The sequence below is a fragment of the Cupressus sempervirens genome, chromosome 4 (assembly GCF_028749045.1).
Source record: "Cupressus sempervirens isolate cs-2001-9-10 chromosome 4, ASM2874904v1, whole genome shotgun sequence".
In the NCBI taxonomy this organism is placed as follows: Eukaryota; Viridiplantae; Streptophyta; class Pinopsida; order Cupressales; family Cupressaceae; genus Cupressus; species Cupressus sempervirens.
Window position 1 is genome coordinate 384,423,153 of NC_143121.1, and position 72,089 is coordinate 384,495,241.

Consider the following 72,089-nt stretch of genomic DNA (forward strand, 5'->3'; position numbering starts at 1 on the left):
TTAAGTATCTCTAACACTTAAGCCTCTTAATTATAATCATTATTAAATTGTCACTATTAACCGTTAAAATATCTAAGTCATTATTCAAGTTATTAGAATAAGACTTATCAACTTTGATATCAATATTTTTTTTTTACAATCTTGTTAAAAGAATTATATCAATTAAAGGGTATGTGTAGGATCATGGTGTACCAAACTATGGCCTTAAGTGGCAGTGAAAAACCAACAAATCAGGGTTATGTCAACTAGACACATAATTTTAAAGTGGTTTTGGAATTTATATTAAAAGTTTGTATCAAAATAATCTGTAGGAAATTGAGTCTAGTTTCTAAACTTCAAGGCCTTATCTGGAGAAACAATTATTTGATTGGTCAAAAGTTTGGATTTTAATGCAATACTACAACAATTTTAGGGCAAAAATAAAAAGTAGGTGTATGTCTGACCACCTTAATCATAATCAAATGATAATATTTTTAAATATAATTTTAGATATAAAAATTAGACTCGTGCCTGGATGTGATGCATATTTTTGGGAATTTTAATTCCAAATAATTAATTAATTATGAATTTTCTACTATACTATTTTCAGAATTAAAAAAATCCCGTGTCTGACCACCTTAACTAGTTCAAAAAAAATCAAAATTAAGTTTTCTATTTTTTTTCTTATACTAGTCGAAGCATAGAATGTGATGCATCTTTTGGATTTCACAAATCTTATATGGTTTGAAAGTGATAGCTATTTTTCAACCAGTATGTCAATCAACACTTTGTAGCTAACTCCATTAGAAAATAAGTAATAATTACTTACTGAACTCATAATTTGACAAAATTTACATTTATGAAAAGCTAAGAACATTCTTAAGAAACCCTTTTCATTACATCAAATTTTGGTTTAAAAAAAGTCGTCAGCTACATGCTTGAAGTAAAAAACACATAAGAACATGCCAAAAACACATTTTCAGGATGTTTTAAACATGACCATATAAGGTCAGTATTGAAAGATATAGTAGGAATTATAAAGGTATTAATTGTTTTCATTTAGTATCAGGATGGGTGGGAAAAAAGTTGCAATAGATTTTGAAATTTTTTGAGGCATTTCAGAACTACATATTTTTCAGATCGCCACTTTTTGGCACACCATGATCCTGCACATACCCTAAATCTCTATTACATAACTTAATTATTAATTAAATCTAATTAAATCTAGTTAATTAATTTAATTAATAATTTCACAACCAAACCATCAACTCAATGATTATTAGTTGACTAATGACTAAAAGTCAGCCAGACACAAATGTTCATGTTCATAGTTCAATAATAAAAACTTGCTAATATTTAATGACAAGCTATATTGAAAATCTTATTAATAGATCAGATTCATCATTCTTTATGAATACTAATGTTTCCTTAATTAATTCGTATTAATGATAGAAATTTTAAGATCATTCTCAATCGCATAATATAATTATATTGACAACTCAATGAATGTGAATTAATTAAAAATAATCATACTTCAAATCTAAAACTAATATCTTTTTACCAAAACTTTAATCATTAAATAATCTCCACTAGATTAATTCTAATCAAACTATTTACACCATTATTTATTAATAGTTTGTTAGACCCAACAAACATTAATAAATAATGAACTGATCAAAACTGTTATTATTCGATATAGAGAATCTTTACATGACTTCATTAGTTAATATTTAACTAACCCTTGACATCATTAAGGTATATCAATAGGCATATTTAACCAATAACATAATGATTCAATCTTAATCCAATATAAATTATCATCTCACAATTATTTAATATATATTAAATAGTATTTAATATACATTAAATAAAATCAATATTAAAATCAACCATTAGACTCCATATTCTAATTGTTCTAATAATATATTGTCTATATAAACGTTGTTTTGAAAAAGATCCCTATCACAAACCAATAAGACTTATTGTAGATTTTAACATGAATAATCTCCAAATTCTTAACATTATCATCTTCATTAAACAACTCTAAAATTGTTTAATATATATTAAATAATATACATAAACTATATTAAAATCTCTTTTCTTTTAATTTTCTCTCATTTAAAAATCTATTTACTTAGATTGACTAATAATTTATTACACTTCTTCGACTATTAACTAATCTTAATTAAATTTGATTTAATTAGATTAGATAATAAACCATATAAAACTAATGTATATTAATAAGATTCTAATAAGGAAAGATTACAATAATATCTTTAATTCATTTCATGCTTTGATATATATAATTTTTGTGAAGTTTAAGCATAAAGAACTCTTAGTTATGAGAAATGGAGAAATATTTGTCCTTGAATAAAACAGTCCCATTATGACGGTCATATCTTCCTAATGAACTGTTGAATCGGGCTGAAATTAAAATATGTTCGAAAGGGCCAAGTTATGCCAATTCTGACTGGAGTGATCGAATAAATTCGATCACAATAAAAATTTATGAATGACTGAGTTTGGGTCTATCCAAGGGGCAGCGACAGGACAATTTTATGATTACAGATTCAATTTTTCAGAATTCCTCCATAGATCTTTGATCTCCAAAATTTCCAATAATTAATCTAATGGGTTTGGCTATGAATCTCAACCTTAGCCCCATTTCTCCCTTTTTAAAAAAAAATAAAAAATCCATCCATATAAAATTCTCAAATAAATTTAATTACCCAAATTGAAAATGCATACAATAAAAATATAAAAATTTTCAGAAGACATATGGAAGACACGAAGAAGACAGGAATGCATGGTGCAGAAATAGCATAAGTAAAATCACAAGAATCTATCTGAATTCTGATGCTAATTCGCTCTTCCTCAGAAAACCCATAGAGCAAGTTCCCTTCTTCAGAGTTCTTGAGTCCTCCCATGCTCCAATTGCTCTCCACGCTATATCTAAGCTTCTATGAATGCCTGAATATAAAGAGCTCTCAAGAAATCTTTGGAATGCTTCTTGAAACAGCTAAAAGGTGTCACCAACTAAGCATGGATCTTTTCCAATCCTTTTTGATGAGTCATAGAATTGTAGACACCTTGTGCTTAATTGATGCACTAATCCCCGCGTTGTTGACACATGTTAATTCCCATGCAAGCTTATAACTCTAATTTACTTTTTAAATAATTTCTATTTAAATTTTATAACTTTCATTTAAATTTTTATAACTTTTATTATTATTATTTTATTTATTACTTTATTATTATTTTATTTTATAATTATTATTAATTTTAATTTCTAGTTTTCTTTTATTTAATTCATTTTCCTCAATAATTCACATTTAATTAATTACAATCAAAATATCAAAGATCATGATATTTTATTAAGTTTCTCAAATAAATAATTTATTAATTAAATCTATTTATTAAGACTTAATTAATAAAAAAGTCACCATAGACCTCTAAGATAAAATATGAAAACCAATCATCGAACAAATCATACAAAATAAATCTAAAGGGTTAAAAATCATGAAATATGTCATCCGACACATTTGGTGGGTATTCAACTTTGATACTTGTTCTAACTCACTAGGACAAATGGTTTTTAGGTTAGAGATTTGGACTTGAGAATTTATTTCCCCTCTCTTATCATTGAGATAATATGATAGGGTATGCTCATCCTAGTAATTCAGGAAAGTCGATACCTGGTACCTGCAACCTGCATAAAAACCATGCATGTACAAGCACAATATATACTAAACTAAACAGGCAATGACAGGAAGTGGTGCATTGTGTAGATCCCGACTAGCAGGTGACTACGACTCCCTTCCTTAACTACATCAGACACACCATACAAAAGCAAACATGCAAAGCAAACACACACACCATACACATGCAAGTATGGGGTAAGTATCCATAAGAAAACACATATGATAATAAATCATCTTACTAATCATCATTAATAACTGTAAACACTGAAAATAATCATCATACATACATGAAATGTAGAGTCTAAGTAATCTCATCACATATCAACTGAATCCATAGCACAATATCTGATAATCTCATAATAATGTTACTAACCATCAACATGAAACTAACTCTAAAAGAGTTCGGCAATGATAACAAAATGCAAACCAAGGGCAGGCACTACAGATTGAATACTTAAGGCATGCAATAGTCATTATTATATATGAAATTTATCAAAAGTCAGGTCATAAAAGAAGGCAATCTATGTAAGATATTTTAGTAATACTTTTAGTTTTTAACTAATCTAAGAGGCTTAGATGTATCTTCCTTCAAATTTTGGCTTCTCCTTTGACCCTTATTGGGTTGTTTTAACAATTAATATATTACACATAGAATGCCAAAATATTACCAAGACCTCTCTACAAATTTGTTTCAGATTGAGACCTCACATGTTTGAAAATTCCATAAACTGAGGAATGAAGCACATTGTGAATCTTGAATAGAACAAAATCAAATGGGTATATGAAACTTCAATAGAACAAAATGTAGCTTTGTTTCCACCATACCAATTCATGTAAAGCCAGAATATTGATGTTTCAGTAGTTGAAAGTTATGCAACTATCTAGAATCCAAATATGTTATGTGCAATATCACTTTGGAGACTTGCAATGAGGATCAAATAAAAGAGAAAAAATGGAACTTTCTCAATAGATGTATTAAGATATATTTGATCTATAGAATTTAGTTTAGCATCTTATAATTATGACTATATTCATGTTAAGCCATGACATTGTGATTCTGTATGCTACTGAAAGATCTCTTGATTTAGCCTTCCCTTGGTCAATAGATGAACATAACAATTGGAAAAATAGCTAAAATGTAATAAGTGTTTCATTTTCAATCTTGAAATTCAGATCATTTCTAATTCAAAGTGACCCAAGAAACTTCTTATTGAACCAAACACATTGATATTGTTTTATGTTTAAAATGCTCTTCTATGAATTAAAAAATGAAAAATAGATTTTAGCATTTATTAGATCACTATGATTGAATCTATAGTTATCTAAAATGTGGCCAATTAGCCATAGCTCATGACAAACATTTATTTAATTGTACTACTTGGTGTTGCTAGTTTATAATCCTATCCAAGGTGTTGGTTATAACCTAAAGATATTTTAGGCATAAACATAGTAAGCTGCTTAATTTTAAGGATTCAATTTTTTATGAGTTCCATGATGCTGAGAATGGTAGGATCTTGTTAATAACTTGGTTGATATCTACAATTCAAAAGTAGCTTCTTTTGTGGAAGGAGCAAGTTTTTTAAGAAATGATTCATCTTTTTTCCATAGGATTTCAAATATATCCAAGGATTGATACAAAACTTCTGTGCTGGAAAGTAGTGATTGTCAAGAGAAGCTTCATGCCTATCTTACAAAAACAAAGGTCATGATAGATTAAAAAAGGAAGGCGACTGTATATAGTGGTAAAACCACTACACTTTAAAAAATTATGAGATTTTAATAAGGAATACTCTAGTGCTAGACTTAAAACTAGATCTTAGGTTGTCTGAAATGGTAGTTTGAAGGAAAAATAGGTCATAGATTAGGTCTATACATAAAAAAAACTAGGTTAATTTTTAAAGGAAAAGATAAAATAGTAGTGAGTTAAATAACATTGATTTACATTGCATCTTGAGTAATCTAGATTGAAAAAGGATGAAGAGTAAATATGTGCCTAAATAAAAAAGTAGTCCTAAAAGATCATCAAGAAGGAGTTGAGGATGCTACTAAGAAAAATAGTGCGAACACCCATAATTTTGCCAATTTGCACTAGAATTCTTCATCTCAGGTCCACTTGATTCTGGAAAAAAACTATTAGCTACTCCCTGCCAGAGTTCATGTTCACCAATTAATACCAAATTAAAAAAAAGTTTTGATTTTATTAATGAGGGGCCAGAGCAATACAAGTTTTTCTTTCTAAACTAGCATTGTTTTATGAAGTTCAATGGCCAGTTACTAATTTATAGAAACAAGATTAGCACCCTAATTAGAATCATTCTAAGGTGCCATCATGTAGATCCATGTTGTCTAGAAGGAAAAGGAAAGCATTAATGGTGCATCCAATTTGTGTTGAGCTAGTTTTGTAATTCAACTAAAAATGAAAGAATGGCACAACCTTGATTGGGAGAAATTTTTTTACCTATTAGCTGAAAATAAAATCATTTCAGCAGGCAAGGGTGAAATATTTGTTAAAATTTTATGTGTTTCTCAAATAGATTATGTGGATTGTCAAGAAAAAGGGTCATAGATGAGGTTTGAACATGATACAAACTATGTTGCTTTTCAAAGAAAATATTTATATCACATAGATCAATATTATATGCAAAGCAATCCAGATCCAGAAAAGATGAAGACAAAAGATATGTCTAATTAATTAACACAGACCTAAAAGATACTAATATAGGATTTGAAGATGATTTTTAGAAAAATGGTGCAAATGCACATGATTTTTCTAGTGCACAAAATAAATCTTATAGTCAGGTCTATTTGAAGTTAGAAAACAACTACCAGTTACTAATTGCTGAAGATAATGTTCACTAATTACTACCACATTGAATCACAGGCTTTTCTTTTATTAATGAAAACAACACAATTTTTCCTTTCTAAATTAGTATCCTTTCCTAAATTTGGATATCCTGTAATTTTTTGTGAAGATAGAGTTAGTGCCCTTATAGGAACCAATGTGAGTTGCCATCATGCAGTCCACTTTGTCTAGAATAAAAGACAAAGCATTTATGTTGCATCCAATTTGTGCTCAACTATTGAAATAAACCTCTACCATGGATATAAAGCACAATGAGAATGAGAGAAATTCTATTACTTGTTACTTGAAAAAAAACTAGTTGAGGAGGCAAGGGTGCATGAGTTGTCAAACATCATGTTCTTCTCAAATAGTTTCTGTGGATAACAGGCAAAGTCTTCACATACCCTCATACATTTTAATATTGAAACACAATCAATATTTTGTTAATAGGTAATGTTTAGTAAAATGAAGTAGAGAAAAAGAAACATAGTTGTAGTAGCACCCTTCTACCAAAAAAACACACCTAGTATACAATAATGGATAAGATCAAGACAACAACAATAATTACTCATTGCTAAAGAATGTGGTATCAAATAGCTACCAAGACAATTGGGTTCAAGGTGTACTAATATCTCCTAGTAGCTATATATAAGTGTAATTTATTGGTGACATCATTCTTGCCCAAGATATAGAAAAATTAATTAAAAAGACACTAAAGAGTATGATATGGTTCAGGCCAAGTTTTACATCAAAATATTGCCTAATTAGGTGGCACAAATCCTATTGCTATTTACTTAGAGTTATGACTTTTAGGTTTCACAAGGATGGATTGATTCCTCTTCCAGTTACGTGTAACCTAGTATTTGGCAAAAAATGCTTGGAGATGCAGAATTCCTCCATAGAAGAATTGCAAATTCAAGCATAAGAATTAAAAGTATGCTCCAAAAGTTATAGAAAATCAAAATATAAAAGTTGAAGAAATCCATAATCAAGGTTTTTGACATAAACATGCTTCATGCTTGACCTTCCCTCGTTGCCACTCTCTTAAATTGCAAATTATTTCTAAGACAAAAAAAAAGAACTAAAGCTTTGACTACATATCCAATTTTCAAAAGCATTTTCCTCATCTTCAATTATCAAAGGGCTTAGAAATTAATTCCCCTAGAGTTGAAAGTAAAAATTAATTAATTCTTCCCAAACACTTTATTGTATTCACTTTTGTACCATAAATCAATGCTATTGGTGCTGCCTCATCCTAGTCCAAGTTTTTTTTCTAGAAATAGAACCACCGAAATCTATAGAATTTTCTATGTAGCACAATAGTCTAAGTTGCACTCATGCAATGATTCTAATTTCAAAATAAGCTTCAGTAGAGAAATTAGATACATAAGTTTTAAGAAAACTCTACTCTAGCTTTAGCATAAGAACTATTAGGTGGGACATCTGATAATTTTTCAGAGGGTTCAATAACATTAACTAATTAGATATTGACTCAATCAATTTGTCAAGAGATATATGCACCATGAAGGCCTCAAATACAAGACTCGTCATATCTGTTAGTATACTTCACACTTTGCTTTTGCTATGTAATTTTGATAGGTAATCAATCTATTGGTATTTCATTTCTATTTGTTCTCTATATGTAAGCTTAAGGGCAATAACACCAATTACCATATCTAGATAAATATTCAAATACATAAAGAGCTATATTATAAAAACAAGTTTCTAAAACAATCTAAACAAAAATTTGAGGATAGAAACCACCTATTACTTCAGAATTTTGAGAGCAATCGTATCAGAATGAGTGATATGGATCACAAATTTTGACTCTTGTGCTATTTTGTTTGCAACAACCTATTTGTTTTACAATATATGTATTGTTGTATTAATAGAATTTTTATTACCTTAAGCTTGGTTGGAGGGCAATTTGTGAATGTTGATCTGGTTTGAATTCTTAACCCATCTGAGCATCCTCAAATAATAGGCATTTATAATTTCTAGTCCTACCAACACAGTGATTAGGAGGCCTGCAATTAAGAAAAATGGATTGGATCACAAAACAATAACAAAGCACTATATACTCACTCTATCTAGGAATTTTTCCACGAAGAAGAAAATCTCATGTAAAAGATAGTCTATAATTGAAAACTTTGTATGTGTACTGAGCTATAACAAGAACCTGGGCTTTCATAATAGTATAAATTTCATTCCTGCCTACACAATGAATGACAGGCCTACAATTGTTTAAAAACAAAATTGATCACACACCACAATAGCAAAGCACTATAAGATTACTTTAACCTCAAAATTTCCAACTGAGAAAGAAAATCTCACGACAGTCTATGATACAAAAATCATAACTAGTACCCAATTATACAAGAATCTGGGCTCTCACATCAGGGCATCCAAATGGACATAACATATTGAATAATTCTTATAGAGATAGTTGTGTTCCAAATTTTTGGTATCCATAATGCTTCTAGATTTGATACTAAAACTTTCAAAACACAATTTAATCCAAAAACACTATTCACTACTAGAATGCACTATGGAAATCTAATTTTTAATGGACTTAAAATACTCTAATAAATAAAACCCATTACAGTTTTAGTGCTATTTCCTTACTTCCAAAACTTGAAAATCCAAATGAAAAATTCTTACCCATTACACTCTTAGAACTGCTTTCTTAATTCTGAATCCAGAATACCCAAATTAAAATTGCTTAGTTATGAATTTTTTGCTAAAGCCAAAACCCAATACAGTGTTGGCTTAACTGATTTTAATCGTACCAAAATCACCTTAGAAAAATATATTCCTCAATGAATGATGGTCTATTTTACTTATGATATTAAAGATTCAATGTACTAGTCTCTTTGATTTCAATTTCCACTTTTATCGGCCGTTTCATCCTTTTTCTTCCCAATTTTGAAAATGTAGGGTATGAAAGGCATATGTTTTGTGGATCTTGTATTTATAGGATGCAATATTATGGCATTTTTGTTTACAAGAAATGTATCCAAACACTAATAGTATCCAATTACACTGTCTTCAAAACTCTTGTGAAAATACAAAAAATTGAAACAAGTGAATAGCAACACCCATTTCATGAAATCAAAGAAAAGACTAGCTATACTTGAGATTCAATGTCTCAGTGCTTCCCATTCCTGCCTCCCAGATATGATAATGAAAAGAAGTCAAATAATGAGGAGATAGGGCATGTCCACAAGGTTTGTGCCCTACTTCACCTTCTATGGCTTCTCTTTCGATGTTCATCACAAGCGCACGAAAGACAAAGAAATGTATTTTTGAAAGACAAAAAAAAAAAGATTTTTTTTTAAAGCACCATATTAGTCAAAATTTTGACCAACATAGGGCTTACATGTACACAAAACAAATTTTTTACCTTAACATCTTGACCAACCTAAACTTATGTAGTGGACGGTCAAAAAGTTTGGTAGAAAAATGATATTAAATGAAGTAGTGGAAAGATGGCTCCATATTAGGTACAATAGTTATCAAGAATTATATCATAATGGTCAACAGTCAAATAAATATACCAATCCATTTGTCACAATTTACTACTCCAAATAATTGGGCTTCTGTTATGCAACTTAATTTTCCATTACCAAATATGCTATTAGATAAATGTAACAAATGTCACTTAGAAGTCAAGTGTAACCCAATCTCTTAAATTTAAACTACAATTACTTACGAGTGAACTATCTAAATGACTTGAGCACATTGTGGAGCCAAAATCAGAGGGTGATGGTCCTTCTATTGATATGCCTTTTGAACGTTGAATAAGGTTCTTGATTTTGCTAACCCACTCTGTTTTATTTGCTATACTTTCTACTTTTAGCACAATTGCACTATGTGTTGGAATAGAAAGCCATGAAACAAAGATCAACAACCATTTGAGCATAGAAGGTGCTAATTTAATATACAAATATGTGCACTTGTAGTTTGAAACTTGAATCCCAAAAAGACACAGACCTTTTAGTAAAATTTTGTATGAAACCTTCTTGTTGATTTTGAATGTAAGACTTATAGCTACAACATCAGGACCATTTGCCTTTTTTGAGTTTTTAGAACTTGATTTAGGTAGAGCTAGAGAATTAGAAGTACCATCATTTGATGCCTCCTCAATAATACATTCTTGTATCATGAAACATTCATTCAGTAAAAATTATCAACAAGCTTAGTAAAGACATTAAATCATTAAAAAGTTTTGTGGTGCATGCTAGATAATCAAGAAAACCAAATACTTCATACAAAATTACACAATGGATAAACAGACAGAAATAGTCAATCGCATTTTTCCATTACTTGATTTAGAAGTTTAAAGGTTCCAATTACAAAACAATTTTTGTATCCTTTGGGGAAATTTTGAAAATGACCAAAAGCCTTTACAATCACAAGAGATCAACTTATAGTATACTTAAATGTTAGTAAAGATCTGCATTGTAAATTTTTTTGGAAGTGACTGGCACTCTCAAATTTGCATTCAAATCAATTGTCATGAACTATTTCAATGTACAACAGGAAAAAATCAATTAAATATAGGAACATAGTAGTATAGTTGTACTTATTAATCATGCATAATATAATCAGAGTGCACCTGTGACCAATAGATCTTGACTAAAAATATACACTTCCATGATCTGATCAAAGTACTTTGAATCAAGATTTCCAAATCTAGTTCTTCCCTTCATTTTGGCATAACCATTAAAACTTATTTATAGGTAACTATAACTAGTGATTAGCCATAATTTGACTATGCTTTCAATGATGGAAATTACCAACCACCACTAGAATGAAATCAAAACTAATTTGGTAAAGGGAGAATAATGCAAATCAATACATCAATTATAACACACACAAAGTAGTTAAAACATATTTGACTTTCAAAAGTAGATTGGGAGCTTTTTAGACACATTTCATATCACTTATTCTACTCTTTCAATTCCCAATATAGAAAATAGTTGAATGCATAGAATATTTTGGACTCCATATTGGTAGTACATTCAGAAATGGACAAATTTGAAACAAAATTTTCAACTATCAAACAAAGTAACAATAAAAGATTCATCAGCAACTTATACCTCCAAATTAATGACTCCTCTAAAATGCCTTTCTTCTAGTTTACTGGTGTAACCAAGTTGCAATAACATCAAACCCAATTCACTAAGATTTATAACTTCAATTGAACAAATTACAATGTTATTGTACACATCAAATGCAACAAACCTTTCTAGATTTCTCATTCAAAACAAACCACTACCGAGTCCAACCATTTTTTTTGCACTTTTCTTCAGCAAATACCCTGACACCATCAATGTAATGCCTCACCAAGGGATCCAAATAATTAACCTAGAATTTCACTAAGTTTGGTAGCATTTTTTATTTATTTAAAAAATATGAAAGTAAATACCACATATAACTTATGCACCATAACAGAAGCAATAGCAATGTCCATCTAAAAGTAAACATAACATACACAATTGGTTACATTCTTTAAGATCCCTTAACATTGAATTACATCTAAATCAACTAACATTATTGAATCCATCTAATATAACAACCACATGAAATAATAATGATAAGTCCATTGTTTATACATTACATTTCTAAATGCTCAATCATCCACTGTACATGTCACAGGGTGTGAAAAGCTTAAAAGAATATACATATGTGAAATAAGATACATCATCCTATTCTAATCCATGATACATAAAAGTAAAGATAGTCACAAGATACACATGATACATCATCATAGAAGATTTAAACATCCATCATAAAAGATCAAACATAATAAACTAAGTGCACGATTCCTCCCAATCATTAATAGCATCATTAGACCATCGTGGGCCCTAGCCATCCCTCCGTGCATAACATTCCAAGTCACCAAAGAGGTCATCACTATCAACATAGTAGGAATGTCACTCCTAACATATATTATATCATATGCAGAAAGTAATCTAACATGCAAATATAAGCATAAGATAACATCATCTAACATATGCTAATCATCAATGAAAGGATACATATCCACCATCATGTAGGACACATTAGCCATGATGTCTCAATAAATCTCAAATGATAAGAGTGGAAAAACACTACCACCCAACCGCGTGGTACCTAAGTGGTCCACTCCCACCATGCTAAGGAGATAATCTCAAGTCCCAAATAGGCTATCTAAAACACACATAGCATAAAACTCTATAAGTCCAAGAATCCTAAAAGTATACTAACTCAAAGGTTTCATCACAAAACTGACATCTAATCCTAGAGGCACATAATGACATGTAGGAACCTACTATGCAAGCGAGAAAGTGTCATTGCATATATCATGTACAAGTTACCTTGGTAGTTAGCTAAACTCCATGGGTCCATACTAATCTCATGCGGCCACTAGTATCCTCTCATACTAATGAGGCATACTATGGAATGCAAGGTCACAACCATGCATTCTCTCTACTCCCATCCTAGTTTGTACAAGCACTCGAGGCATGGGCGAGAACAAAACACTTATCTTTTTAGGTTCATTTAGTTAGTATTAGGTGTGAGTGTTTTCACCTTTTTAACCAACTTACAATGAGTTACCTTGGTAGCCTCTTAGGGCCCCAACCCCCATTGCAAGCCACTTCCTAACACTACATGTAGATATCCTACCCTAAGCTCATGGAATCATAAATATCAAAATCACAAAAGATAATCCATAATAAAATCATCAAATATGCATAAAAGCATCAAATCTCCATGAGCAAGCATCCATAGAAAATCATGATCACAACAGCTCTCTATTGGCAACTGAGGTATCACTGATAATTAAAAGTATCCATTGGTTCTCAATAACCAAAATATATCTCAATCATACTGATCAAAGACTCCAAAATGGTTGAGTCAAACATGTCACACCATGACATCATCAAGAATAAAACCACATTTCAGTCTCATCATGGCGACAAGAAAATAACCAAGGATAACTGATCGATGAACCAAAAATGGTTAAGTCAAGTGTCTTAGATACATAATAATCTCAACTATAAAAAATAGTAAATACCAACATTACATAGAGCATTCCATCACATATCCATGGGTGGGTTTATAAAGATCAAGATTAAAACATCATCATGACATCACAATCACATCACCCCCAAGCCTTTGGTAGACATCCTATAACTAGTCAACACTAGTCAACGCAAAACCCAAAACAATAGCATAAAGAATACACAATGCAAACACATGTTTTGGTTTTGCTAAATTTACAAACTTGAATTAAAATGTAGAGGTTTCAGTTTACGTTTCCAAGTTTGAAGAATGAATGGAGGAACATTTTGTACATTTTTCCTAACACATGTATTGTTTTGGATGGATAAAAGTTTTCTTTAATAGGTCTAAAAATCCATCTTCCAATTATAATATTTGTCTGAAAATGTCCCCCACCAAACTACCAATTAAATTTCATATACTTTATTTAATAATTTAAAACAATTAAATCTTAATAGTTGAAAATTATTAAAGAGTTCACCATAAAAATGAACCTTTGATATAAATCTTTATCAATTCAAATTTATTAATAACATATTTACATACCACACACACACACACACATATATATATATATATATATATATATATATATATATATATGTATATGTATGTATGTATATATGTATGTATATATGTATATATGTATGTATATATGTATGTATATATGTATATATATATGTATATATATATATATGTATATATGTATATATATATATGTATATATACATATATACATACATATATATATACATATATAAATAATTATTATTATTGCATTTTATAAAATCAAATTACAATAATTTTGATTGATACAATATAACATATGAAAATTTATTAACAATGAAAATCCAATTTTATATATGACATGAATGACTATTATACAAATACATACATATTAATGAGTACCACCGATGGTACATAGGACCTTATGGTCACAAGGCTCGCGATGTCAGTGGATACTGTGTACCCTTGTTGTCGCAGTACCTACAATAGCAGGTACACTACGATCGCAGTGGGTACGAGGCACAGGTTTCGTCACCCCCACTTATACATATTTCATTTTTCTAAAATCGCATAAGCGATTTCATTCGCCGATTATTATATACGATTTCAATTTTTAATAAAGTTTTTCTTGAATAACATTTTTAAAATGTATTCAATCAATCATGGTACGATATCATTCGATTTTTAATTAAATAAATATATATGTATATATATAAAGGTATATATGTATATATATGTGTGTGTGTGTGTGTGTGTGTATACACATGCAGAGTTTTATCAAATATCATAGCATATAATCATGTATACATATATGTGTGTGTGTGTGTGTGTGTGTATGCAGATTCAAAAATATAAAAATTCTAATTTCAGAATTTTCCTATAAACTTTTGATCTCAAATTTATCCAATAATTTATCTAATGGCTTGGCTACAATTTAAACCCTAGCCCTATGTTCTTTTCAAATCTATGCTTATAAGATTCTCAAATAAATTTAACTACCCATATTCAGAATGCATACAATTAAATAGAAAAATCCTCAGAAAACATATGGAAGACACGAAGAAGATAGGGAATGCAAGATGCAGAAATAGCATAAATAAAATCACAAGAATCTACCTGGATTCTGATGCTAATTTTCTCTTCCTCAGAAAACCCGCAGAGCAAGCTCCTCCCTTCTTCAGAGTTCTCGAGTCCTCCAATGCTCCAAATGCCCTCCAAATGCTATCCCTAAGCTTCTAGGAATGCCTGAGTATAAAGAGCTCTCAAGAAACACCTAGAATGTCTCTAGAAATAGCTAGAAGGTGTCACCAACTAAGCATGTGTCTTTTCCAACCTTCTAGATGAATCATAAGGTTGTAGACACCATGTGCTTCATTGATGCACTAAACCCCATATTGTTGACATAAGAGAAATAGAAAACATGCGTTAACTCCTATGCAAACTTATAACTCTAATTTACTTTTTATATAATTTCTATTAAATTTTCATAACTTTCATTTTAATTTTTTATAACTTTAATTATTATTATTTATTTATTACTTTATTATTATTTTATAATTATTATTAATTTTTAATTTCTAATTTTCTTTTATTTAATTATTTTTCTTCAATTAATTATAATCAAAATATCAAAAACCATTATATTTTATATTAATTTTCTCAAATAATTAATGTATTAATTAAATCTATTTATTAAGACTTAATTAATAGAAAATTTACCATAGACCTCCAAGATAAAATATGAAAACCCATCATAGAGCAGTTCACACAAAATCAGTCTAAAGGGTTAAAAATCATGAAATATGTCATCCGACACATTTGGTGTGTAAAATATCCAGATACTTGTTCTACCTTACTAGGACAAATGGTTTAAGGGTTTGGGATTTGGACTTGAGAATTTATCTCCCTTCTCTTATCATTGAGATAGTATAATAGGGTATGCTCATCTTGGTAATTCAGGGAAGTCGATACCCGGTACCTGCAACCTACAGAAAAACCATGCATGTACATAATATATATATATATATATATATATATATATATATATAATGCTAAGCCAAATAGATAATGTTAGGAAGTGATGCATGATGTAGATCCCGACTAAGCAGGTGACTATGACTCCCTTCCTTAACCACACCAAAAATGCCATACAATAAGAAAACACGCACACCATACACATGCAAGTATGGGGCAAGTATCTATAATAAAACACATGAGATAATAAACCATCTAACTAATCATCATCAATAACTGAAGCAATGTAATGATCATCATGCATACATGAAATGTAAATTCTAAATGATCTCATCATATACCAACTGAATCCATAACATAATGTTTGATAATCTCAAAACAATACCACTAATCCATCATCATAAGGCTAGTCTAACATAGTCTGATAATAATAGCAATAATGTCCAAAAAAGATGTAAACAAGGGCAGGCACTACAATCAATCAATATTATTTAAAACCTCATATTAAATTCAAGAGTAGATTACTACAGTGATGGGAAATTTCTTTTGATTCATACAGTTGTACATAAATTTATACTTCTATAAAGAATCAGATAAACAAGCTCCAACATACCAAAACTACATTACTAAAAGTAACTTCCAAAAAACACATAAAAATATTAGAACTTTGATGCTTTATAATGTTTCTAGACTACTTATAATCCAATGCATCTCTCATTTGCATCAGACATGCAGAACCAAAATTCAAAAAACTAGAATATTCTCAAAGCAAGCTTTACTCTAATTTGGTTTTCAATCAACTATTTCCTTGTAATTCAACTTTTTTTCTTTTATCGCATGTCTAATCAAAGTTTAAGTTAGACAATTTATGTCAAACCCTAGAGTGCAGAATCTGCATACCATATGCTGAAGTTTAACATAAATGAATTGAAAAATCTTACAATGTGGCTATCAATTACCAAGAAATAAATTTGAAATAACAAGGATCTGTTGGATATGGATTCTAAAAAAATGAGTAAACAAAGTTTTTAACTAGGCATTGACCTACAATGTGAGTTATTAGCACATGTCTCACACATGTCTCAGTTTGAATGCATGAGCTAGTTCATTATGCTATTAAGAATTAGTGAGAATGAAACCTAATAAGTAATAATGTTATGCATATGAATATGACTTATCAACCAAAAGAAAAATGTTATTAATGAATATATTCATCATAAGGATAACCACTAAAAGAGACGGTAGAGTCCTCAAGGTAGAAAAGGGATATTAATTATAAATCAATTGAACATATTAGAAACATTGGCACAGGCAAGGAGAATGCTGACAAAGGCTGTGGAATTCAGCTTCACACTTGCCAATAGCATTTTTTTGAAAAATTCTAAAGGTCTATCAACATATCCATTTTGTGCATATTCTAAAATGATTGTAGTCCATGAGATGACACCTCTAGGAGGCATTATGTCAACCAATTCCCATGCTTTCTCCATTCTTCCACATTTTATATACATGTCCACTAGACAATTTCCAACTACAACATCTTTCAAAAACCCTCCTTCCAGTATGCTTCAATGGACAACTATACCCTATTCCAATGCTCCAATTTGGCCACAGGCTAGAATCACGCTGGCAAATGTGAACTTGTTTGGTTGGAAAATTGTTTGTTGCATATGACTAAACAATGTGAGTACCTCATGATGACACTCATATCTTCTGTATGCTATGATAATCATATTCCATGAGGCACTATCTCAATCTCTCATTTGGTTACTTGCCATACATGTTTATAAGCTTATTGTGAAAATTTGTGCGTGCACCAAAGGAAAATTACCTGTGAGTGAGGAAATGGGAGGACACTTTTGCCTTGTAAAAAATGTGTTCTCTTGAATGCAGTTCTGCAAGCATTGGACATCTGGGAAGCAATATTTAGGGGGTTCGTGTGTTGAAAGAAAAATGTGAAGCATCTCCTTCAACTGGCCCTCTATAAATGGGTAGTATGGTGCAAGATTGAAGAGAGTAGGGGACACAATTGGCATTTTGTGATAGTAAAATATCCAACGTAATTTAGTCTAATGACATTACACCAATGGAATTAACATCTCATGAAAGAAGAGCATGCCATATTTAATGCAAGCACCTAAGCGTGAGACAACTCAAACCACTAGAAGAAATGAAATAATCAACCAAACGTATGAAAACATAAAAAATGTATGAGGTAAATACTAGTTTAAGTGTAGAAAGTGCTAGATTCAGAGCCAGATGCGAGAGATGGAGTCCAGTGTTCTAGATGAGGAGCCAATAGCAAGAAATCAAGTAGCACTAGCATGGGTGGACCCAAGGTTCTATATCTCTAGCTACTTCAGGCGCTCAACAATGAAATTGAAAACAAATTTTCATTTTAAAGTTAAGCCCGTGTTGGCCGAAATTTTGACCAACATGGGGTTAGATTTTTAAAAACAAGAAATTTTTCCTTCTACAATCTGACCAATCTAAACCTTTTTAATTGATGGTAAAAAAATTTTGTCGAAAAATGACCTCAAATGTACTAGTGAATAGATTTGTAAAAGTCTATTAAGTCTACCTTGTTAAAGGATTTCACTGATGCACCTATTAGGATGAACCAGTTGCTGATCTATAATTTGTTGGTTGAGATTCCTTTGAAATGTAAAGATCACCTTGCTGTAATAGATAAATATTTCATGTCCCTTATACTTCTTGTAGCCTTCTTAATTCACACTTCTTCTCTTTATATTCACTTCATACCTTCTTCTTCTATATTTAGATTTGATACAGTACATTACATATATACCAATCCAAAACATAATTCATCAAATTTGGTTACAACATAGATTTCCATCAAGATCAAAAAGTTGGCCCAACTTGTGGTACTTAGCATCTGAAGACAAACTTAGTGAGGTTCTGATGCTCAGCAACCATTGTCAACACTCGACATCATCATGCTCTTAGTAGACATATAATCTTGATTCCTACTAATCAATTCAAAGTAGCTTGAACTTGGTTAGCACTTATGACTCGATAAACACTATATAAACTATATCACTTGGTTGATACTGCATGGCTCATTCAACACTAACATTGCAAGCTTGATAGACTCTAGGGAACATAGTTGACATTATGCAACTTGGTTATTACTATGAAGCTCGATTAGCATTAACATTGATGAACTTAGTAGATATTTCTTGGAGTGAACTGAATGTAGATTTTGAAACTTGGTAACAATTGTAGAACTCGATAGTAACTAGATTTCTCAGTTAACACTACAAATTGTCAGATAATCTCGAGGGTACTTTAACCAATTGACTAAGTGTGAGTCACTAATAAAAAAATTGAACTTAGTGTCAACAATCTCTGTCTTCGACATTAGTGACAAAAACACTTATCAATCCAAAACTAAATACTCAAAATTTTCAAGTCAAAACAATCTTGTTATCTCCATCCTGCATCTTCAATTTGAAAGCATACTTTATTTTTGAGATTTTTTAAAATTGCTTTTGTAAAACATGTTTTCTAATTATTTGTACATGTATTTTTATAATATTATTCTTCTCACCCATACATATATCACATATATACCTCATATTATACTTTTGAATATGTTGGCGCTCAAAATTGCTTGATCAATTTTGAGCACCATTGAGAAAATTGAGCCCTTTAAACGCTTTTAAATGCATGTGTACCTAGTTGTACCCTTGAGGCCCGTGAAGTGTTTAATGTTTCTAACACCTTCCATTTACTATGTCTACATGTTCTATGATGAAAAATTGAGATTCTAAGCCATTTTTTGAAGTCTCATTTTGAGCTAGTTTCAAATCTGCATTTTTGCCCCAAGTGTCAAACAGCGATGGGAGGTCATGTTTGTGACTAAATATTTCACACCCAGAAATGTTTCATGACACGAAACTTTGGGAGTGTTTAGTGTCCATACCTAAGAACCTATGTTTTAGATTTTGAGTTGTTTTGAGTCCATTTGACTAGGTTTTGAATCCTCCAAAATTGGTCAGTTACTATTTTCATGCTTTTGCAATTAATTCTGAATTCTAGGAGGCCCTATTTGACATGCTATAACTTTGACCCAGTTGACCAAAATGCTAAATATCATTTTTTGTTGCATTGTAGATGTCAAAGGGTTGTTATGTTTCAAGTTTTAGCTTATGATGAATCCATTTGATCAGTTTTCAAACATGATTCTATATGCAATTTCTATATTTTTACTGGTCTCAGCAAGTGCAAATTGTTTGGTACCTGTGTTTGTGATGTTATATCTTGAGATACATGATTGGTAAGATCGAATGGATTGTACCACTATGTTTTCCTCAAAAAATACTTTAAGTGTGCTAGTTTGCAGGTCATGAAAAATCCATTTGCACACTTTTCCAGGTTGATTCCATTTGCAAAAATCACTTTTCTGACATTGTTTCCAGTCAGTATTTCCAAGTAGCCTATTTTGACTGCTCGCCATTTGCCTCCTATTATTTGTCATGAGCCCAAATTGCAAATTTATAATGTCGTCATGACAAAGAACCAATGCCCTAGTTTTCATTTTCCCAAGTGTCCATCTACCCAGTTTTCCAAGCCAAATCAAAACCCAATTTAGTGTTTTCTGACATGTTTTCTTGTAGGCAATTCTGAAAGGTCAACTTTGATAGCGAATATCTTTTGACCCCAAATTCATCATGAGATGAAATTTGATAGAGTAGGAATAAGCAGAACAAAAAATTAGTGTGCCGATTTTTAGAGCTCGATCAGGTGTTCTGGTCAGTTTTTAAGGCTAATCAAAGGACCTTTTGATGCAAAATTGACAGTTTGCAGAAAGATGTAAAATGAGCTTCTAATTTTCTTTCAGTGGTCGAATTTGTTTCAAATCAGTATGAGATGGTTAATGAACCAGTTCTGCAATATTGGTTGTTAGGAAACAAATTTTTTTTTAGTTGGACCCACTTTGGGGTCTGACTAATTGTATCAAGTTGATAGACATGTGGGATTGAGAAATTTTTGCGAAGTTGTGTAGGACCAAAAAATGGGTTAAATGCATAACATACTATGAGAAAATCACAAACTCAATCAACATATATTAGCACCCACTAGTCTACCATGAAAGCCAAACTAAACAAAAGAAAGAAAACATAATCAAAAACTCCCTTTTTCGTTTGTAGCTCCCATGTCCTTCTTTCTTCTCCAAACGATTGTAGCTCCAATTTGCCTATAGTGCAGACAAGATTGAAGCAAAAGCCTATGATAGGGATAAAGCCATGAGAATACTTGAAGTGTGATTTTAATGTGAGAGCAAGAATGCAAAATGCAAAGAAGTAGAGACTCAAAGACTCAAAGATTTTGATTTTCAAAACTTCAGCATTTAGATCCAAGGACCCAAAATGAGAGAAAGAGTGTCCAATTTATAATTGACATGGAGGATGAGAGCATTAGATTTTTCACCCATAGATATGTGATGTGGCAAGAGATTCCTTTGAGAATCCATGACGCATATGAAAAAATATGCCAATTGTGAGATTCTATGACACATGCAAGTCAAACTTGGCTAAATGTGGAAGAGAATCTATGACACATCATCAGACACCTCAACCCACTTAAAGCCAAGAATCTATGACAAAGAAGCCAAATAAAGACATGCGTAAGAGAATAAGAATATTTGATTATGAGAATTCTTAACCAAGTGTCGAAGGAGAATCCACGAGGTGTCATATCCAAGTGTCATGATGATACAATATTTTATGGAATATTCGAATTAAAAATCCTCTTATTCCACAAAATAAAAATTAGTAGAAAATGGAATTAATGATGGAAAATGGAACTTAGGAAATTGTACATTTCCATGGTTTGTAGATAATGAATTAATTAATTAATTAAATTAATTAATTGAGGATGATAATTAGGAAGAATAATTAGTGAGAATAATAGAATTAAATTATGGGTTATTTAATCCTATAGAGAAAATTAGTAGATAATTGGCCAAATTGATTAAATGAATGCGACCATATCTTTTGATAAAAATGTGGTGATGATGGATATCAAATAAGATGATGAAAAGGGAGACCAAAGCCATGGTCAAATTGATTGATCAAACTTGATAACATGCCAAGGACACATGACATGAATTGGTTGATATGTAACATTTAACTGACATTGTAAATGCTATAGGATTGAAATTGATTGATAAGGTTTGATCATAATAACACTATCAAACATTATCAATGTTATTAAAATGGTTGATGATGCCATGATTTGACATTGAAAGCCTCAAAAATGTCAAAGATTGGATGACATGAATGATAGTTTGACCTAGCATTAAGAGCCACGACAGTACTAATGTCAAATTGATAAGATTGATAGGTTGATAGGTTTCCAAGGCACTGAAAGCCACAACAATACCTAGGAGTCGGATAAATGATGATTGATTTGGGATGTTTGATATGTTTTGGGTTGATTAGGACTGATTTTGAATGATTCTGAGTTTATTTGGGGTGATTTCAAGTTGATTTGGGGTGATTTCGAGTTGATATGAAATTGATGTGAAAGTAGATACAAATGACAAAATATGGTCAATCTGGCCAAAAGATCGAAGTTAGTAGAATGAAAAAATGGGACAAATTAGTATGAAGAAGTGATGAAACCATAGATGCAAACCATTTTTGAGCGTCTACAAGTTGAAACAACTATAACTCACTGAATATTAGATATACATGTATGCATATACTAAAGAGACAAGTGAATATTCAAGATGAGGAGTAACATTAACATCCACTAAATGTGTTTAAGATATAAGGGACAAATTCAAGGAATGGTTTTTAAGAATGCAATGACTCATTCCTGTTGATGCAAATGTCAGAACTGATAAGTGTTACCCTGTAGGATTCATGGATCATGTGTCTATTGGAAAAAACCAATGAGAACTTTAGATTTCTCCATGATGCTAACAACATTCCTATCTGCACTCAATTAAGAATGAGGAAGCAAAGTATGAACTTTGCAAAGTTTTTGGAGCTAACTCAAGCAAGTCTCACACTAAACACAAGAAGGACCTTCAATGTTCAGGAGAAGGTGTCTTAATTTGAAAGGAGTTGGCTAGGAAACAAAAAGATGTTAAGAGAATAAAACTTAAGAGCTACATTTAAAAGCATTCCACGCTAAACATAAAGTGAACAGACAGCCATAAAAGACTTAGAAGCTATTGATAGTAAGAAGAAATCCTATAGGAGGTCCACATCCAATCAGAGGGGCTATCCACAGCATCAAGGAGCAACACACGATTAAAAGAAGGGAACATGTGGTAATTAAAATAGAATATGGTTTCTGTGGGCATTTAACAAGAAAACCAATGATTAAGAAGCAGCTAATGCAAAGCTCCCACATGTAAGAATCAATGTATCAAAAGACTCGATCCCCACGCATTGGCAAATCAAGTGGAGCCTCACATAGCAATCGAAGCAGATCATGCATGGTGAAAAGAACACTACCCAGTTGCAAGGGCAGTCAATGCCATGAAGTAGCTAGTAGCACAGAATAAGCCATCCATATCAGGGAAAAAGCACACAAGGTCAAGGAAATATGAAGGCAAAACACCATTCGAATAGAGAATCAGAACACATGTAATTGCAAGAAAGAAATGCACAAACCAATATTGAAGTGGAAGAAAAATAGAAGCCACTAGTCAGGAAATCCATGGCATAGAGAGGCAAAGGATCACGCAGGAGAAATAGAGCCTCCATCACAAAAGAAGATGCAATACGAGGTCTTGACAACACGAAATTTGGGAGCCAGAGCCAACACTAAGGAAAAGAGTTTGTGTGATATGGGAAAAGCACCAAGTCTCTAGTTAGACACAAGCCCATGCAGGCCATTGATATCATAGGCAACGCCTAGAAAAAGGAGGGAAATTGAGCCAGTTAAAGAAAAACACCCTCATATTGCAAGAGCTCCTCACGCTGAATGGAATGGAATCTAGTTTTGTAGTAGTCAAATGTAGAGGATGCCATCTGAATGGAGCTCCACGTTTAGCTGCTATACAAAGAATAAGCACATTTTTATAGAGGTAACATGACCAATTTGGAGCAGACAAATGAATGAAGCTGCAGTTAAAAAGACAAGAACTGAGCCTCGTCTATAGAGGAAACATGTGGTAGCAAGCTCCAACATTTGTAAGTAGCAAGGGCAGAATTCTACATGATGGATGAGAGGTGCCAAACTGAAGCAGAGTTTTTAAGAAAGAACATAGTCTAAAAAATAGAGATCCCCTGGAAATAGAACACTATGTGCAAAAGACCAAACACATAGGTCAAAGGCAACCCACATAGATAGCATAAGGAAGCTATTGCTTGAACATTGAAACTCCACAACAGTCACAGACAGAAGAAGCTGGAGATGTTTCAACAGATAAATCCCACATTTAGGCCACAAAAGACTCGTATAGTCTTTAAATAACAAACCACACAATTGCATAATGTCTAAAGCCATAGTGCTTTATGACAAGTACTTAAGCTCATGGTTGAGCGTGCTCATGGGTGGAGGATAGTTGGTGGGTTGCCCAACATGAAATTTTAAACCAGAGTATAAGCACGCGAATGTGGTGAGATGCATTGGAAAAGTGACATGCAGTAAGCTCCTGTATGCCTGAAAAGAAAATTTAAAACCTCTCCAGTGCTATGATAGGTTTCATCGCATATTTTCATAAGGAAAAATTTAGATGCCTCTGATGTCACGCCCAAGTGTATGAGCAGAAGGCAAAATCCAAGGGTCTATGGGCTTACGCTCATGCGTAAGAGTAGAGGTTAATATATGTAGGCTTGCCGATGCTATAGGAAAGCAAGCATCCCATATGGATGTAAACAAAAATTTTGAGATCTCCGGGGATATGTCCAACATAAGGGCATAAAGGAAATTTTGAAGGGTCCTAAGGATACACCTGTGCTCATAAGAGTGTAAAGCAGACCCGCCCCGTATGAGCGTAAATGAAGAATTTAAAGGTTTTAGGGCTATGGGATATGAGAGATATAAATAAAATATTCAAGGATGGAATTAAGGATATTAATTAATATTAAAATATTAATTAATTTAAACTATCTCAAATGGTGCAAAGCAAATCAGGTTTCGCCATGTGGCATTGCAGGATGAGGAGATTGGAAATGAATGTGAAAATGAAATTCAAAGTTTTCAATGCCTGGTAATTTAAAAATAAAAAATTTGAATGATTTTAAATTTTTATATAGTTTAGACTATATAATTTTAAAAATATTTCATTTTTAATGTTCTGTTCTTAGTTCAGGGGCCTATTTTTTAAACTACCATAACAGGGGTGATTTTTGTTAAAAATAGGCACTTCAATATACCATTGGAGCTAGGAGAAGCTAAAATTTTCACATTTGAGATCAGATTTTGCACAAAAATTGACCTACTCAATTTATAAGTAGTTTTGCAAATTCTGGGGCATTCTTAGTAAAAGGGCCATAATTCATCATGAAATGTCAAAATTAGTTGGGGAAAATATATTGATGTTTGTTGAAGCTTGAAAGGAATTCTGTAAATGTTTTTACCCTTCTTGAGTTCATTTGAAACCAAATTTTTTTGTTCCAAATCAAGCATCAAAATCAGTTATTCTTCTTTTCAAATATTTGAGATATTTTGTGCTTTTGGGAAGCAAAATGATCAAGATTTGATTCACCAGTTGAGGGGAGAGATTAGAGAACCTCTTGAGAAGGTTTTCCAAATGGACAAATGTCATGTTTTGATCAAATTTTGGAATTAACTCTTCTCCTATATCTTCTTTTCTTTTCCTCTTTGTAAGGGTTCCAGTTTTTTGTCACTGAGAAACCAATTGGTTGGTAGTTTTCTCTAGGTAATACCAACAGGGTTCCAGTTATTATTGTGAAACCATTTTCTTCAACAAATTCTTCTTTTATGAGTAGCACTAAGAAGGATAACACAGATAGTTCAGATCTGTTAGGTTGTTTCATGCCTTTCATTTCATGCATATCACTGTATAATTTCAAGGAAATAATACAAAGAGCAGTAGATGATTGAGTTTTAGTTGAATCTTATCTCCATTCTCAATGAGTTGTAATGTTTTATGATCTTTGAACAAAGAGCCTAGGTCATAGTTGCAGTCCCTTAAGGTTGTATGTTGTTTCATTATTGCTGATAATTCAAGGAATTGTGTAAATGCTTCATAGAAATCAACAGGGTTGTAGATTTATTGAGAAGGATATCAGGTAAGAATGGGATTTAAACTGAACATAGATGTCTATTTACAATTTGAATAGATAGATAATATATCTAAAGATGCACATATTTCTCATATATTCATATGTATGTTTGTGATTCATGGGACTTCCCAATGGTTAAGGCATTGATTAGTTACAGGATCATTAGGTCTTATTACTACATATCTAAGGTTTTTTTGAAATCAAAATTATTAATCAAAAGTGTTTTAACCTTTCATGTTGAAGGACCTAAATGTTTAACCCTCACTCAGCTTATGAGATTCATAGCTTTGCATTTAGCTATTGTAGGTCTATGTCATTTCATAAGTCTTTAGGAGAAATAAGGGTAAAATCTACTTAATAGATTCAAGGATATGTTTTTGCACTGGTGTGGTATCAATTGAATTTGAGGTCTACCTGCCTAGGTTTAGCAGAGCCTGAAGTAGAAGAACGGTCAAGCCTTATAGTTGGCCCTATGTCTGAAATGATATGTTGAGAATGGGAGTTAGCTGCCCCTAGATATGTCATATTCTCATGGGGATAATTAAAAACCCTCCAGTTTTTTCAAACACCAACAAAATACTCTTCCTATATACATTAATTTTATATTATACTTCTCCCCCTTTTTGACATAAATTCCAAAGTTGTATACTACATGTTGATGCTTAGATTTCAACACACCATTAACACATAACCTGTTTAGAGTCTCATCCATCTCTATGGTTCCAGGTGTTGAAATCAGATTGAAAAGATCATTGTTGAGGGAGATTTTTGAAGAAAACTATGTTTTTTAATCATTATTTTGTCACTAATGTCAAACCTACTTTTTATTGGTAAGACAACTCCTTATAAGATTTAAGTACTATCACTTATTTGATTGATGAATACGATTTGATCAAAAGATGTAACAATAGGACCAAGAGGAAAGGTTTAGTTATGATTATGTAATGAAGTAAAAGAATCAGTTAAGATAGTAATAACATGATGCATTAATAATCTACTTAAGGTTACAAATGTTGGCTACACTAAGAAAGGTTAGATTAACAAGTTATAAAAAGTTTCTCTACCAAGCTTGACCGAGTGGATAGTAGGTGCTGAGAAAAGTTAGTACAAGTAGAGTAAAAAGTTAGTTGGAGCCAAGTAAAAGAAAATTCTAGTGGATGTCAAGCAAGATAGTTGATGCCAAATAAATTTTGCTAGATGATGAGCACCATAAAACTTTAATTGATGTTGAGTGATTTTATAGAAGATGTCAAGTAACACAGTATGTACCAAGCATTAGAGACAAGATAGTGTCAAGCTGCTACACTATTTTATAGATTGTAGATTTGATCAATCTAAGATGACAAGTTTTTTTTTTTTGGATTGTGTAAACCATGTGGAAGATAAGGATGATAAGCTAGTAGCACAAAATTCAAGGTAAACCATTTTTAGGTGAATCTAAAGAGGATCAAAGGAGAATTTTCTAGAAGAGATATGGAATATGGGGTAGATACATTGTATCCTACCTAATCTATCCTAACCCTAAATTGGACTATCAAGAATGAGCAGAAAAATATCTTAAATTCATATTTATAGGGATGACTGGTCATGAAGCAAAAGTTGTCATGTGTGAGAACCTGAGGAAGAGAAGGATTTAAGTGTCTTTCTTCATCAAGTGACCCAAAATAGAGTCTACATTGGCATGTTATGAAAGAAGGCTTAAGAGTATAGGTGCTTGAAGGGTGAACAAGATTTTATAGCTAGAATGATTGAAGGCCAAGTAGAATGGAAGAATAAATAGAGATCTATGATCTACAAATGAAGTTGTAAGTTGTATCACATCAAGCCTTACTATTACTCTCTAACAATTGTATTAGTCTAGGGTAAATCTTTTTGATTAAGGTTGACCTAACAGTCATTTATAAATACTTTAATTGGGTGACATTCCAAATGAATGGTCTAAAGTTTTCTAAGAAGACTTGCTCCTAACAGGGTGATTGAAATCCTTTAATAGGGTCACATTTAACAATGTGCATTATAACATTTAACAGGGTTGGCCTTTCATAGGGCATCACTTCAAAATAGTAAAAGAGAGTAGCATGTTATTGGTGGATTTTCCTAAATTCTATTTCCAAGTAAATCATTGTGTTATGTGTGTTGATGAATCTATTATGTTTCATGCTTTACATTTCTTCAAGTTGATTTTATAGTAACCTACAAGTTTTAAGTGATTACATAATCTTATGGATTCATGCATGAGTATAAATGTTTTATGGATTCACTAAGATGTGAAAAGTTGTATCTATAAATTTAGACCTTGGATAATTGATACACCCCCCTCTCAATTATTCTAAATAATTCCAACAGTTGGTAACAGAGTTATCTACTTAGGAAGACTAGTTTGAAGGTACTAGAAGCATAAAGATCAAGATGTCAAAAAGAAAAGTACCCAAGGTTAATAGAGATAAATTTCTTGCATGGAAACATTTGATGAAGGTACACCTTGGAGGACTTGGAGATCATGCACAATCTATCATTAGTACTAAACATGTTGATCCAACTAGAGCCCTAACTCCTTAAGATATGAAGAAGAAGAAAGATCACAACTAGGTGATGTTGGAGATTGCCTCTACCCTAAGCTATGCCAAATTTGATGATAGAAAAAGCTATGAAATTACACAAAAAATGTGGGATGCTCTACACACTATCCATGGAGCAGAAAAAAATGTTCAAAGAGCCAAATATGAGAGTCTTAGAGGTAAATTTGATGATATGAAAATGGAAGTAGGTGAGAATATTTCTCAATGTGTTGCTAGGATAAAAATGAGCTACTAGTTAGATAGATGATCATATTGTTCTAAGAAAAGTCTTGAGAACATACTACCATTTATGCTATTAGAGTTTTTGAAATTCAAGAATTGAGATGTATTCCAAGAAATAATCTAACCTTTGAAGTTCTGGTAGGTAGGCTCACTGCTTTTGAGCTATCTAACTTTGACAATTACAAACTTAAGAGTCTTGAATTTTCTTTCAAAGCTAGGTTTTTATTGAAGGACTCTAAAGAGCCCAATCAGAAGAAGAGGACAAAGATAAAATATGCGTCTAGTGAAAGTAATACAGATGAGGAAGATGTTGAAAAATGTGAGGCACTACTTGCAAGAAGATTTCATAGAGGTAAAGGGAAGTTCAAAGGTGAGTTACCTATCATTTTTTTCAATTGCAATGGGGTTGGTCATATTGCTACAAGATGTACATAGAAGAAGAATTGTAGAGATGTCGACAAGTACAAAACTAGAAGAGAAAATGATAGCAAAGATTATAAAGATAAAGACAATAAGTCAAGCTACATTGCTAAAAATGAAAAAAAAAAAAAAGATGAATCTGATGAACGTGATGATGAAGTGGTGTATGTTACAATGAAGGATGAAGATGATGAAGATGAGGCAACTACACTTGTGACTTGTGAGAAAAAAATGATAAATGGATCATTGACATTGGATGCTCACATCACATGACTAGAGACAAAAGTAAGTTCATTATCTTAAATTGTTATGAAGGAAATAGTGTAAGATTTGGTAATGATGTACCATGTTTGATAAAAGAAAAAAGCTTTTATCAAACTCACAGATAAGATTCTATATGACAATGCTTACTATGTTGAAGGACTAAATTGTAATCTTTTGAGTGTGTCACAATTGAATAATTTAGGATATAAGGTTGAGTTTGAAAAGAAGATTTCTAAGATATATGATACTGATGGGAAATTTATTGGAAAGCATGATCAAACTAGGAGTAATCTATTCTATCTTGACATAGAGGATGCTACTTGTCTAGTTGCAAGATTTGATGATGTGTGGCTATGGCACAAGATCTTATTTCATGTTAGTTTTGATAACCTGGTTAGTATTAGTAGCATGAAGAAAGTTAGAGGTCTACTTTAGTTGAAGAAAATTGACAATACATGTGCAAACAATGTTAGTTAGGCAAAATGACAAAGTCAAGTTTTAAGAGTAAAACTCATATCTCTAAAAAAATACTAGAGATTGTTCATACTGACTTGTGTGGACCAATTGATGTGCAAAGATACAAAGGAGATAAGTACATTATGCTATTTATTGATGATTATTCTAGAATGATGACAATCATGTTTCTAAAATAGAAATCTCATGCTTTCCAAATTTTTAAGTGGTACTTAGCAAGTGTTGAGAAAGAAATAGGTAAGAGTCTGAGTGTTTAAGATTAGATAGAGGAGGAGAATTCACATCACATGAATTTGAGATGTTTTGTAATGATAGAGGAATCAAAAGATAGACATCTACCCCTAGACCACCTCCACAAAATGGAATTTTTGAAAGGAGAAATAGATCTATAATGGATTGTGCTAGGACACTCATGATGGAGAAGAATGTTACTTTAAAATACTAGAGAGAAGCTATAAGTATAACTATCTATGCTTTGAATCATGTGCAAGTCAAGAAAGGTAATCATTCAACACCTTTTGAACTATGGTATGGATGCTCACCCAATGTAAAATATTTTAAGTTATTTGGAAGAAAATGTTACATTCTTAAAGATTTCAGGAATGGTAAACTTGATGCAAAAAGTCAAGAAAGTATATTCCTAGGATACTCCACAAGAAGTAAAGCTTCTAAGTGTTTAAATACTAAAACTAACAAAGTTATGGAAAGTGAAAATTTAAATTTTGATGAATACACATAAGTTCATAAAGCTAAACCTATGAAAGAACTAGAAGAACACAAATCATTTGTATACTTTTGTGAAAGTATGCCTCTTGAAGAAGATGCTACAAATCAAACTGCAAATCAACAACAAGTTTTAGTGACTACCAAGTCACAAACAATTAATGTATACTTATATTCAAGAACCAATCCATACTTAGATGCTGAGTTATAGAATGAAACTGGAGCACATTTTGATTCTAAAGTTTGTGTACATGAAAGAGATGCTGAGATACCTAAAAAAGAAACTCATAGTGACTTTGAAGCTAAAAGACAAAATGGAGAAACTAGAGTTGAGCCAAGATTTTCTAAATATGTCAGGAGACATTATCCTACTACTCAAATCATTGGAGATAAAGATGCTAGGCCAATGACAAGAAATATATTGAGAAATGATACATGTAAATTAAGCATGAAAGAAACCAAATCAGTGAGATATGCATTAGAAAATGTGGACTAGAGTAAATCCATGGAAGAAGAGATTGAAGAAATTAAGAACAAAACATGGAGTCTAGTTCCTAGACTAGAAGAAAAGAATGTGATTGGCACCAAGTGGGTATTTAGAAACAAGCTAGATGAAAATGGTGAAGTCACAAGGAACAAAGCAAGATTAATTTGCAAGGGATATGCACAAGAAGAAGGAATTGACTATGGTGAGATATTTTTCCCTATTGTACAATTGGAAGGAGTGAGAACTATACTTTCTTATTCTACATACAAAGGTTTCAAAGTTTATTAGATGGATGTTAAATCTACATTTCTAAATGGCATATTAAAAGAAGAATTCTAAATAGAATAGCCAAAATATTTTTTTGATAGTAATAATAAGAACATGGCATGTAGATTGCACAAAGCTCTTTATGGTTTGAAACAAGTACCAAAAGCATGGTATGGGAGACTTCATAATTATCTTGTAAAGATTGGATTTGAAAGGATTTATGATAACAACAATCTATACATGAAGATAGATAAAGGAAAAGGTGTTTTGTTATCTAACTTTTTTGTTGATGATATCATATTTGGAGGCCAAGATGCTTTATATAAGGATTTTGCAAATGAGATGAAGCAAGAATATCAGATAAAATATGGTATATACATTACTCAGTCAAAGTATGTCAAGGAAATATTGATAACTTTTGGATTGGAGGATTCCAAATTAGTAAGTACACCTGTGGTGATAGGACACAAGTTGTCAAAGAATGATGATTCAGCTGAGGTGAACCAAACATTGTATAGGTCTATGATTGGCAAATTGCAATATGTTGTACATAGAAAACTTAACATTGCATTATCTATAGGGATAGTTTTAAGATTCTTTACTAATCCTAGGGAGAATCATTTAATGTTTGTGAAGAGAATAATGAGATATTAGAAAGGAACAAAAGAGTTTGGTCTATACTATAGAAAAAATGAAAATTTTGAATTAAGAGTCTACACTGATGCTAATTGGGATGGAAACATTGATGACAAAAATAGCACTAGTGGAGGAAAAATTTTCTTAGGCAAGAGACTAGTTACATGGACTAGTAAGAAACAAAATTGTACCTCACAATCTACTATTCAAGCTGAATATGTTGCTACTACTATAAATTATAGAAACATTGTGTGGATCTAATAGCTACTTAATGGAATGAAGGAAGAGAACATAGAACTAGTAACACTTTATTGTGATAATACAAGTGATATAAATATATCAAAGAATCTAGTGATGCACACAAAGACTAAGAAAATTGCAATCAAGTAACATTACTTGAGGGAATTAGTTCAAGATAAAGAGGTGAAGATGGAATATGCCAATACAAAAAAGAAATTTTTTGATATCTTCACAAAATCATTACCTAAGGATGCTCATGAGTATCTAAGATGTAAACTAGGGTGATACCCCTATCAAAGGATATCTAAGTAACAAGAGGAGTGCCCTGCATCAAACAAGCCAATGTTAATATGTTACAAATTGATGCAATGGATCTTACTTTAGGAGCTACCTGAAGTAATCAAAGAACTAAAATTTCAAATTAGTTAGAAGCAAGGTGATAGAGGGAGAAATTAAGGAAATTGAAGATGCTTATATCTACATGTAAAGATAAAATTCTTTGGCATTGTTGTCAAAGAGGGAGATATCTTTTGATTAAGAGATAATGCTGAAGGAGAAATCCTATTCTACCTAGTAAGACAAAGATACAAAGAAACTTAGAGGGAGTTATAAGACAAAGTTTTTGTAACCTAATTAGAAGATGGAAGTTCCTAATAGAGGAAAATACAAGAAAATAATTCCTAATATTCTTTTTGGTATTGTCTTACTATTTTAACCTAGTCATTTTTGTTGAACAAGATGTTCATCATCTAATTAATTTGGGTGATCAGTTTGATTTTCTATCAATGCCAAAGAAGGAGATTGTTGAAATTAGATTGAAAAGATCATTGTTGAGAGATATTGTTGAAGAAAACTATGTGTTTCAATCATTATTTTTTCACTGATGTCAAACCTACTTTTTGTTGGTAAGACAACTACTTATAAGATTTAAGTATTTTCACTTACTTGATTGACAAAGAGGATTTGATCAAAAGATGTAACAATAGGACCTAGTGGAAAGGTTGAGTTATTATTATGTAATAAAGAACAAGAATTAGTTAAGATAGTAATAACATGATGCATTGATAATATAATCAAGGTTACAATTGTTGGCTACACTAAGAAAGGTTAGAAGAACAAGTTACACAAAGTTTGTCTACCAAGCTTGACTAAGTGGATAGTTGGTGCTAAGAAAAGTTAGTAGAAGCTAAGCAGAAAGTTAGTTGGAGCCAAGTAAAAGAAAATTCAAGTGGATTCCAAGAAACATATTTGATGCCAAGTAAAGTTTAGTTCATGCTAAGAACTAGTAAACTTTAGTTGATTTTGAGTGATTTTATAGAGGATGTCGAGTAACAAAGTATGTGTTGAGCATCAAAGACAAGATAGTGCCGAGCTATTGTATTATTTTAAAGATCATAGATTTGATGAATCTAAGCTGACAAGTTTTTTTTCTTGGATTGTGTGAACTAGGTGGAAGATAAGGATGATGAGATGGTGGCATAGAATTCAAGGTAAACCATTTTTAGGAAAATCTAAAGAGGATCAAAGGAGAAGTTTCTAGAAGAGATAGGAATATAGGGTATATACATTGTATCCTACCTAATCTATCCTAACCCTAAATTGGATGATGGAGAATGAGCTATAGAAGATATTAATTTCCTATTTATAGGTATGATTGATCATGAAGCAAACGTTGTCATGTGTGAGAACCTAAGGAAGAGAAGGAGTTAAGGGTTTTGCTTCATCAAGTGGCATAGAACAGATTCTATATTGGCATGTTAAGAAAGAAGGATTAAGAGTATGGATTCTTGAAGGGTGAACAAGCTATCAAAACTATAATGAGTGAAGGCCAAGCAAAATGGAGGATTAAATAGAGATCTATAATTTGCAAATGAAGTTGTAAGTTGTATTAGATCAAACCTTACTATTACTCTCTAATGATTGTATCAATCTAGGGAAAATCCTTTGGATTAAGGTTGTCCTATTAGTCATTTGTAAATCATTTAATTGGGTGACATACCAAGTTAATGGCCTAAAGTCCTCTAACAATGCTCACTCCTAATAGGGTGATTGAAATCCTTTAATAGGGTCATATTTAATAGTGTGCATTGTAACCTTTAACAGGGCTAGCCTTTCATAGGCATCACTTTAAAAGAGTGAAAATGGGTAGCATATTACTAGTGGTTTTTCCAAAATTGGGTTTCCATGTAAATCATTGTGTTATGTGTCTTGATGAATCTCTTATGTTTCATGCTTTATATTCTTGTAAGTTGATATTACAATAACCTACAAGTTTTAATTGATTGCATGATCTTATGGATTCATGCACGAGTATAAATGTTTTATGGGTTCACTAAGTTGTGAAAAGTTTTATTTATACATCTAGACCTTGGATAACTAATTCACCACCTACTCCACTCTCAGTTATTCTAAAGAATACCAACACCAAATTTTGTATCGAACAAAAAAAATTTGAATTGATATTGTGGAGGAGTAATACCTTAGGTGGAATCTATGATTGAGCTCCAATTAGGTCAAGCACTTCTGCAATTGCTAGACTCAACTTGAAGTCTGGCACCTTCTGATTGATTCCTTGAGCCAACATCTCATATCATTTCCTAGTTTTTTTGCTGGAAGATGCCATGGTCAGTAGGGTTTATGAAAACATGAAAATCTTGAGCAATAAACACAATAATTTCTTGGAAGCATAGAAATCACTCTTTGCAAACAACTCTTGAAAATTCATGGTGAAAAATGAATTTGATATCCTTCCTTTTTAAAAAATTTCACTTTTCAAATGTCATAAATGCTTGGTACATTCACTCATTTGGTGACAGACTGTCTCTCACTTGGTTTAACCTTAATTCTTGACAGAGTCATTCATAGCTTGTATCCACACAATGTTTTAGTGTATCTTGGCATTGCTTAGTAAGGTCTTGCAACCCAACCTAGCTTGGTAAGGTCTTGAGTTTTTGCAAACACTCAATGATCCCTTTGCATCTTGAATGTTGACATGGATCTCTTCTTCTTGTTGGATGGAACTAATGTGACATGTCTTCTTCAGAGTCTTAGTTCTAGTTATTCCTATATGGAATTCAAGTTGAAATGTTTGAGTCACCCAACTCTTGAGTGGCATTTGCTTCATGACTGAAACTTGCATTCTTAGAAGATTTTGGAATCCATTTTTGCCTCATCTACTTTGCGATATTGTCAGCTCTGGCTTTCTTTTCATGTTTAATTCTTCCATTTTTCATATAGTTCTTAGCAAGATTTCCAAGTTCTATATAGATAAAAAATCTTCTAGTGGTATCTCTTTTCCTCATGTGATGTTTTGCACAATTTTCTCTAATATGCCCAAATTCTCCAAATTAGTGGTATCTACACCATGTGTTGTAGTCCCGTATAAATATTGCTTTTACAATTTGTTCTACTAGATTCAATATCTTGGTTTTCTATTCAAAAGATTTGTGTCCTTATTTTTTACAATTGTGACATTTACCTTCAAACTTAGGTTTCTCCTTGCATTCGCTTGCTCTATGACCATGCTTATTGTAGTTTAACACTACCCAATAAATTTTGCTTTACCATTACTCCAACATTTTTTTAATGTATGACCTAACTTACCACAATGAATTCAAGTAGGCCTTTGATTCTTTTGATCTCCTTGCTTGGATGGTTCACCTTCTTTTTTGTATCATATTCAAACTTTGCCTTTGTGTTTGTATTGACTTTTCTCATTCAATTTATTCAAGTCTACTTGAGATTTCAACATTCTTTCATTGGTTTTCTTTTCAATATTTATATCATTCTAAATTCTTTAATTTTCTTATCTTAGATTCATGATTTCTTCATTTACATTAGTGAGTTGATCAATGAAGTCTTCTTACTGAAGGGATAGATGTTTGATTTCATTGTTCTTTCCTTCTATCTCTTCTTTGGCTTTGTCATTTTGCTCCACGAATTCACATAGTCTTACTAACTTGATTTCTTGTTCTCTTTTTAGATTTTTAAGTTCTTCTTGAATATTGCAATTCTTTTCTAATAGGTCTTTGATTTCTTCATCAACTACATCTAAATTTTTTTATAGACAGATATCTTCAATTCTTTCGTTAGTGTATAAATTGTTATTCATTTCTACTGAAAGATCTTTTCTTATTTTCAATGACTAAGAGAGTTGCTCCTTTCCTTTCTTTAGTTGACCAATGCCTAATTCCAAATCCAACTTTTCATTTTCAATAGCCTTATCTACCCTATATACCTCCATTTCCTCTGATCTTTGCTCAAGCTGCTAAACTTCTTCTCTAAGAACCACAATGCTCTAATACAAATTTTTGGAAATATTAGGTAGAAAAGGTTACTAGGGGGGGGGTGTCTGTGGGGGATGAATCAAGAACCAATAAAACTTCAACTAATTTCATCAATTAATCCTTCAAAAATTATTTTGATCTAATTGCATGCAACAAAGAATGAAAGTAGTAAATCATTCATAAAACTTTGACACAAGATATGGTAACCCAAAAACCTTCCAAATAAAAAGTAAAACTTGGGTGGGGATTATACCCAAGAACTTTAGTACTACAGTATAAATTTTGTTTATTAAGGCTTACAATTGATCACTTCTAATGATTTACGCTATTAGGAGCAATAATGACTATTAGGTACACCTTGTGAAAGGATTTATAAAATATAGAATGAAATATGCACTTCATAAAGAGATTTGTCAAAGATTGTTAAGTCTAACTTGTTAAAATATTTGACTCATACACCTATTAGGATGAACTAGTGGTTGATCTTTGATCTATAACTATGATTTTCTGGTTGAGATTCCTTTGAAATGTGAAGATTACCTTTCTATGATAGATAAATCTTTGTTGTCCCTTGTATTTCTTGTAGCCTTCTTAATTCACACTTTTTCTCTTTATATTCACTTCATAATTCCTTCTTCTATGTTTGAATGTGATACAATACATTACATATATAATAATCCAAAACATAATTTGTCAAAGTTGGGTACACCATAGATTTCCATCAAGATCACAAAGTCAACCCAATTGCTTGATACTCAAGTTTTGATACTTGGAAATTATTTTCAACACTCGATATCATTATGCTCTTGGTAGATGTAGAAGCTTAGTTTATACTAATCACTTCCTAGTATCTTGAACTTGATCAACACCTATGACTCAGTGAACACTATATAAATTGAATTACTTGGTTGACACTACATGGCTCGATAGACACTAGAGAACATGGTTGAAATTTTGCAACTTGGTTAATACTATGGAGCTCAATTAGTATGACCACTGATAAACTTGGTAGATATTGTTCAACATGAATTGAATGTAGCTTCTAAAACTAGGTAGCAACTATAGAACATGGTAGTAACTAGATTGCTCAATTAACACTACAAATTGCCAGATAAGGTCGCTAGTAGTTTAACAAATTGACTAAGTGTAAGTCACTAATAAAAAAACTTGACCTTAATGTCAACATCCATACATGAGGTTTTGACTTCTTTGATTTACTTTTAGTTTCTTTAAATCAAGTCTATTAAATTTACATATTTTATCATATATCAAATGCAATTTCATCTTTGAAAGCAATTGTATTTATCATTTGATATTATTTAGATTGACTGCATGCAAGATTTTATTTATTAATTACATTTCAATTTATTGTTAATTCATTAACCTATGGATTGAAAAAGGGGAGCCCTCATCTGACCTAACCACAAAAATCCTTCTTCTCTATGTGTAGAAACATGATATTAGTTTGGAGCTTATAGATCTCAAACCTATATGAGAGCTTTCTAGAGATGTTTATTACACTGTCATTGGACGTCATCAATTATTTTTTAAGACATCCTTCCAATAGGTTGACCTAATCCTTTTTTACTTCTTTCCAAATGATTCATGGGTTTTGTTCCTTTCTCACCATTTTATTCTTGGACCCATAGCCAAATATTTAGAAAAAAGTTCAAACCATAACTTTTAGAGCTAGGATACATCTTCATCTACATATTTCTAGGTAAGATTTCATATTTTATTTCCTTTCATATCCTTACCCTATATTTATATCTTAATTGGGCTAATTGTATACACATAACATTCGATTTACATTATTTAAGTAATTAATTATATTTTTCATACACATTAACCTATAAGTGCTACATAGTCAATTTCCTTGTATTGTATTCCCTTTATAATTCAATTTTTTTATTGGGGCTCTTCTTCCTTTTGATAATAGCTAATCTAATTTAGATTATAAGTGGATTCATATTTGGAGATTCCCCTCTTTTACTCACATACATATTTCAATGGCTCAATAGTCCAAATAAGAGAATACCTACAATACTATTAAAGTGTGTCCCTTTTCGTCCTAAATAAATTCTAGTCCCCTATTTTCCAAAATGTTGGAGGTAGAGTTTTTTTGAGAAGAGTTAGTGAATATGTGGAAGATTTGATTTGGAAAATGAAAGATAGGGCTGTTAAAACTACATTTGATACTAGATGTGGACTTTTAGGTTGGGTTAATGATCTATTGGGCCATGGAATTATCAGGTTGTCCTTGGCATCGAAATATAATAATGAAGGTCAAGTGTAGTTTGCACCTGATTGAGAAATCCCTATAATGATTGGTATTTTCTACACACAACAACTTCCATATCCATCTTGAATCATTTTACATAGAGCGCTTCTCTCACTATCTCTTTCCATGGACATAATTTTTTGGAGTGTAGCTTATGGAAATTGATAGAATAGTATATAATCTACCCATAGGAATGCAATGATATTTTTAGGAAGAAGATACAAAGAGTGAGGTTTCTAATTATGGATTTATGAGCAATTTTTCACTTGTAAAACATGTAAGGAAATATATTTTGATCTTAAATTGTATTTAATTTGATAGAGCTTAGAGAAGATTAAGTTTTATTGTTGTGAACATAGTTTGGAAAAATCAAAAGCTTCTATAGGTCTCATTTTGATTTCACACTAAAAGTAGAAATGTAGGGACTACTCATGGTTGTACTAGTTGGAGTTCAAGTGGAAGATTTTTGGGTATGTGATGCAGGAGCATCCAGAGGTATAAGGGCAATCCTGTGTCACCCAAAAAAATGTACTTAGACTTAGTTTCTATTTTATGTCTTTGCATTTTTGGATACCCATTTGGCTCAAATAAAGGTTCCAACTCTCATAGTTCAACTATCAGTGCATTTAAAAATCCCGAAAAAATAGGAGCATGCAATTTGACCATCATTTTGGTGACCTAGAAGGTGTGACTTGGCCAGATGAATGTAATCGAGATTTAGAGCATTCCAGAAAAAGAATCAGGTCAAAAGGCCCCACGGTTTGAAAGTTATTGCAGTTTTTCGGGTTTTGGAGACCCCCTAAGAATGCTTCAGAGTCAGATTTGGGGCATTAAATGACCTCAAAAAGGGTCGAAAAATGGGGGACGAGCGAAGCTTGTCCATAGGGCTATAGAGCGCTTCGAGAGCTTTCCGAAAATGTAAACGGTTCGTCAATCGGAGTTACGGTTCAAAAGTTATGCCTCCCGGAAGTTCGGCTACCATTTCTGGACTCTTCTAGAATTGCACCGACTTCTAACGCAGCTTCCGGAACCTTCTATTTTGTCGGTGGATGCCTACTAGCACTTTCTAGAATGTACTCCTAGTCCTTAACCCTCCGGGGTCTATTTAAGGAGATTTCTGGCATTGTAAAAGGCAGTTCGGATTGGAGCTTGAGAGGAGGTGCTAAAAGGAGAAATATTCTCCAGATTTATGCTATTGTAAGCCCGCAGGGCATGTTTTGAGTTTATTTTCTCTGCACTGTTTGTACCAACTTATTTTCTTAGTTAATGTAATTCCCCCTTTCTATTGTGTCTATTCTGGTTGTTGGGTTGTGTCCCCATCAGTATGTGAAGCCAAATTCACATTACCATTCACCTTCTCCCTTCTCTCAATTTGGTTTTATGTATATGTTTCTATAAATGTGTATGGGGAATGGATACTATTGCTTTGGTCAAATATCAAGTGGATGCTAGATTTGGCTAATCACTATAATTATTTTATTATGTGTTTCGTCAATTCTTTCTTTTATTGTCTTAAATATATTTGTTAGTTTAATCTTCTCATTTAAAAGTTATATCTATAAGTAGGTATTGGATGATATATTGAAATGCCCAATTTTTTACTCTTGAAAATTCATTAGAATGAGATGTACTTTTTAGAATCTGTAGATGCTAAAAAATGGTTCACATCTACAATTTCATCACTTCTTTCATACTAACTCATACCATTTTCTCATTACACTAACTCTAAATTTTTTGGCCAACTTGATCATATCTTAATAGTGTCCATCATCATTCACATCTTCTTTCAAATCAATTTCATATCATTTCACATCATTTCATATCAACTCAATATCATTTCATATCAAATCAAAAACATTTCAAATCAAGTTGGAATCACCCAAAATCAGTCCTAATCAACCTAAAACATGTCAAAAATCCCAAATCAAGTATCATTTGTCCAATCCTAGGCATTGTTGTGGCTTTCAACACCTTGGAAACCTATCAGCCTATCAAACTTATCAATCTAACCTTAGTATTGTCATGGTTCTCAATGCTAGGTCAAATTGTCATTCTTGTCATTTGATCATGGATATTTTCAAGTCTCTTAGTGTTAGATCATGACATCATCAAGTTATTTTAATAATATTGACTATGTTTGTTGATGTTATTATGATCAACCTTGTTAATCTATCTCAATCCTATAGCATTTATGATGTCAATTCACTGTTATGTATCTTTAATTCATGTCATGTGTCTTTGGCATGCTATCAATTTCAATCAATCAATAAATTTGACCATTGCTTTGGTCTACCTATCATCATTGTAGTCAATCCACATCATCCTCACATTTTCATCAAAGGATACTATCACATTGATTTAATCAATTTGGCCAATCATTTACTAATTTTCTTTATAGGATTAAATAAACCATAATTTAATCCTATTATTCTTACTAATTATTCTTCCTAATTAACATTCTCAATTAATTATTTTTTATTAATTAATTAATTCATCATTTACCAACCATGGAAATTCTTAATTTCATAAGTCATATTTTCCTCCATTAATTCTATTTTCACTAATTCTTATTTTTGTGGAATAAAGGATTTTTAATTCAAATATTCCATAAAATATTGACATCATCATGAAACCTAGATGTGACACCTCATGGATTATCCTTTGATACATGGCTAAGATATGTCATAATCCAATATTCTTATTCTCCTACACACATCCATTGTCGTAAGATTCTTGGCTTTAAGTGGCCTTGAGGTCTCATATGACACATCATAGATTATCTTCCCTCTTTAGCCAAGTTTGACTTCCGAGCATATAGAGTCCTACACTTGGCATCTTGTGTCATATGCATCATGGATTCTCCAAGGAATCTCTTGCCACATCGCATATCCAAGGTAACAATTCTAATGATCTCATCCTCCATGCTGATTATAAAGTGAGCTTTTCCCCCCTCTCATTTCTGACCCTAATTCTTGAGTGCTTGGGTCCCTAGCTTTTTGGTCTTTTTGCTCCACCTCTCATGCTAAAAATCACATCTTCAAGTATTCTCATAGAATTATCATCATCATAGGCTTTTTCTTCATAATTGTGTGCATTAGAGCCAATTTAGAGCTACATCACATGGAGAAGAAAGAAGGACGTGGGAGCTACAAATGAAAGAGGGAGTTTTAGATTTACTTTCTTGTTTTGATTAATTTTTTTTTCATGGTAGAATAGAGGGTGTTTGCATATGTTTATTGGGTTTGTGATTTTCTCATAGTATGTTAGACATTAGCCCATTTTCTAGGTCTTACATTTTGCTGAACCTGACATGAACATGCTTAACTAACTTGGGTTTCTTGTGTTTGTGCTTGTAGGTGCAAGGAAGGAGCTCACTTGGAAGGGTATAACAACTATTTGAACTCCCTTATCAAACCTAGATTAATTAGGGAGTCTAGTAGTATTTTTATATGCTTTCATTCTATTCATTTTTCTAGCTTGCTATCCTAGGGTGCACTCTGCTCTGTTAGGGCATACTTCAGACCCATAGCATCCGTTTTAAAGGCCTAGGAGACAACACAACCCTTATTTTTTGTTCCAAACTTACCAACTACACTTAGAAATTACCAACTATGCCCTTCTAGGCCCCAACTACACCCTAGGTGCAATCTGGACTATCTAGGCACACTTGGGAGTATAGGGTTCAAAATTTTCAATTTATGTGTCTTGATTGGGTACCATTTCCCCACAACTTACCATTGACCTGCTAACTATGCCAAAAAACTACCAAGTGCACCCTACTAAGCCCCAAGTGCACCATGGGTGTAGTTAGTACTATTTAAGTATACTTGAGGGCATTCAGAATCATTTTGACCTTTTGGGGTGGAGTCTAATTTGTTAGAGTGCACCTAGTTCACAGGGAGCACACATATCACTCAAAATTTGCATTTAGGACTTCCATTTTCTTCTAGGACATAAGTTAGAGGTTTTTGGTGTTACTAATGGCTTGTTTGGAGTGTGTGGTGATCATGAGATGAAGAATAATAATTGAAAACTACTAATGTTTTTTTATAGAATGTTATTGGAGACAATTGTGTGTTTGTCTAAAAACCATGTGTGTGGATTTCCTAGATTCGATAACACTTTGTTTGGTGCTTAAAATGAACTTTTTCTTTTCTTCTTGGCATGTCTACAGTGTTTAAAACCCTATGGGTTACATGGATGTATCCTCTCCCCTTGCCATTTGTGGATCTTGGGTGTATGAGAAATCTATGTGACTTCTATAGGAAGCTTGCCTTGGACCAAGATACTTAATATTGGGTATGCCAAGGATGACTTTAGAGTGGTAATGGGCCAAAATCTAGGTCAACATTCCATCCACTATATAAAACTCAATTATGATGAAAATTATGTCAGTGGTATTGCTATGTGATAGCTCTCCTCTAGTACCCTTGTGGTGCGTCAAATCTTGGTTGTCAGGGCTGGGAGACCTTCTATAGAAGTTTATCATTCACTTGCTAAATGTAATACCCTTACTAAAAACTATGTTTTAGTGGCCAAAATCATTTCTATCCACTAGATCAAGGGGTCACCCATGCCCATGAAGACATCCTACATTCTTGTGGTCCTTAGTAGAGGCAATAGTCCCTTGGGAAGTCATGCCCCTTGGAAAGAAGATCTTGGTAACACTAAGAAGTGAGTGCATTGTAAGGGGGAGCCTATGGTACCAAGGTCCTAAGTTGTCTACTCTAGATAAGCATGAATGAACTTCAATTCAAGTAGGAATTCAATGGGTATAGTCCTGAAGCCGAGGTTGTGGTGTGTTTGCTAACTTTTAACAACCATTCTTGTCTTAATGTGTCTTGTGTGTGTGTACAACATTAATCAAGATAGAAACCTACTCTAAAATTTACACCTTGAACCTTGTCACAACATTACACATTGTCAAAAAATTATGGCCTTTGTCAAAACTTTGCAAACTTTGGTCAAATACATTCAAAACTTGAGAAACATGGAATACTACATCCATAGAAATGTTTGGCATACCTTAGGTTTCATATTTGCATAGAACCCACTTTCCTTCATCCTAGTTTAGGCCTCATACTTGCATCATATAGGCTTCATATTACATCTTTTAGTCCTCACTTAGTGTCCCTCATCTTGTATATTGCATTCATTGGGTTTTAGTGTACATCCCTTAGTTTTTACATTTCAACCCCCAAATTTCACTTTGCATCTTCCATCTTGCATATTTGCATACCAAACCTTTATTATTTACCTCACTGTGTCATCAATCTGGAAGTCCCAACACTCAAAATTGCCTTAGTTTTAGCCTAGCTTCCTAGCTACACTTTGAAGCTTCCAACTGCACCCAAACTAGCCCCAAATACATCATACGAATAGTTGGTACTTTCTAAGTGCACTTGGTAGTCTAAGAGATCAGTTTGGGCTTCCAGAACACATTTTGAGGCTTCAACAGTGTCCTTAGGTGCCTAGATAGGCCCCCATATCTTAGCATGCCCTAATTTGCATTATACACCCCATAACCTTCATTTTCCTCACTTAGGATACCATTTTCTATAGTGTAACCTTCATTCTACATCTCCTAACCCATCATAAAATCAGTCCCAACATCCTAGCTTCCTGTCATAGCAACTTGACAACCACCCCCTTTAGAATTAGCAATCATTCAACCTAGCTTAATAACTGTGCCATGAAACTACAAATAGTGCCCAAACTAGTCTCAACTAAACCATAGGTGTATTTGGTACTACTGGAGTGCACTTGGTGCTATTAGAGTGTAGTTGGGCACCTGTATGACCATTTTAGGCCTTGAAACTACATTTTAGGACCCCAAAACTACATTTAGGAGCCCCTGTAGGTCCTCCTTCTACGTCTCACCCAAAATGATACCTTACATCAAAAATCTCATTTTGAATCTTAGGAAATGTCCATATTTCATACTTAATCAGCATAACCACCATTTTGAGTCCTCTACATGTCATTTCTACCCCAAAAGCTTTGAATTTAGTCAAAAATCTGAACTAAGAATGAGTCCTAGATTATCTCCTAGTGTTGATGGATGATGGATCTTGACTAGTATTTTTATCTTTTCTTGTCATTTTCTTTGGTCAAAATCTCTCTATGTCTTGATGGATTTGACCTTGTCATCTTTATCATTTTGATCTTTTTTTCTTTTATCACTTTTTTAGTCAAGATCCAAAGTCCATTATCACAAGGTGAAACTCCTAGACAAAATACTTTCTCAATATTTCACCTAAGCTCAAAACCTTTCATTTTCCCTTATCATTAGTATAATCATAATCCTAGTGTCCTTAAACATCCTTTTGACTTACCCTAGTGGTATATCCCCTTCATCTTGCATTTTTCAAAACCTTAGTATCATCCCCATTATCAAATCCTATCAACTTGTCTATCAACCAAATTGTCTTCTTGATCATTCACCGTCATTTTGCATATTCCAAACATCATTATCAACCATAGAACACCATCCCTTGCATATTCAACCTTGCATAGATCAACCTCTAGTGTCATTACAAAGTCCAAGGTTCAACCCTCACTTTGATTTTGCATACCCTAACCTTCATTTTGTATACCATAACCTTCATTTTGCATACCTTGAAAACGTCACTTTGCATTTGCATTTGCATACAATCCATAGGATTTGCACCTTTCATATCAAAAGAATACTTAATTTGGCATTTTTCTAGGTTGCATAACATCCTTAAACACCTAAAAAGCTAGAAAAAACTCATATCTTGCATACCCACATCCTAATTATCAAGTTTTGACCTATTTTACCAACTGCACATTTTAGGTGCCCAGTTGGTAGTTTAAGAGTGCACTTGATAGTTTTAGAGTACACTTGGTAATTAGGGGTTTCATTCTAGGTTCTAAAACCCTAAACTACACTCCCATAGCTTTCATAGCATCCCAAAACCTTAGAAAACACTCAAAATTAGTCAAAACATTTGTTTTCTACATTTTAGACACCCTAGCACCTCTATTTACCCATTGCATACCTCCTACTTACCAACTTCTTACCTTCAGGGCACCAAGTACACCTAGAATGCAGTTGGTACTGTTTGAGCATAGTTGGTATTTTAGGTGTGCACTTGGGAGGTAGGGAGTCCATTTAGGTTTTCCTCCATTACATCTGCATACTAGGGTATCATGCCAGCACTCACTAGGATACAATCAGCTCAGAGACTTGAATAACTTTACCAACCCTTAATTTTTGAGGCATCAACATAACCAAAACCTTGTTCATGATAGAAAAAGAGCAAGAGGACCCAAAAAACCTTTGACAAAGGCCAAATTGAGGCATTGAAACCTTTATTTGCAGACCCCTTAAACATGTATCCACAAGGTCACCATAATCAAGAGATGACACAAAAAACCTTGAATAATGAACCTATCATGAGATTTCCTTCCAACACTTCCCCTACACATGGGATGGTTCAATGGAGTCCTAACTTTGAACCTATATTTGTATCATTACCACCTAGGAGTGGAAGTGTACCAACCATACCCAAGGATGAACAATCACATTCCTTTGAATTTGATAGATCCATCACAAATACCTTCAATCCTAACACATCACACATACAAAAAGGTACTATACATTTAAGTGATGACTCCAACATTGATTGTGACATCACTAATGAAGAAATGGCTAGGGCATGTCAAGACAAATTTTTTTGCAAGAACTTTAAACTCTTGGCAAACTAAGAAATTGTCAAATTCAACCCAAAGAGGGACCTAAGTCCAAAAATAAAATGAACACAACAATTGAAAACATACAACCCATGATCAATTTGGACTTAGATAAGGGGAAAAAAACTTTAGAGCTTTCAAATGCGCTAATGACACCTATAAGGTCTCATCAAGAATCAAGCATCAAAATCCTCCAAGGTACATTTCAACACATCAACATTAATACCTTGTTTGATGAACCACCACCAATAAAGGGAAACATGACTCTTCCTAAATATCCCAAGAGGACATTAAGAATTCATCTTAGTCACATGACGCAACAACAAGATGCACCTAAAGGGAATTGTACTCTAGGGATGCCAAACATACCTCCTTTGGAGGAAAATCCACAAAGTGCACCTTTGCTCCTAACACCACCAAGTGTTATGATGTCAAATGTTATAGAACTACCCACAAGTACACCATGTGAAATGTCAACTACAAAAATCCCTATTGATGCACAAAGGAAAAGTCTTATTGACATTACACCTATTCCTAAAAGGAATTCACCTAATTGTCAAGTCAATATGATGTCCCAAGTAGAAACCCCAAATATGCAAAGGTGTCAAAGAAACAATACCAACATGGTTTTATTTCACAAGGACATAATCAACTCTCATGACAACATCAACATATAGTGGTACAAGGACCTAATGTTTCTAATGCTAAACCAAGTATAAATCCAATTAACACACATGAGACATGTCAATAGCAATATCAACCACAACAACAACCTCAAGTGGTGCAAGCATCCAACCTCCCTAACACACAATCTAATGTAAACCCACTTGGCTTCTATGCAATGTATCAAAAATAAATCCAACAACAAAAAGCCATGTTTTCTAAACAATAAGAGAAACTCAAGCAATAGCTAGAATACCAAAGACACCTTGCGCAACAAATTGCATACCAGCAACATTTGTTACAACAACAAAATGTGCCACAATAACCTCAACAGATACCTCTACAACAACAATCACATAACTAATCTCACATGTAACTAATAGAGGTATCCCAACAACAACTAAAACAAATGGAATAACAAAAACACATGGTACATCAATCATAGTTGATACCACAACAAGTGCCGCATAAAATACCACAACAAGTACCCCAACATATGTCACAATAGGGACCTTTTTGTCTTCATGGTACTAACATACTTACACCACCTAGTGACACGTCACCAGACTCTTCAGATATAGAAATGTTAGAACCAAGTAGACAAAAGAACAAAAGACTTGGAGGGAAGGCTATCGTGCAAAACCATAATGAATAGCTATTGTAGCAATTCAAACAACTTTCCAAACAAGTCAAGGCATTGGGAGTCCAAAAGAAATAGGCTCTATATACAGAAAGGGACCTATGTCCTAATCCATTTGATAAAAGTTTGTAGATGCCTCCATTTCCAAAACACTTTGAGGCTCCAAGATTCAAAAAGTACCAAGGAAAAGGCAACCCCATTGATCACATTAGAGAATTTTGTGCCTCATGTACCAAGCTCAGTGATGAGCCCACCTACCTCATGAGATTGTTCCCTTGTTTTCTAGGTGGGCCTACACTTGAATGGTATTCCAAACTTCTCGATACTATCATATCTTGGTCAGATCTACCAAACAAATTTATCTCCCATTTTTCCTTTAACATAACAAATGAGGTGAAACTTTCTAACTTGTGCTCAACTAAATAGAAAGTAGGAGAACCATTTATCACATTCTTACTATGATTGAGAAGCTTAGTTAGTCAATGCTCACTAGACATTCTTGAAGAACAACAAGTTAACTTGTGCATTGAAAACCTAGTCCCATACTTAATGTATGAACTTAAAATCAAAAGTCCAAGCACCATTTCTAAATTGATGAAAAAAGGGGCTAGTATTGAAGATTATCTTATCCATAAGGGAATCCTCAAGATGAATAAGAAAAAAAAACAACTAATTTATCCAATGACAAGGAAATTTTTTTTTCCAAAGACAAGAATGTGACCAATGATGGTATTGTGAATTTAGGTATGATTAGTACATCACAACCTCAACTAACTTTAAAAGGTGCAAACCCTATGAATTCAAAAACTCCTAACCAAACACCACCTCCATAATAGAATACTAAGATTCCTAAGTAGGACAAACCCTGAAGACATCCTAGAACCAAGGACAAAAAATTCACACCCTTGGGTATACCTCTTGAAATCGCACAATAATAGTTGCTCAATAATAACTTCCTATGATTACCACTGATCAGAGATGAATTGTTAACTAAAGAAGATTGGTCGGATGACAAAAAATTGTATGATTACTATCGTACCAAAGGACATAAGAATTAATCATGCTTCCAACCAAAACATGCAATAAAAGAACTCATTGATGATGGTGTAATGATAGTCAATACATCACTACTAGCATCTAACTTTGATCATAATATCTTCAAAGATCCTTTGGGAAATCACAGTAAAGAAAAAGACTCCAGTTCAAACTCAAACTCACAAGGTAATGTGAATTACACATGCACTAGATATGACTACACTATCAACTACTTCAATGAGTCAGATTTTTGCATATCCACATTCACCTTAAAGGTTGAAGACCCTCGTTGTACTATCACTACATGTCATACCAAGATATCTCTTCTTGGAGCCCTATCTAGACCTGTTGCTTCTATTAGACCTACACCCCCTAGTAGATTCGTTGTTCCTACTTCATCTAATTATAGCCTTGTTGAATAGCTTGGCAAGATGCCTTTACAAATATCCATCTTGGACCTACTATGTGTGTCTCCTCAACATCAAAAGATCTTGGATCAAGCCCTTAAAAAGTTAGTAGTACTAGATAACATTGATATTGTCCAATTCCAAGCCATGGTGGGGAACCTATCTGCATCACAACATATCACATTTTCCCCTTGGGATATTACTAAAGACAAACCAAACCACAATGATCCCCTTAATCTTGAAGTCTTTATACATCAAGCCAAGGTCAAATGTGTCTTGATAGATGGTGGAGTAGGACTAAACATTTGTACTCTTAACATTGTCAAAGGTCTAGGTTACTATGAGGAAGATGTAGATCCCTCTCACAGAATCACAATAAAGGCCTATGATGATGGCAAGCGATTCTCTAAGGGTGTCATCATATTACCCATCAGAGTTGGTCTAGCTATTGAGAATACTTTGTTCCATGTCCTAGTTATAGAAATGAATTGCAACATGATACTAGGATGCCCTTGGCTTCAAACTATGAAAGTAATACCCTCTATGTATCATCAATGTCTGAAGTTTTCCTATAGCAATATGGAGGTTACCATCCCTGGTGATCCAAACCTTTTCCAATTTTGTGCTAATCTAAGAGATGCTACTACATATCAAGTCCCAAAAAATAATGAAGCACAACCCAAATATTCCTATAAATATGTGGATGTAGATATACTCCTTAGCAAGGCCAAAGAAAAGATGAAGATTGAAGACAATGGGTGTGGAGAGTACTTTATGTCTCAAGTATTCCACATTAGGGAGTCACCATCTTCTCCCTAATCTTATGGATCATCACACATATTCCAAGCACAAGATTCTGAGATTAGTAAAAAGAATGCCACTTCTATCAATTTCATTAGCAGGAGTGACCTACCTAAATAACATGTCTATGAGAATACATCTTTTTTTATTGAGAAAGAAAAAGTAGAACCAGAACCCACTTTGATGTCTCCTAGAAAGTATGGACTTGGGTTTAATATCATGTACAAACAAGGCTATGATGGCCACAATGGTTTGAAATCTCAAAAACAAGGAATCATTGAACCTATCACTACAAAAGGATGACCTCCTAGTTTGGGGCTTGCATTCAAACCATTATGAATAGGTCCTCCTAGTACTACAATATCTACGTGTAAGACTATGGATGTTTTGAATGATGAAAAGGAATTTGAGGATATACAACCCAAAACCAACAACCCTCCATCTTCTATGCATGATCCCAATTATCCCACTGAATCAACTATCCATATATCTACCTTTAACCAAAGTCCATTCAAAACTGATGATGATATCCCCTCAAGTTGTCCTATGATGATGTTGTTGCAATAGACTTCAAAATCTATGAAGGCATTAAAATTGGTGATCATAAAGAAGAAATTTCTCCTAAAGTGAATACATTGGCATATTTTGGTGAGCTATCTCCACCTCCTAGTTGCAAAGAAAACAAAGAAAAAAAAGGAAAAAGTAGGTCTCTTGGTGAAAACCTAAAGGCACCATTAGGCCATGAAAAATCAAAAGCTAAGAAGCTGCCAAGGTTACAAGATGAAAAAGATGATGCCATGAATAACAACGTTCTAGTGTTCAACATGCCACAAAGTCTTTTTAAGCTCTCTTGATCAACCTTTATGTGGGAAATTATTGGTCTCAATCCTCCCAATCCTTCCTTATATCTAGCTATTTATCCCACAATACTACTATGTAATATATCCAAAACCCAAAATCGAGCCTCTACCCAACAAACCTTTAAGTACATCATCATCAGTGATATCCCATATAATAAATCCTTTGACCCATTTATCCTCAGATAACTTTATTCACAAGATGCATGCATTTTCTTACATATAATAGATGATTGTATATCTCGAGGCCTTTCTAGTGGTTTGATTTTAGCTATAGACTTGAAACGAATCCTATGTAGTTATGGTTAGTTGTGGACCTAGAGATTATCAGCTAGCATCATCAATAATAGATTTCTTCTCAGTATTTTTTAGCAACATTCATGATTTCATCTAAAAGTCCTGAAAAAAAAATAAAAAAATGGCAAAAAGTCATGAAAAAAAGTCAAAAAATAGAAAAAAGTCATGAAAAAAGAAATGAAAAAAGTGAAAAAAAGTCATGAAAAAAATGGATGTCTTGATCAAAACTTGGCAAGTAGGCATCTCGGCATGAAAATTTGAGTCAAGAGGAAAATTTCATCCAAAAGTGAAAACCTGGCAAACAGGTGCTTTGGGAAAGTACCATGGTGAAAACCTGGCAAATAGATGCCATGTGTAATCAGTTGTTGCTCCTCCATCTATGAGGATTCCATCTAGTTTTCACCCTATTATCATTCCTCGATCATATCCTTCACATTACAAGACATCCCTAGTCCCTCATCATGGCTCATGAATTGGTTAATGTCCATTGTTATCTTACCCAAGCATCACCAGTCTATATATACTCTATCATTAGCCTTTATACATAGTCTACATCTTGCCTAGGGGCATATCACCTACATAGTGCATTAGTTTGAGCTTGAACTAGGGGCATGTACCTAAGCACATCTTATCTGTTGGACTTATTATATATTGGATTGGAGCTAACACTTGTGTATGCTTATACAGTCCTAAAAATTCCTAAAAATTCACATATGATCCTAAAAAAATTCTAAAAACCATAAAATGTCCTAAAAAAAGCACTAAAAATCATTTAATGTCCTGAAAAAAGCACTAAAAAATCATAAAATGTCTTGAAAATATCCATAAAAATCATAAAAATGTAATGAAAAAACCACTAAAAATTATAAAACATCCTGAAGAAAATCCTAAAAATCTTTAAATCTCCTGAAGAAACTAGTCACACAAAATTATCAAATATCCCCAAAAACCCTAAAAATCACAAAACCCACCAAAAAATATGTAATAAACCTTGTAAATAGTAATTGTGAATTATCACCCCTTTTTGCATAAACATTAACACTTTGGTAGACCAGAAGTCAAAGCACAACAATTCCATGACAATCACACTATTTGAGCAATGTGAACAACCAACTAATCCAACTTGTCACTACAAACTATCAACTGAATCCACAACCAGAACTATCACATCATCAACCTATCAAAAACTTTACAAGCACCTAAAACACTAAAAGGAAAGTAATAATGGACAAGAATAGCTATTGGCTCATGCTGTTTAGTGAGTGATTTATTTATTTATTTTTTTTTTCTTTGATCATGTTCCTATGCCACTCAATGATATAATCTGATCTATGAGAGTGGCCAAGATGGTTCGTGGTAATGTTTTATTGTCTATTTGTTCAAATGTACCTTTGAGAGTCTAGGGCATGTACATATTCCTTAGGATGGACAAGGTCATTTTATGTCTGCATCGTGCTTGTTTATGCAAAAGGCTTGCATTTGCGCCCTAGCCATTTATGCCATGATGCATTGCATTCCATTTGCCATATCAAAATAAAGCTCCATTTGACATATAGTGCACTTTCTGAAAGTAAAAGTCTTCACCTCAATCTAATTGGTCCTCATCTCATCTCCTCAGTCTTCTATAATTCATCTCATTCTCCATGACCATGATCATGTGTTTTGATTCACCAAATCATCTTCATCTTGCATTCATGCATTCCTGCATCATCCTACATTGTTTGTCAACTTTCTATGGCTTTCCACCTAGTCTAACCTCATTTTGAGATTTTTCTAACCATATTTGATGAAATATGACCATTTCTAATGATTTTCCTCATTTTATGACATCTTCCCATCATTTTGAGCATGCACACAAATTTTTGGGTCATTTCGAGTCCAATCGGGCTATTTTTGGCCTCTAAAGCCTTCTAAGGTGTAGTCTGCACTTTCAAGGAGCAATTGGGATTCCCAAGTGCACCATGGGCACACTTGGTACTCTCATGGTGCACTTGGGCTTACCAAGTGCATAATGGGCACACTTGGAGGCATTTTGGGTGCACTTGGGGCAATAGGATGCGTAGAATTGCTCCTAGAGCCCCTATGTTGCACTTTGGAACCATAACTTTTGTGTTTCAACTTCAATTTTCAATCTTTCAAATGTGTTGGATTCATATCTTTGTTGAGAAAATAATGATCTATCACTTTCAACATTTTTTCACTTTATTTGATGTTAACCCGTGCAATTAATCTCAGGCTCCTGATTGATCTTGTTCTGCACTCTAGACCTCATAATTTTCACATTTTAGCTTTGATTTACGATCTATTAATTGCTATGGTTTTGTATTCTTGTTTTCAATAAATTGATTTATCATATGATTATCCTAGTCAATTTCTCAAGGGGGAACCCATATATATCATACCTACTGGGGCATGTTGTGGTTTTCTCATTAGCATTCTTTGACACAATGCTCTAAATCACATTATATCAAAGTGGGGCAAAATGTAGACGCTCAAAAATGCTTTTCATCTATGATTTCATCACTTCTTTCATGCTATATCTAACTATTTTTCCAGCTTGATCACATCTTAATAGTCTCCATCATCATTTGCATCCTCTTTCACACCAATTTCATATCATTTCACATCATTTCATATCAACTGAAAATCATTTCATATCAACTCAAAATCATTTCATATTAACTCAAAAACATTTCAAATCAACTTGGAATCACCCAAAATCAGTCATAATCAACTTAAAACATGTCAAAAATCCCAAATCAATCATCATCTGTCTAATTCTAGGCATTTTTGTGGCTTTCAGTGCCTTGGAAACCTATCAGCCTATCAAACTTATCAATCTAACCTTAGTATTGTCATGGCTCTCAGTGCTAGGTCAAACTATAATTCTTCTCATTTGATCATGGACATTTTTGAGTCTCTTAGTGTTAGATCATGGCATCATGAAGTCATTTTAATAATATTGACTACGTTCGTCAATGTTATTATGATCAACCTTGTCAATCAATCTCGATCCTATAGCATTTACGATGTCAATTACATGTTACATATCTTTAATTCATGTCATGTTCCTTTGGCATGTTATCACTAATCAATCAATCAATTTGAACATGGCTTTGGTCTACCTATCATCATTGTAGTTAATCGACATCATCCTCACATTTTCATCAAAGGATACTATTGCATTTATTTAATCAATTTGGCCAATCATTTAATAATTTTCTTTATAGGATTAAATAACCCATAATTTAATACTATTATTCTTACTGATTATTCTTCATAATTAACATCCTTAATTAATTAATTTTCATTAATTAATTGATTCATCATTTACCAACCATGAAAATTCTTAATTTCCTCAATCATGTTTTCCTTCATTAATTCTATTTTCACTAATTCTTATTTTTGTGGAATAAAGGATTTTTAATTCAAATATTCCACAATATATTGACATCATCATGAAACATGGGTGTGACATCTTGTGGATTCTCCTTTGACACTTGGCTAAGATATGTCATAATCCAATATTCTTATTCTCTTATGCACATTCATATTTAGCTTCCATTATCATAAGATTCTTAGCTTTAAGTGGGCTTGAGGTGTCATATGACATGTCATAGATTCTCTTCCCTCTTTAGCCAAGTTTGACTTCCAAGCATCATAGAATCCTACACTTGGAATCTTGTGTCATATGCATCATGGATTCTCCAAGGAATCTCTTGCCATGTCACATATCCAGGGTGACAGTTCCAATGCTCTCATCCTCCATGTTGATTATAAAATGAGCTTTTTTTTCCTCTCATTTTTGGTCCTAATTCTTGAGTCCTTGGGTCCCTATTTTTTTGGTCTTTTTTCTCCACCTCTCATGCTAAAAATCACATCTTCAAGTATTCTCAAAGCATTATCATCATCATAGATGATTGCTTCATAATTGTGTGCATTATAGGCGATTTGGAGCTACATCACATGGAGAAGAAAGAAGGACATGGGAGCTACAAATGAAAGAGGGAGTTTTATATTTACTTTGTTGTTTTGATTCATTTGGCTTTCATGGTAGACTAGAGGGTTTTAACATATGTTTATTTGGTTTTTGATTTGCACATAGTATGTTAGACATTTGCCCATTTTCTAGGTCCTACAGAATCTATGAGTGAACAAAAAATTAATTATAAATTCATGCTTACCATACCATCAAATTATTTAAAAAATTAACACCATTAATAATAATAGAATATATAATGATATAATATTTCACTATAAAACCTATTTTAACTTAGATAAACTCCTTTATTACAAACTATTTTCTCTAATCTATTTTTCTATACCTCTAACATAAAGGAAGCTAGACTTCCTTTAAGATTCTTATAGAAAATGAATATGGCATACTTTTTCAAAATACTATCATCTAGTTTTTGAAACTAGACAAAATCATTTAAGACATAGAAGTGGAATGAGCATAAATGAAATATTTATGTTGAAATAATTTTTAAAAATATGGTATTAAATAATATAAGAATTGTGTTTAACAAAGAGTCTATAACGCAATGATAACCTATGAACTTCTCATGTGGAAGATCTTGGATTCAAGTCCACTCTAACATTTTGTTATGTTTTTTTATTGAGAAATAAAATAATAATTTAAGATCAATAGATGTAGAGTAGCCTCACTTGTAGTGAAAACTCTTCCATTTACCCTTTTTCTTGCATCCAAGTGCATTCACCACATCATTGAAGGATGAGGCATTTTTTAGCATAAATCTTTAGAAAAGAATTGTGATCACATATTTCAGCTGATTGTCAATCCATTCTCTATTGCTATAGATGGTGTCCAAAAAGTAGGGGAGGCTCATGGAATATTGCCTTCATTAGAAGAGGGAGGCAACAAAATTAGTATAAAAAGTATGCTTTGATAGCTATCACTTCCTACAAGTACTCACTAATTTGGGATTGTACCCTCTTGGAAATGAAATTTCTGTAACATTTTCATTTTGGTTGTTTTAAATATTCCCACTTTCCTTTGTAAAACAAGCTATAGACTCTATCAAAGGCCTGATCTAATTGTATTATATATTAATCTTCTTTTTAAAAAAAATTAACAATTTATTCTACACATGGGTATATTGTAGTTTTTCCTATTAAGAAATGAAAGAGCCAAATTGTGACTTACTTGTCTCCTTAAGTGAGCTCATTTTTATTGTTAAAAATCAAGTAAATTAACATAGTCATCAAATTCTAATTTAATTTTTAGTTGACATTATAAAATTAAGAAAAGTCAACAGGCTTATAACGTAACATATGATTCCTTTTTGCAGAGGATTTTAGGTTCAAATATGTTCAATTTTTTTTCTTTTCTTTTCTACAATTTACACAACTATTCATAGATTACTACATCTCAAGTTTATATTATTTATTGATAGGAAGAGAGAGGGGTAGATAGATGATAGAAAGAAGAGGAAAGCAGGTTGAGGAGGAGGATAAAGGGATATAACTAGGTTGAAGGGGAAAGAGGGAGAAAGAGATGTATCTTAGGCAAGATAGAGGAGGTGAGGGGAGATGGAAGTAGTGAGGGAGAGGGAAGGGGATAACTAGAGATAGAAATAAAGAAGAATTGAGAGAGGAAAAGAGTGATACACACACAAACACACACACACACACACACACACACACATACATATGTATATGTATATATGTATGTATGTATATATATATGTATATGTATATATGTATATATATGTATGTATATATGTATATATATACACACACATACATAGAGAGAGAGGGGGGTATTGTTTGCTATCCTTCACTAAATATTCTTGTGTCACCCTTTTATGAAGGAAACTAAATTTCAACGACATAAATTATTGGTATTATTATTTAGAATTTGAAAATGAAGTAAATTAATCAAATGTGTAGAAATTGATGAAGTAAAGGGTTATTAGTTTTAATGATAATTTGGAATAAGAATTGATTTATTTTTGTAACTTTGAAACATGATTTTTAGTTGCTGAAAAATGTTAAAAATTAGGGGTCTAGTTCCCACCACAAACTATATGGAAAGAAACCTTTTTCCATGTGATCTTAGATTATGTTATAGATGACATATATAGCTAGATAAATCAAAAATAAATATTGGTTTTTAACCAATATTTTATCTTTTATAAAAATTGAAATTTCAACTCACCTAAAACCAATAGTTTTCCTCTCCCACGACATTTTTCTAAATAAATATATTCTAACCAAAAGAAAAATTATACATTCTAGAAGAGGATTCTCTCCTCTAGAATGTTATATGCTTTTTAATTTTTTATATGTATGATTTACTATTTTTTCTTACTCAAAAGCAACATCTTCTTGATTCTTAACATATGTACTTCTATTAGTTTTTAATTACAATAGACTATATCTAATTAAAACATTATAAACTCTATACAAGAAATTTCTTGACTTTGAGCTCCAAATATTGGTGCTTATATGTTATTAAAAATACATCATTAAAAAGTGTAAGAGTTATTAAAACATTCATTTTCTAAAATAATTTTATTTCTTTAATAATTGGACAAAAAATGGTATAAAACATGCATTTAATATACATTTACTATTGGAAAAGTGTGAGAACATATGTAACTTAGCTAGAATGACTTTCTCTAGATCATATGTTTGTACAAAATTGATTTTTAGATAGAAATACTCAAATTCAGTCATTCTAATAAGTCAACCTTAAAGGTGACACAACTTTGTACTTTTACCCTACACCCCCCCCCCCCCCCACCATCTGTCCTTATATAAATATTTTAATATTGCAATCTATTTACTATTTCTCAAATAAAACTATTTTATTTTCTTGTATCAATATAAATAATATTTTGTATCATATTTATATTTTATACATAAAATATATAATTATAATGTATAATTAATAAAAAATAGTAAAAATTATTTAAGTTTCTAAATTTAAAATCTTTTATTAAAAGTATATTGAGTTTTTACATCTACATCCTCAATATTATTTTGTAGGATGTTGAAGGCACTATATTTAGGTGCAAATTTTCCACCATGTTTCTTATTAGCATTTGTTATTTGACCTCTTGTTAGGTCAAGCATCACTTGTACTAAGGTAGATTCTCTAATCTTCTTTTCAATTTTCAAATAATCATGTCATTTGTTTCCAATTATCTTATGTATTGTCTAGCTCTAGAGGTGTATTTTTGAATTCAACCATCATGGTATATACTGATTCCTCTATTTTATTTTTCTCTTCTCTACTTAGCTTGTTGAAATCAAGGCTTTCCAAATCATTCAAATCTGCATTCTTAATATTTTCACAAATCTTATCTATGGAAGATTTGGGAGGATAGCTTACCACTCTAAATTGGCTAATATTCTCTGACTATGTTCTTTCCTCATCATATGTATCTGGTTGTGCCACATGCTTTCTTCTTTTCTTTGGCACTTGATCAAGTCATTTAGTAGCCTTCTTCTTCTCTTTTGTTTCATTTTTGGCCTTTTGTGTGGATACCCTTGTGCTAGCTCTTGTTGTTGGTGTTGGCTTGGCTTGTGCAAGCTTGGTTACCTTCTTGGGTTTGGGTTGAGTTGGAGGCTGAGTTTTAGCCTTTCTGTTCTTTTTCTTGGCTTGTGTAGGCACTTCCTCAACTTCTTCTTCCTCGACACCTTTCTCCTTGTCTTCTCCTAAGCCTTGTGTCAACTCCATTGGGCCTTGCCCTTGCTTTTCTTCTTCTTCACTCTCTCCTTCTTCTTATTCTTCTTATTCTTCTTCTTCTTTAGCACCTGCTTCTCCTTCAATATCTGCACCAAATTTCTTCTTTATCTTCTTCACTAATTTATCTTTCCTCTTAATTATAGAGGTTATCTTCAATTCTATTTCAACTTTAGATTTGAAAACATCATATGTACCAAAGTGGGGTGCCTCTTTATCAATTTCTTCTACAAGCAATGTTGTGATTGTTGTTGAGGCTTCATCTATATCAAGTTCATACCCTAATGACCTTAGCCATCTTACCCATGGAATTGTTGCCTAGATATAGATAGTCAATGTCAAACAAAAATAATATGTCATTGATATGTTTTTCCACTAGGGAAACTAGTATTCTTACCCTTTGCTTCATGAATTTCTTAAAATCCTCAAAATAGCTTGTCATTTGGGCTTCAAAATTATCACCCTTTTGATCAATGAACTCATTGATTTGTGTGATTGCAGTTTTGTTTGGGTTCCAATTCACCTTTCTAATAGAAGGAAACTCTTCCATGACATAAAAGAATATGCACATAAGAGCTGAACCAAACTTGCATTGAGCACCTTTTGACCTCCTTATTGCTCCTAGGTTCTCATTTTATTTTTTGCAACATTAGTTCTGCTATATCATATGTATGATCTTTCTTCACAAGTTTGTAAGCTACATTGACAACTATACATGGCATACTATTCAATCTGCTAGATTGGTAGAATTTGGGAGATATTACTGTCATAGCAAAATCTAGAAGAGGATCAGTGATAGTTTCAATAGTCATACCCCTCTTAGTCCATTTAATTATTGTATTCCTTTCAATAATTTCTTTGGAATCATTGCACAGGTTTTTGGGCGGATCTGAGATTGGGAAACCTATAACCCTATGTACTATCCTCTTGGTAATCTTCACTGGTCCTATTTCTAACCACAAACATCCATTGTGAATTCTACTTAAAATAATCCTTATCCATTCTATTCTAAAACCAATAGGGTAAACTAGGGCATTTATAAACCCTTCTTCTCAACTATTTGAAATTTATCCTTCAAAATTTTGTTTTCACATAGTTTTTCATAGGCTTGAAATATTTCAAGGTCTCCTACTACTCCTATCTTGCAATTATAACATTTTCTTACATCTTGCACCATAACAACATTTGGCAAAATTATGGACAATGCACTAGTAGGATCATTGTTATAGGAAACTTTAGGGATTGACCTAAACTTAGGTTGTTTGACCTCATTATTGACTAGCTAGACCTCATGAATCTCCTTTCCCTTGGGGTTCTTGGAACTAGAAGCCATTATACCAAACTATGGTTTTTAATATATTAAAAAATTTAATACTGTGTAGCTCAACACTTGATAAATACCTTAGATCGATGAAATTTATGCTAAATCACTGTTGAGATTGATATAAATGGCTTCAAGGTTACTCTTTGATCACTTCAACACTCTTCTCATCTTTGCTCTATGTTCAAATGGCATAAAATAATAAAAATTTAACCTTATACCTTTCAAAACCTAGCCTTAAATGCTTAGTGCATACATCTATAAACTCAAAACTTGAAGGTTTCAACATGACTTAGCTTCCAATGGATTTCATTTACTCAACTTCCACTAGATTTTCACTTCACTCAGCTTTCATTGGCATTTCTAAACTCGGCACTAACCATGAACTCAATCGCTATTAGCAACTCAACATCCACTAGAGCTTTACTCGACATCTGAGGATAGTTCAGTAGTGTTTACAAAGACTTCAAATTTTGACTTGGCATCTTTGCTCATGCTAATTTCTTCTTTGTAGTACTTCTTTGTCTTGGGATTGATGTATGTTATAAATTTGTATATCAGTCCCATGCACTTATTCTTTCTTAGTTGGATGAGATGTGATCACTTGACCTCTTGGGTGAAGTGATCCCTCCATTTGATGTACTACACTCATCTTTCTTCTTCCAAGTCTTGTTTGTTTGCCCTCTGATTTGTTAAACATCTACCTTCTCTTTTCCTTTGTTAACTTCTGACTTGGGTGCCTTTGACTTTGATGGGAAATTCCTACTAATATGATCAATCTTGAAGAAACTCAAACATGTGGTTTTCCTTAACCATTTGCTATAATTCCCTCTAAAGTGTGTCTTTATGAAATTTTTAGGAATGTGTCCATATTCCTAATAGTAGTGACAACTATACCTGGTGTTACAGTCCCAATTGCAGTGATGACAATGGTTTATTTCCTTTGTAGGCTAATTAAGTGTCTACATAGGCTTTCATTTGCACTCAAATATTCTAGGTCCATATTTCTTGCAATTGTAGTAGTGACCCTTAAATCTTGGTGTCCTCATGGTCTTGGTTCTACATTCATGTGCTTGATGTCCTTGCTTTTTGCACTTGTGACAAAAGCTTGCATTTTTAGGCTTATCGTGTTGATGACCATCCTTGTTCTTGCATACATTAGAGGTATGTCCCTTTTTACCACAGAAATGATAGGTATGTTTAGAGTTCTTACCTTCATTACTCCTTTCTTCTACGGTCTTGGATGATTCTCCTTGTTTAGTGTTGGTGTAACCAAGTCCTGAAGTATCATTACTAGCCCTTGGTGATTTTAGTAGCTACTTAAAGTATTTGACAGCCTCATTGGGTTTTTTGAAGCTTTCTACTATCTCCTTCTCTCTTTTCAAGTCATTTTGTAGTTGATCATTTTGTAACTTCAATGTAGAGATCTCAATGTCTTTCATATTCAACTCATGATGAGCATTCATCATCTAGCTTAAGGTGTCAAGTTGCATGTTTGAGATTCTTTCAAACTCAATTATCTTCTCTTCTAGTCTATTCATAAGATTCCTCTTGTCATCTTCTATCATGGCATTATATTTAATGGCTTTCTTATTCTGTTCAGTCACTTCACAAAGCATTATGGCTTGTGACTCTTGTTCAAGCTTGAGTATTTTGATTTCTTCATCTTGTGCTCTATTTTTCTCAATCAATTAAGCTCTTGCTACATCAAATTCCTTGGAATCTCCATTGAAAATCACTTGTGTGCTGTCAATCTCCTTGCAATGCATGTCATTTTTAGCTATGGCTATATCCTTCCTTCTTTTTAAGGACTTTCTCAATTCTTCTCTTGCTTTCTCCAATTTATGTAGAGAAAGATGCACATCAATCACCTGATTGTCTATGATTTTCCTATGTTTGAAGACTTCCATTTTCAGATATTTTCTCTAAGCGATTAGACTTCTCCTTGTGATAACCTTTTCTCTAATACCAATTATTGAAATATTCAAATGGGAAGAGTACTTCTGAGAGTGGGGGGTGAATCATAAGTACCACACTTTTAACCTTTTCAAGTCCTTTAAAACAAATGATTGAAAGTAAACTACATGCGTGTAAACATATTAAATGAACATAAAATAAACACATGCATCAACACACATAACACTAGATTTGGTAATCTAGAAATCCTCTAGGAATAAGAAGGTAAAACTATGGTGGGGATGATACCCACAAAATCACTATAGTAATAATTGTTTGACCACTTCTAATGGTTTTCCCTATGAAAGGCCTACCCTGTTAAAGGTTTTACACTATGCTAATAGTGATCTAGTCAAAGGATTTCAAAAACACTTTACATGAAGTGTCACCCTAAGGATTTAATCACCTCTCCAAAGGATCTACAAAATAGTTGTTAAGCTAACCTATCAAGATAGGGTTTTCCATTATCTAATACAATTGCTAGAGAGTATTAGAAACCTTTCACCTAATTGCTTACAATTTTCAATTGCTAATTTTAGGCACTTGATCTACTCATTCTACTGTGATCCTTGCTTGATCTAATATATGTTCATATCCCTTGTACTATTCTGATCAACTAGATAAGTAATTGCTGCTCAATTTGCTAAGTGTATGATGCCCCTACTATTTTCCCTATTCTACAATTTTTCTATATGCTTAGCAACTTCCTTAACTTGTATTCAGCAACTTAAAATCGTGGGGTCTAAGCCTTCTTATAAAGACTTAGTAGAATTAGAGTTAGGTATGGATCTATGATCTATATTGAATCTTGAATTCCTGCTCATTCCTTGCATTTTTCTCATTTGCATGCCTTCTCCATTTTTCTAATTGGTTGCATGTAGATTACATAGGAAATATAAAAGATTCATTCTTATACTTATTATCCTTTGAAATCCTCCTATGTCAACTCACAAAAATGGTTTACATGTGAGTTTGAGAAGGCACAAACTCATATGCTAATTATGTGTTACTCGGCACATACTAGACTATTGGTGCTCGACACATATACTATCCTACTTTGCTCAGCACATATATGACTCTAGCTCACTCAATATATGAAATGTTCTAACTTGCTCAACATCAACTATGACTTAGCACCTATATATCACTCGACTCCTGAAGTCACTCAACACTTATTGGAATTCTAACTCGGCACATATTGTAGCTTAGCATACATAGTGTACTCGACTTCAATGTAGAAAGTGGTTAAGTTTATTGAACAAAACCATTCTAAGACACACTAGGATGTGTGTCATATCCATACTCATGACTTTATGTTTAGTTGAGTGATTTTATACATTTTATTATGGTTTCTTTTGGACATTTGTTTAGTCTCATGGACACTAGGATGCAAGGTCTTGTGCGAGGATGCAAGATCTCATGTGGCATATTGGGTTTCTCAGTGTGGCTTGGCACTTTCTTGCATGAAACCCTACACTAGGTTTGGGTGTCTTGGTTGTATGGCCAAGTACTTCCTCACACCATTATGCATATCTACATGTGGCATCTTTCACTTCTTCGCATGAAAATATGTATGAGATAGGTGCTTGCACAAAAAACAAGAGGTATCTCCATCGATTTTCAAGGATTGATTTTCAGTGTTTCTTATACCCATTGAGTTACCTTAATTTTCCTTGGTTGGGAAGATCTAAGATTTTGAGTACTATTATCATTTTAGGTTTCTATTCTTGTTGCATTATGTTAGTTTGGGTAGTGGCATCAACAGGTCTGTTGGTTGTTTGGATGGTGGTGACGTCTTCTATTTTGATCTTAGTGATCCTAGTAGGATGTTATCATGTGCATTCATACTTGTAAAAAAGAAAATCTTGGCTTGAATTGAATCCTTATTCCAAGGATCTCCTTCTGGGGCATTACATCTTGTATTAGAGCCCATGTTCAAACATTGGGATCTCTACGTATATGTTGCCCATATGGTTGATGTTGCATTGTGTGAGTGCAAGTGTTTTCATGAGAGCTCATGAACTTTGTTTCTTTCTTATCTACTTATGATGGACTTGTTTGTGTAGTAGATGTTACTAGAGTAGTGTGAGGAGAAGGAAGTGAGTCTTGTTGGTTTTGTGGGCAGAATCAATGTACCTAGTTTAGTTGGTTTCCATGTGTGACCCTTTTTGGATGGAACCACTGATTGGTCTTCCTGTGTTGGCTTTGAGTGCCTCTTTTGTTTCTCCTTGTGGAGTTAGGTGCATTGTTTCCCTAGTTTGTCCTAATTGTAAGTAAATAAATGAATCTTATTTGTAATTTTGTGTTTTGTTGATATAGTAATGAAATGGTTCCTTTCATTGAGAAATGAGTGTTTATTATGAATCCTTACAAGAAGTAGGTTTTGCATTTTATCCTTTGGGTTAACGACTTAAGTCCCCAATTTGATTACTTCTTTAACTTATGGAGATTGTACTAATTTGACAAATATCTAAACGTTTCATTGCATGGAAAAGTAATTAAGAAGATTATTGTAGTTTGCATATGCATGAGGTTATTGATGATATATTGCTTGGTGTGTATGAGTGTGTTATCTAATGCTGCTAGGATGATGTATTCCTTAGCATTGTGTGGTGATTAGTCCCTCTTGTGTGATTGTTCTCAATTGTCACATGTGATGTAATTTGATTAATGCCTTATTTATTTGGCTAGAGTATTTTCCTCATGTTGTTGGGCTAGCATTGGTTTTCAATATTTTCCTCTCTTGGCATAGTCATCAAATTTTTTCTATTGTTCTCTTTTGTGGCTATTGTCACACTTGGATTATTGTTGAAATGAGATCTTTTGTGAATTACTATTGGAATTGACAATTCACCATTTGGACTTATGTTTTACTACCACTTAGTGTTGTTGTGACTCTATCATGTTCATCTCGAACCTCTAGTAGTATGTACAATGGATAAGATTATAGAGAACATACTGGTGTGCTTGTAGTAGATGCAAAGTGTTGGCATATTTGGATGGTTTAAATGATGGCTAAATGTAATGAATTTTTGGAAAGAGATTGAAAAGATATGTACTTGTTTTATGGTAAGTAACTCTTGTACCCTTGCTTTGAAAGCCTTTCAGTTTCCTTGTGCATTAGTGTTTATCTTAGGTTTAACTAATGAAATTATGAAAGATAAGGGTATGTGCAGGATCATGGTCAACCAAACTATGCTCTTAAATGGAAATAAAAAATTAGAAAATTAGGGTTATGTCAACTTGACGTGCAATTTTCTACTTGTTATTAACTTTATATAAAAAAGTTGAGAGAAAAGAATCTCTAGCAAATTGAATCTAGTTTCTAAACTACTAGGACTTATCTCAAAAAATATAAAAAATTGATTGATCAAAATTTTGAATTTTAATGCAATATAATAAAAATTTCAGAACAAAAATAAGAAGTACATGTACGTCTGATCACCTTAATAAAAATGAAATGATAATATTTTTTAATAACATTCTAGATATAAGTGGTAGGCTCATGCCTGGATGTGACACATATTTTTGGGTATTTTTATCCTAACAGAATAATTAATAATTAATTTTTGACATTAGTATTTTTGGAATTAAAAAAATCTCATGTCTAACCACCTTAACTAATTCAAAACTCTGCAAAATTCAATTTCTCTATTTTTTCCTTATAGTAGAGGAAACATAGAATGTGATGCATCTTTTGGATTAAAAAAATATTGTATCATTTGAAAGTTATAGTTTATTTTCAAGTAGTGTGTCAGTCAACACTTTATGCGTAACTCCATTAGAAAATAAACAATAATTACTTACTAAACTCATAATTTGAAAAACCTTAAATTTATGGAAAGATAAGAACATTCTTAAAAAACCCTTTTCATTTCATCAAATTTTGGTGAAAAAAAGTCATCAGCTACATGTTTGGAATAAAAATTACATAAAAATAGGCCAAAAACACATTTTCAAGATTTTTTTAAAGTTGAGCATATAGGTTAGGTATTAGAAGATATAGTAGACCTTATAAAGATATTAATTGTTTTCATTTAGTATTAGGGTGCGTGGGAAGATTTTTTGAATAACTTTTGAAATGTTTTGAGATATTTCAGAACTATAGATTTTCTAGATTGCCACTTTTTGGCACACCATGATCTTGCACATGCCCATAAGTAATGATAGTTTTGATGTGTGAACTATCTTTCATTCCATGTCTTATGTTTCTATGGACATGTGTGCTCTTGAATGGTTTTAGATGTTTCATCCATCACTTGGCTTAGTAACTGAGATTATTGTTTTTTCCTATGTTGTTTTGTCTTTCATGGTGACTTAAACTCTTAGGTCTTAGGACTCTCTAAGCTCCATCATTTCCTAGGCCTTGTCTATATATTTTTGACACTTTTTAAATAGAGTCAATTGGACTCTAGATGTGGAAGTTATGGCCTCTAGAGTGAAGGCAATTTTTGTGTTGTTTTGAAATTTTGTGCGAGAAACTAGTGGTCATGCACTTTCTCATCTGGTTCATTGCACTTTCTCACTTGGTTCATTGCACTTTTTCACCTAGTTTATTGAGAAACTTCATGCAAGATTGTGCTAATGCAATTTTTTTTTTTGGATAATAACAAGAAAAACTTTTGCACTTCTAAAGGTGCAAATTGATGTTCTATGTACCCTTTATTGAGTAGAGACCAATTCAATCATGACTTATCACATTTATGGCCATTGGAGAAGTTTAACTCTTCATTTTATTCTTAATGTCCAAGAGTTATTTAGTCTGCATAATCTACGAGGTACTTTTTGGGATTCATGCTTGGGTTTGTGTGTTTCCTATAGAACTAACCCACCCTTGTGAGGTGAAGTATGGTTTTTGAGTATTCTTTTTTGTGGTGGATGTTGTTTTTTCATTTGAGAGTGACTCAGTTTTCTGATGAGTCTAAAATTAGAGTTTTGGACATTGAATTTGGTGCATCTTAGCATTCTATTCTCTCTAGAGAGAGTAGGCTAGAATGGTTATGCCACTTACTCAGCTAGTGTTGAGTGAGTATCTTGATGGTTAGTGGAATCATGAGGTTTCCCTAACACATCTTGGGCTGACTTAGTGTGGAGATTGAGAGAGACTCCCTCTTAGTCCTAGTACTCTATAGTTCTTTCTCCCTAAGCTTGTATCTCCAAGGGGATTGTCTTAGTCAAATTTTCTCATTGATCATTGACTTGAGGCTGGAGATTAAACTTAGTAGTAGGTTGGGTGTGGTATTCCTAGCATGTTGCTAGGGGACATGGTATCACTAGACACATGTTACCATCTTGTGAGTTGGTATGAAGTTTTACATGATTTTTTCCATTATTGAAATTCTTTGGAACCTTGTGGAAAGGTGATATCTTATTTGGTTGGGTTGTGTAACCCTAGTTCCCAGTGGTAGTTGAGCTTTTGTACTTTAGAGAGGCATTGTGATCCTACACTTGGTGGTTAGTGGTGGTGACTATCCTTTTTGGAGTGTGTAATTTTTTTAGTAAACCATCATCCACTTTGTTGAAAGGATGGGTTTACATGGATTCAAGGATTCTCATGTGTAACATGTTGGTATTCTTGGGAATTTTGGGATGGCTATTCCCCATGATTCCAACATTGGTTGGAAGTGCCTAGTATTTTTACCTTGTTTGGTGGTCACCTCATTGGTGCATGTTGTAGTTGGGCACCTATCAACGAGGTAGAACATTATTTTCCTTACTTTGTATTATTGACTTTATGGCTAGATGGGTTTTCCTAGTGCATAGGAGGTTCCTTTTTTGGAGGACCTTGTGTCTGTGTGACACCTATTCTCTTGTGGTTGACCTATTTTGGGGTTGACATGATGGTTTGATAATGTTGGAGTGATTTGGTTGGACTTGTGGAGGAGTCAGTGAGTCATACCTATTGCTCAGTTTTGATTTTGCTCTTGGTGTGTTTCGGTTTCTATTCTTGGATTGCACACTTCCATGAGTAAGCCTAGTCTTTGTGGGCATGATGTAGTGCCTTTCCCATTTGGTTTATGTAAGTGATCTTGATGGATGAAACCTTTTTTATCATTCATTGCAAAGTGATCATGATTGAGACCATGAGTAGTCTATACCCTTGAGGTGATTAGGATTTATGTTCTATATTAGTTGCTTTGATTATCCTTATGGCTGATTTATGATATTATGATGTGATTCATAGTTCACTAAGGTTTGTGCTTGTGGTTACCATGATCAATGTGGTATCATGGTGTTATTCTATGAGTACCCTAAGATGTGTGCAGAGATTGCACTATGTACAATTACCATGCTATGCGAGACTAGGTGCTTATAGCAGTGACTAGTCATGTATATGATTGTTCTCACTTATGTGCTTTAAGTGCCTTTTTGATGTTGTTTAAACTACCATTATTAAATTCTTAAATAACTAGAAATGGGTTTTCCATGTTGGATTCATTGGTTATGTGTTACAAATATTTATGTTGTTATATTTGATCCAAGAAATATTTGTTACCCATGTTATGTTTTACATTTAAGAGGACCTAAAGGTTGGATGTTATACTTGATTTTGATATTATAGATGTTATACTAGTATGATGTTCAATTGATCATATTTGGATAATGATGCCATTTTTAGATGACAGTGTGTTTTATGATGATATCTGGTTATCTGGTATTTGGATATATCTCTGATTATGTTATGTGATGGATTTAATGCTATGGTTATTTACTTCATTTTTGCATTTTTATTCTTTATGAAAACATGAGTGATGTAAATAGATTATTTTAGTATAATTAAATAAATGATCAAATTAGGTGATTTAATTCATTTATTGCCTCAGGTATGTTAGCCTCAACTATGTTATTATATGCAATTGCACTTGATCATGTTATTTAGTATGCAGGATTTGTATGCCTAGTAGTGGCACATGGACTTAGTGATTCTACCATTCATATTTTACTAGTGTCATCCTTGTATGGTCAACGTATCTTTATTTTGATTTTTTAATTTAAACTTTTTGGTGATTATTAAATTTAAATTCATTTGCATTATGTGATTAGACTAGTGAGCATGTCTATGCATTTAGAGTTTTGCATTGTCATGAGAGTTGTTAAGGGAATTTCTATGTTTTTGGATTTTTGGGGTTTTGAATTGATTTATTTTAATTAATGGAAACTTTTCCATAGAAGAATTCCTATTACTAGGAATAGCCTATTTTTTTTTGGGTGAATTTTGGGTTTAACTATGTTGGTTGGTCATTTTCCCTAATCAATTATTCACTTGAAAAGTGACAAGTATCCAAAAAGGAATTCAATTCCTCATTTCTCACTTTCAAATTAAAAAGGTTGAGAGTTAAACCTAAAATCCTCTTCATGAGGATTTTCTATTTTATTCATTGTGGGAGCTACGTGCATGGGATTGTCGCAAGATTGATCTCATTGGATCTAGCTTGAGGAGACCTTGGATTGCCATGATTTTTGGCTACTTATGTGAGGGGTTTATTTTATGGTTAAGATTTCCATTTTTCCCTTTTGGCTGTGAGGTAGGTCCCTCCCATTTTATTATTTCTACTCCATCTCAACTTCTATTTTTGGTACTCATTTTTTTGGAGGTTGAGAACTAGTGTTCCCCTCTATTTTTATTTCTTGGTTCTACCTGGTTGGTAAGGTAGGAACATTTTCTTTGTCTTTAGGATGAGGGTTTGGGGTTTTGTACCATTATGCTAGCCATTTTAGCATATGGTGTCTAAACTTAAATATTTTTGAATTTTTAGAGTTTTTTTTTTCAAAGGCCAAATGGGTTTTAATTTTGAAGTTTTCCTATTTTTTTCATTTTTATCCTGTTTTTATGTGCTGCCCAGTTTTCTCAAGTTTTTTTGGCATGAGTTTGGTCGTAGACCTAGATCATTTATTTGGATGTTGGCTGGACCTTTGTTGAAATTTTATATTTTCATTGGGATGTGTGTCATACTCATACTCTTGACTTTGTTATCGGTTGAGTGACTTTATACCTATTGTTATGGTTTCTTTTGGACCTTTGTTTAGGTCTTGTGGGCACTAGGATTAATGTAGAATCTATACTCTTGGATTGAGGCCAATTGAGTGAGTTCATGATGTTTGGTCTTGTTACATCATTGAAATTTGTGTAGAATCCATACTCCTAGATTGAGGCCAGTTGAATGACTTCATGATGTATGGTTTTATTATCTTTGGGACTTATGTAGAATTCATCCTCTCAAGTCTATTCCTAGTTGAGTGATTTCCTACATTGAGTTCTCATCTAGTCCTTATTTGATGATCTTCATGATGGTGGTGCACTACACACAAGTATGTGTGCATACATTTATTGAGTGACTTGCAAGTGCTTATATTCCATGGTACTTTCAGAAATAAGATCATTAGGGTTGGGTTGGGAATTTTCATGCCTTCGGGTACTCATTATTGGATGAGCATGGGAGGGTAGGCTAGCATATGGAGGGGGCTTCTACCTTGCAGCTTGGTGATCATTGTGCCTAGAGGTTGGTGAAGGAAGTTTTAATTAAGTGATAACTAAATAAAATGTGAGAGTGGTAATAAAACTTAAGATAATAAAAAGGTTTAGGATGTGCTCCTTCCATTGGGAAGTTTGAGCTACCAATATTAGCTTGGGCTTGTTGATGCCAAATGACTCTCCACAATGTCAGCCCCTACTTAGTAGCCTATTGAGTTTCTAACTAGGACCTATAGTTTATGCATTATTTGTATTCTTGGTTTTAGTCATCATGTTGTCTAGAGTGAGTGTTAACCATGGACATTGTGCTCTGTGTGTATAGAGACAGTCTATTATCCTAGTGCAATCATTGTTGGATGTTTTCACTTGGTACTTCAAGTTCTAGAGAATACTTTCTTGTGATTAATGCTTTCATTGGAATACTTGTATATCATGTTTAGATGATGATTAGTTATTTTGGAATTTTCTTATTATGATGATTAGCATATGATAGATGATGTTATCTACTTGTAGGATTATCTTATACTTTACTTTGAGCATGTTTAGTAGTGACCTCCCTATTATGATAGTATCAATGATTTGATTGGTACTTTGGTATGTTACATGTAGAGAATGGCTAGGGCCCATGATGGTCTTATGATGTCAATAATAGTTGGGAGGAACCATGTACTTAGTTTGGTTATTTAGTTATTGTAATGTCATTTCTATACATTGTGATGTTGCTTCTATTCACTACAATGTTGCTTTTAGTACACTATGATGTTCTCTCCCTTCACTACTTGTGAGATGGTTAGATTGTGTTTCCATCTTTTAGTAGTATATCAAGTGTTCTTGCCTTGAAATGTGGATCCCGTACTCCCTGATGTGGAGGAGCTTTTTCATTTAATTTTCTTTTCTTTTTCCTAGTTTTTCTTTGGGTATGTTGTCTTGAGATCTTATGCGAGCATGCAAGATCTTGCATGGTGTATTGGGTTTCTTCATGTGGCTTGTCACTTTCATCCTATGCCAAGTTTGGGTGTCTTGGTTGTACAACCAAGAACTT